Source organism: Spinacia oleracea, chromosome 6 (genome assembly GCF_020520425.1).
Source record: "Spinacia oleracea cultivar Varoflay chromosome 6, BTI_SOV_V1, whole genome shotgun sequence".
Lineage (NCBI taxonomy): Eukaryota > Viridiplantae > Streptophyta > Magnoliopsida > Caryophyllales > Amaranthaceae > Spinacia > Spinacia oleracea.
This window is the reverse complement of record NC_079492.1, coordinates 20,713,709-20,784,854: the sequence shown is the minus strand read 5'-3', so window position 1 is coordinate 20,784,854 and position 71,146 is coordinate 20,713,709. Positions and strand designations below refer to the sequence as shown.

The 71,146-nt window shown below is 37.1% G+C and overlaps 2 long non-coding RNA genes and 1 pseudogene across 5 annotated transcripts; all 3 read right to left on the bottom strand.

Moving 5' to 3' along the window:
• Nucleotides 1–41,302: 41,302 nt before the first annotated feature.
• Nucleotides 41,303–45,355, bottom strand: LOC130462810 (uncharacterized). Of its 2 annotated transcripts, XR_008923612.1 has the most exons (4): nucleotides 43,106–45,355; nucleotides 42,954–43,028; nucleotides 42,503–42,627; nucleotides 41,303–41,752 (listed from the first exon to the last, which is right to left on the bottom strand). It is a non-coding gene; the product is annotated as an uncharacterized lncRNA (long non-coding RNA). The 2 variants fall into 2 exon arrangements; XR_008923611.1 differs by having other exon boundaries at nucleotides 42,954–45,355.
• Nucleotides 45,356–45,485: 130 nt separating this feature from the next.
• On the bottom strand, nucleotides 45,486–50,021 carry LOC110780594 (glycerophosphodiester phosphodiesterase GDPDL4-like; annotated as a pseudogene).
• A 7,617-nt stretch (nucleotides 50,022–57,638) lies between these two features.
• LOC110792349 (uncharacterized) lies at nucleotides 57,639–62,989 on the bottom strand. Of its 3 annotated transcripts, none has more exons than XR_002534371.2 (5): nucleotides 60,899–62,989; nucleotides 60,499–60,627; nucleotides 60,270–60,316; nucleotides 59,744–59,914; nucleotides 57,639–57,909 (listed from the first exon to the last, which is right to left on the bottom strand). It is a non-coding gene; the product is annotated as an uncharacterized lncRNA (long non-coding RNA). The 3 variants fall into 3 exon arrangements; XR_002534370.2 differs by having other exon boundaries at nucleotides 62,619–62,988; XR_008924165.1 differs by having other exon boundaries at nucleotides 60,499–62,985.
• Nucleotides 62,990–71,146: the final 8,157 nt, after the last annotated feature.

Here is a 71,146-nt window from a genome sequence, read left to right as displayed (position 1 = left end):
CCCATCCAAGATCAAAGCCATTACCGAAAACTGAAAAACAGATAAGGGGCTTCCTAGGAAAGCTGCAATACATTAGTAGGTTCATTTCCAAGCTTACTATGACTTGCGAGCCAATATTCAAAAAATTAAGAAAAGAAGAAAAAGCCGAATGGGATGAACAATGCCAAATTGCCTTCGATAAAATCAAAGAATATCTAAGTAAACCACCCGTCCTTTCCCCGCCTTTGCCCGGAATCCCTTTACGCCTATACCTAACCATCACGGATACTGCAGCAGGAGCTATGCTCTCACAGTGTGTACATGGATCTGAGCGAGCCATTTACTACTTGAGCAAGAAGTTCATACAGTACGAGACGAGATACACAGAACTTGAGAAAACCTGCCTCGCCCTCGTCTGGGCATCCAAAAAACTCAGACATTACCTATTGGCCCACACTGTTCATATAGTGTCACAACTAGATCCCTTAAAATATATGTTCGAAAAGCCCGCCCTAAATGGTCGCCTATCCATGTGGCTAGTCATGCTCTCAGAATTCGACCTAAAATTCATGCCAGAAAAAACAATCAAAGGAAGAGCGGTAGCCGAGTTCCTGGCCGAGCATGCCACAAATGAGCAAACCACGGAAGCTTACCTCCTCCCTGACGCGGAACTTCTGATGATACGAGACGACTATTGGACACTATACTTCGATGGCGCGTCCAATCAAAAGGGATGCGGCGTCGGAGTTCTCCTATTCAGTCCCGAAGGGGCCCATATACCAATTTCCGTCAAACTTGACTTCGAGGCCACAAACAACGCCGCCGAATATGAAGCCTGCATAGTTGGGCTAGAGGCCGCAGTTAGCCTCGGAGTCAAGCATCTACAAGTCTTCGGTGATTCTTCCCTAATAATCTACCATATATCTAAAAGATGGAAGGTCCGAAGAACTAGTCTCTCAAAATATCAAGCTCACTTAGACCAAATAGTCGAGCAATTCGAAAAAATCGAGTACACGTACTTACCAAGAGACGACAACCAATTCGCGGATGCACTAGCAAAGCTAGCTTCAATGCTCAACATCCCGAATGAATGGGACGGAATGACCCTTCGGGTCGAACGAAGGAAAGAGCCGGCTTATTGCTGTGCCATAGACTCCGAACCTGAAAACACCGAAGAAGAACTATGGTATACGGACATCCTTCGTTACAAAACAAATGGGGAATCCCCCCCCAAACACCTCCCCGCGAGCACAAAAGGCCCTACGCCTCCTCGCTTCACAATATAGCATAATTCTGGGGGAACTGTACAAATACACGCCGAATAAAATCAAGTTACTTTGTGTCCACCAAAACCAAGCCCAAAGACTAATGGAAGAATACCATAACGGCGTGTGCGGATCCCATATGAACGGAAAAATGCTATCCCGAAAAATATCCCGCTCAGGGTACTATTAGACCACTATGGAAACCGATTGCCATCACTTTGTAAAAACTTGCCCAAAATGCCAAATCTTTAGTAACCTTAACCACTTGCCTCCCTCAAAACTATACACCTTCACTTCTCCATGGCCCTTTTCCACCTGGGGTATAGATATAATCGGCAAGGTAACACCAACAGGCGTAGGGGGACACGAGTACGTTTTAGTCGCAATTGATTACTTCACTAAATGGGTAGAGGCAGTCTCCTATGCAAAATTAACGGCCAAACATGTCGCTCGATTCCTAGAAAAGAACATATTCTGTCGATACGGGGTTCCGCATGAAATCATAAGTGACCAAGGTTCCCACTTTAGGGCCGAAGTCCAAGACCTACTCGAAAAATATCATGTCAAACATCATAAATCCTCTCCTTATAGGCCGCAAATGAACGGCGCGGTAGAGGCGGCCAACAAAAATATTAAAGTCATAATCGAAAAAATGGCCGAAAATTATAAGGATTGGCCCAACAAATTATACTTCGCATTATGGGGCTATCGAACCTCAATCCGCACCTCCATTGGAGTAACACCCTACTCTTTGGTATACGGAATGGAAGCAGTTCAACCGATCGAGTTGGAAATTCCCTCCCTCCGGATCTTCCTAGAAAGCAAGCTGCCCGAGGCCGATTGGGTTCAAGCTAGGTACGATGAGCTCGTCCTTTTAGACGAACGGAGGTTGAGAGCTTTACATCACGTGCAAGTGTATCAAAAGCGCATCGCAAGGCAATTCAACAAAAGAGTCAAACCTCGAAATATCAAAGAAGGCGATTTTGTGTTAAAAGAAGTCCGCGCACCTACTACGGACCCTCGAGGAAAATTTCGGCCTAATTGGACCGGACCATATTTTGTAAAGACCATCCTACCTGGCGAAGCAGTCCAACTAGCCGACATAGATGGAGCGGAATTCGCTAACCTCACGAATTTAGACCAATTGAAAAATTACTATATTTAATAAAATTCAGTCCGAGGTTAAGGCATCTAATAAAACACATTAAGACTCATAAGTAAGCATTCTGCGTATTACTCTAGACAAACGGCTTAAAACTCGCTAAAGTAGAAAGGACGAAGGACAAAGTTTCAGCGCCCAGGACTGGGCGCCTTTATTTTTAACGCCCAGGCCTGGGAGCCGATATTTCCTACGCCCGAATTTGGGCGTCATTCTCTCTTGCCACCTATCCTCCCGCTTCTGCAAGTGTTCGTACTCCTTTTTTCGGATCATCAAAAGAACCACGAACACTTGGGGGGTAGCAGATGTGTAATGAACGCCCCTTTCAAAAATTTCAAAAAAATCATAGCTAGAACTACGCGCGACCCGATTCTGACAAGATACGTAGGCAATCCTTATCAAGGATTCGGTCCAATAAAAATTAAAAAATACTAAAGTCATGGAGCACATCAAGACAAAAAGATATTATAAAGGGCACTATACCCCAACCCATGAACGGGCAAGGCCAAATAGAATGAAAACAAAGACACAAGAATTTTCAGGAACAAGCCCAACAAAGGAGTATGGCACGAGTCGGCAAAAAACGAAAAATAGTGAACATGCATATGTAATACCCCAAGTAGTCGGCTAGTCTAAAAATATGTGTGCACTCTTGTATGAACTCATTATTTTTATGGAATTCTTTCTCTTTTCAAAATTCGTCGTTGTTTTAGAAAGCTAATATTGCTATAATATGTTGAGGCAAAGCCCATGGAAGGCTCAAAACATTCTTGCACCCAAAATTCGCAAAAAATAAAATATATATACATGCGGAATACAAGAATGAATATATACAAAACAGGAGGTAAGCCTAAGACTCGTCATCGGCTTCATGTCTCCAAGCCTCGCCGGTCCATCCACTCCACTCCCCGTGGTATGAGGACCCCCAGCCAGAATCACCCCAAAAATGAGGCTGTGGCTGCAACTCGGGGCTAGGCTCTCGAGCCACCGACACGGAATGTCGCCTACTCTCCGGCTCGGACCTCTCCCTGGAAGAACTCGTCCCCACATCGGAACGGCGATGCTGTAGGGGCGAGTGTCGTGCCCTCTCTCTCTCCTCACGACCGCGTCCCCCACCCGAGGGACCTGCGTCGTCGGCCCCGGCTCGTCCGGCCCCCGTCTGCAAAAACAAAAAGGAGGGTAAGTAACGGAAAGCCAAACAAAAGGTACAGATCAAAAGGAAAAAAGAGGGCACATTACCCGAGTGGAGTGGGGGCTCCTGCAAGAAAGTGCAGATCGGGCACGAACCAACGCGGACTTCAACCGGTTGATCACCCCACCATCGCGTTGGCCGTACGGGCCGGAACCTGAAACAGGAATGTTAGTAACAAAAGAAAAAAAACAAAGATATAAGAAGAATGCACAAATAAAAGGTGCATACTGCCTGTACTCCCTCAGGGAGCGGAGCATGGAAAACCCGGTCTTCCGGGACAGTCTCCACAATCTCGGATCCACTCTCTCCGGTATACGAGATCCGAGCATCGGGAGGCACCCATCCCCCTAACAAAGGGTCAGGATACTCCTACACAAAACACAGTAAACATAAATACATAAGCACGAGCATGAAAACCCTAACAAAAAGAAATCAGTACAAAAAGAGAGAGCAACTCACAACGCCAGGCTCCGGGAGACGAAGGGAATCCTGGATAAACTGATAATAGCTAGCTCCCGCTATCACCAACTCCGTCGCCGGCACACCAGTCCTCGAGTAGACCCTCCACGATTCGCCTATCAAATGAGTAGACAGCATGGTCGCAGGTAGAGGGTTAGGCACCGAAAAAACCCCGACCGTCTGCATACGTACCCGCTCTCCCAGGTACCAGACAGGGTCGCGGCGGCCAACGAACAAGACCCGCATCTGGCTCAGGGCATAACTATCCCTGACCGAAGCATGAGTACCCCTAAAGGAGAGCCATGGGGTCTAAACCACCTGTTTCGTACGGACACGGTCAGATCTCGCACATAGAAAATAAAAGAAAAATGACGAAATACGAGATAGAGGATAAGATTATGTACATGCTCAGGGTTCCCGTCCCGAATGAGGTCCCACACGGTATCGGGCGGTGGACGCGCAGTCAACTTGTTCTTCCAACCCCAACAACGACCGGCAGGGTACTCCAAAGGCCTCTGCCCCTTTCGGGGAGCCAACCAAGGCAAATGCTCAAAAGCCCACAACTATAAAAGGAAAAGACAATAATACGTCAAAAAAAAAAAGAGGGGCCCGGTAAAAGTGAGAAAACAAAAGAAAGGCTAGGCACATACTTCGTTCAAACGCGGCACTCCCGCTAATGTAATGACAAAGTGACGTCTACACGGGTCCGAATCGCGCACCGCCTAACTCATCTGGCCGACGAGCGTCACGTAGCCCAAATCGCCCCATCAATAGCCACCCAGCGTAGACACGTCCTCCACCATGCCTATCCACCTCGGGTCAAAGGTGTCAGTCGGACCCGATAGAAAAGTAGAAGTATTAAAATGGAGGTAGAACAGTCGGGCCTGTCTCGAAGACGACTCCTCCACCCCATGCTCCAAGGCCCACATCAGGTCAGCAAAAGGTATCCCACGGGGCTGGTACGAAGGCAATCTCATGCCCATGCACGAGCCCAGGAGCCTGGTACCCTCAGCAACGGTTGGCGGTGGGCCGTCCGACCCCAGGCGAACGGGGTTCCCTGTAAAGGTCAAGCCCGTCAAAGCCGTGTAGTCCTCAGGAGTGATCGTCATCTCACCCCAAGGAAAATGGAATGTGTTGGTGGTATCCCACCACCACCTCATGAGCGACCGCAGAAAGGACAGGGAGATGTTAAGCCGCAGTATCTCCCAGAAGGTCTTGACCACCGGAAAAAGTGAGCTCGCCCTCACCAAAGCCTGGGCGTCCGAGTTCAGGAAACCAAAAAATAGTCTCGCTCGTCGCTGCACCGTAGCCGCGAACCGTAGTGTCCCTCCTCGCGTGAAGGCGGGTAGTCACGTGGTGCTCTAGGTCGTAGTGCAGGTCTAGACCGTCGTAGAACTTAGGACCCACCCATAGGGGTCCCGCGCCAGTAGACTGACGCGTCATGCCACGCTCCTCGTGGCCACCCGAATGAGGTGACAACTCGTCAGACATGCTGATCAACGATACAACAAGGCATTATACCTTTAACAAAATTGGCACTCACACCAATCACTAAAAAGTGCATTCCGCTCATAACATGGAGTCATACAATTTTTGTTCCCTAAAAACATGGTACTAAGTTCATATTGAGCAAAAATTCCCTAAATAGAAAAATTATTATTAACTCCAACAAAATCAAAATTCTTCCATAATTTGTCATTCATGAATTATGAGGAACGCAAGCAATATACCAAAAACACCTACATTGTAAGAAAACACTATAGTCGTAGGAATACTTGGGGGCTAGCATAAACATGCCCAAATTCAACAAAAATCAGCATACTTGCGAAAATTAACATGCACAACTAATTAACATGTTATGTAGAACATTTCCAACTATCTGATTGAAGGAAAGGGGCACAAAATCAAAAACCCCCAAATCAATTTCATGCACAAAAAACTTGACCAAAAATACTGAAATTGAAAAAAAAGCTCAAAATTACTTACATTGGGAAGGTTAGGGAGTGACTTGGAGTAGAATTCGCAAAGAAAAGTGAAGAAACGAGCAATAAATCAGTTGAAAGAGGTGAGGAGTTTGAGCGAAAATGGCGGAAATGGGAAAGGAATGAGACGGTCCGCGTATTTAAAGACCAGTCTCGCCTTCGCATTTTCAACGCCCAGCTCTGGGCGTTAGAAATTCTCGCGCCCAGAGCTGGGCGCTGAAAGTGATTCCCAAACAGCGAATATTCGCTGTCGGGGACGCGCAATCCCTATTTGTGTAAAACACCCGTTATCTGGACATTTCTTTCCCAAAAACGGTATTTTGCAATATCGTTAACAAAAAAAATATACACAGTGTGGACCCACTTATAGGACACACCTGATCGGGAAATATTGCGACCCACCAACAGGTTGTAATCGCAAAAAGCCCTTCTACATAGGAAAAATGAAAAAGCAAGAAATTCAAAATGGGCTCGCCCACCCTCAGCGGGCGGGGTCCGCGTCACTAGCCGCGCAGATCCTCAGTTTTCGAAAAATAAAGTCTTCAAATTTAAAATAGGCTCGCCATCTTCAGCCGGCGGGGTCTACGTCACAAACCGCGTATGTCCTTATTTTCAAAAAGCATAAACAAATTTCAAAATAGATTCGTCCACTTCTATCGGACGGGGTGTCCACCCTTAGCGGACAGGTTCGCCATCTTTAGCCGGCGGGGTCTACATCACAAAACCGCGTAGGTCCTTATTTTCAAAATTCAAAAATAGATTCGTCCAGTTCTATCGGACGGGGTGTCCACCCTTAGCGGACAGGCTAGTCATCTTTAGCCGGCGGGGTCTGCGTCACTTACTGCGCAGGTCCTTAGTCGCTGCAGCGATAACTTTTTCTGGTTTTCCGTTTTTCCAAAAAAAAACGATGTGAGTAGCTTTCCCTTTTTCCAAAGATTGGTTTTCCGTTTTTTCCAAAAAAGAACGATGTGCTGGATTTTCCTTCGTTTTACGTCCCATAAAAACAAGGGGGTTTTCTCGTTTAGCTAACCCTCAAAATGAGAATCTTTTAAAACGTTTTTACCTCGTGATTGGGCTTGGCCAGGCCCAATTACTCTTTATAGCTTTGATTTCGAAAACATCTGTAGCTACTCCCAATGACAAAGTGAGGGAGTTTCTGCGCACCTTTAGATCCTTCCAATGACAAAGTGAGGAAGTTTCTATACTATCCGTTGACAAATCCCAATGACACGTGAGGGATATGTCGACACTTCAAGTGATGACCCTTAAGTCAAATGTTATCACTCGGGGGCTCGTGAGACCCTCTCTAAAACAGGTCACCATGGCTTGTGCGACGCACTCCGTCTAATACTTTGACCATCGTCTTACTCCAAGACTCAGTCAAAGTGGGGGCTAACTGTAGACACCTACTTTTGTCCCCATTCCCGAAAGGGAAGGTTCGATGATGAAAGCGTAAATCTCCACTTGACAATGCATCTCCTATAAAATAATGAATCTCAATTCCCCTTTTCATTTCACCTGAAACCTGCTATTTATAGAAACCTGCTATTTATGGAAACCTGCTAAAAATAGTAACTGCCGTAATGGGTAGTTGTTAAAAGTGGCAAGTCATAAAAGATAGAAACCTGTCAGAATTAGGTGTTGCACTCCAACATAAATCCTAAGTGAGATAGAAATTGCGAGAGAATCCTATTCCTTATATGATTCGAAAGTAAGAGTTACGTATTAATTAAAATCCTAACGAGCCTAGCGTTCGTAACGGGCCCAGACGTATCCCGTCACAAGGTTAATACGCACTAAAAGACTCAATTAAATCTCAAATACTCCGGATTCTAGGAATCCGAATCTGACTAAGGAAAACAGCCCAGATCCTATTTTCAACGCCTGGCTCTGGGCGCTGAAAATACCTGGTACATGTTTTTTCCTAATTCCTCGTGGATTAGAGTTCTACAATTCTATCTTTCCACGAACTCTTTTCTATAAATAAGGCCTTAAGTTCGACGTGAAAAGGACACAACAACACACAATTTTTATTCTGAGTATTGACTCTAAACCCCTAAGCCTAAGCCTCACGCTGCAAAACTGATCACGCGTTCTGTCGCAATCGATCCATAAATCGAACAGAACGTATCCCGTCCCATAATTTGAGATTCGTTAAATAAAAGGAGAAATAGCAAAGTCGAAGTGGTTAGTTTTCTGGAACCGTGACGCACCTCTCAAGGGTGCGTCGTAATGTGTCCCTTTTCCATGGTTTAATTGCTTTCCTCGCCCTTTTATGAACTGTTAAACTAACTAAATCTGATTGTTCGATCACGCTTAATAAATATGATATTTTTGGGAAATTGGATTATCATCATGCTAGGTCCCTTAAAACAATCTAAATCAGATAATCGCGCTCGATCTAGTACTATATGTTGCATATTGTTAAAATCAACTCAGATTAGTTTAATAGTTAACGCATGTCCCTTCAATTATTTATGCTGAGCTAGTAAGGATATCCTGCCTCTGGAGTTATCGAAGAGCGAGTACTCCTCTCGGTAGTTACAGTCCCCCGAACCCTCAATCTCTACCCTGCGGGTATACGTTGAGCGATCCCCACCACCAAGGATCACAAGGGAACCTACGACCGTCGTGGTCAAACATAATTGCAGTCCCTTTATGTCACGATAACCGGGTTTTGTCAGTTTTTCTCATTGTCGTTAAAAACTGAATGGCGACTCCTATATTACTAGTCAATTGGATGTAAACTCACAGGAAATCCAATTACACTTGATTTGACAAAAAAAAGCGTCACACCCACGAGGGACGAGGTCACGCATTAGCCTCGTGCTTTTTCGATCCCCTTACATAACCAAAGTGGGTTTGTAGGTCGAGATAATATAGGAGGGCTATTAAGATCAGCATTTAGTGTTAATATGCCTCCCAATTGCCCAAATTTAGAAGCATGAGAGGATGATGAATGGATTGAGTAGCCCGTGGCCTATGACACAGATGTAGAATATGATTATTCTACAATAGAAGAAGATGTGACGTATAAGAAGTTGCTTGAAGCTTCTGAGGAGAAATTATACGAGGGGTGTATCAATTTTTCAAAGTTATCTTTTCTGTTACACTTGTTTCACTTGAAGTGTATGAATCACTGGTCCATAGAATCTTTCAATATGCTGTTGAAGCTAATTCTAGATGCATTTCCTCAAATACTTGATTTTCCTCTTCTTATTATTACAGTAAGAAAATGATAAAAGACTTGGGCCTTGGGTATGAAAAGATTGATGCTTGTCCGAATAATTGCATGTTGTATTGGGGTGAATTTTTAAAGGAAGACAAGTGCCATGTTTGTGGTACATCGAGGTGGACGGAAACTAAGGATAGGGGCAACGTTATAAGTGATCAAGGTAGGGATACTTGTAAGAAAGGTGTGCCAGCTAAGGTAATGCAATATTTCCCTCTTATACCAAAACTAAAAAGAATCTACATGTCATCAAAAAAAGCAGAAGATATGAGATGGCATGATACAGAGCGATTGGGTGAAGATGATAAGAAGATTTTAAGGCATCCTTCAGATGGCTTAGCATGGAAGGCATTTGATGAGCGTCACAGAGATTTTGCATTAGACCCTCGTAGTGTTCGATTAGGTCTTGCGAGTGATGGTTTTAATCCTTACCGTTTAATGAACACTACTTATAGTACGTAGCCAGTGATGTTGATTCCTTATAATCTTCCACCATGGTTATGTATGAAACCGTCTTCTTTCATTCTGTCTACGCTTATCCCGGGAAAATCAAGTCCCGGAAATGATATTGACGTGTATCTGCAACCATTAGTGCATGAATTGAAATTGCTGTGGACAGGGGTTGAAGCTTTTGATGCTTTTGCCGGAGAGAAATTTAATTTGCGTGCGGCTTTGCTTTGGACTATTAATGACTTTCCCGGCTATGCAATGCTCTCTAGTTTGAGCACAAAAGGTTACAATGCATGTCCTATATGCTTAGTTCCACGCCTTCTAGCTATAGAAAATGGTTACCTGCAGATCACCCATATCGATGTCAAGGTGACAAGTTTTGTGAGAAGTTTGGAACTAATGAGTGGGGCAAAGCCCCATCTCGTCCTAGCGGCACTGATATGAGGCAGGAAGAAAAGGTGAAGCATGTTTACGGAAAGTCGAAGGCACCCACCGAAAAAGAGGCAAAGAGGAAATGATGATGACGATGATGTCCAAGATGAAAGTGACTTTGGTACCAAGAGAAGCATATTCTTTGATTTGGTGTATTGGGAGCATAATCTTCTAAGGCATAATTTAGATGTGATGCACATTGAGAAAAACGTGTCTGAGAATATTTTGGGAACTCTTCTTAGTATGGATAAGAGTAGAGATAGTAGGAATGATCGAGAAGCCCTTGAAGCATGGAGAATAAAGTCTCACCTTTGGCTGAGTACTAATCCTAACGGAGGTGAATGCATGCCTCCGGCTTCCTATTCTATGTCTACGGAGGAGAAGGAGAGGTTCCTAAATGTTTTGTAGAAAATTAAAGTTCTTGATGGATATGGATCCAACCTTTATAGTTGTGTGAATATGAAGCAAAGGAAGTTGATTAACCTCAAAAGTCATGACAACCATGTTCTAATGCAGGATATCCTTCCCGTTGCCTTAAGGGCCTCTAAAGCTACAAAAGTAATTGACTTGTTGGCTAGATTGTCTTCCTTTTTCAAGAAGTTGTGCTCTACTACTATTGATCCAGATGATTTAGATGGTCTTCAAAATGAAATTATTTTAACTCTTTGTGAGTTGGAAAAGGAGTTTCTGCCTTCATTTTTCACAATCATGGTCCATTTGTTGATTCACTTAGTGGAGGAGGTTAAACTTGGTGGACAAGTGCAATACAGATGGATGTATCCCATTGAAAGGTTAATATTTTACACGTCTAAATTATATTCTTTTTATTATATATTTCACATTTATCATATATTAAGTACAAATATTTTATTTGAAAGGTACTTGTCCCATTTGAAATCACATGTAACCAATAAAGCCCAACCTGAAGGATCTATTGCAGAATGCTTCTCTTTAGAGGAGACAATTAGGTTTTGTTCGAGATATCTTCAAGGTGTTAATACCATCTTCAACATACCTAAAAGGATGGATGATGACATTCCAAATCCCAATGATTACTTGTTTAATTCCGGTGGTCGAGTTATTGGGAAGGAGGTCAGCATTCGCCTTGATGACAAAAGCTTAAAACAAGCTCATCGCTACATTTTGCTTCACTCTGATGATATAAAAGGGGATCTGGAGTAAGTATTATGTTGGTTTTCTTTTAAATTATCAATTGTTATAATAGATGATTTTTAATTTTGTTCTTCTTCCATGAAGTGAATTTTTAACCGAGAAACGTCAAATGAACTTACAAAATCCTGTCACGGAGAGTGATGAAAGTAACTGGATCATCAATGAATTTGGAGGGTGGCTGCAAAATAAGGTTACTTAAGTTCTTTTAATGTGAATACATACTTCTTTTAAAAAAAAATGTATTTGATTTAATGATGTATCATCGTAGGTACATTACATAGATGCAACCACCGAAGATGGGAAACTAAGAAAAGCTTTGGCGAGTGGTTTGCATTCTTATGGTAGAAAATTAAAAGGATACATAATCAATGGATACAAATTCCTTTCCACAGATCGCGATTCTCGTCTTTTGACACAAAATTCTGGAATTATGGTCGAAGCGGATGGAGATGCCTACTATGGAAAAGTGAAAGATATCTATGAATTAGATTATTACGGAGATTACAAAGTTGTATTGTTTCGTTGTGATTGGGTAGACATTCATAGGGGTGTAAAAGCATATCCAAATGGCGGAGTATGTGTCAATTTCTTTAAATTGATGCATTCTGGACGATTGATGCAAGATGATCCATTTGTATTCTCATCACAAGCAAAACAAGTTTTTTACATAGAAGATGAGATACAAAAGGGATTGTTGCATGTTGTTAAGAACAAGCCTAGAGATGTGTTTGATTTAGGGGATTCTTTACCAGTAGAGGAAGAGGGTGGGACCGATTGATCATGCTTATTTTTTATTGTTTTGCTTTGGATTTGTATTTGTTCATGAAGTTGTGAGTCATATTGTTTAATCTGGTTGAATAATGAGTTATATACTTAATCTATACTCACTTTATTGTCTACTAATGTCCAAGTACCCTTACTACTAGTTCCTTTGATGATGATGCAGAGATTTTTATACTGTTATTTCGTGAAAAGGGGGAAATTTATCTTTATTTTTTGTGATTTCCCCCTTTGTATTTGATTCGGTTCATTGTCGTTGAAGTGTTGTTGTTGCTTTTCTTCCCCTTTTTGTTGCGCCTGTGGTACACAAGAAAATGTGTGTTAGGGGTGGGTTGGTCCATTATAACTAAACAATAAGGTTTATTGGGAAAAGATTGATTCTTGTTTATATGCATCTGTCTTAGTTCTAAAAGTTTTACCCCCCTTTGACAAAGCGTATCCGTCAGAGTTTGCCAAAATATCATGCCTGGCTATCTAAGGAGAACCACACAGACAAACCGTGAATCTGTAAGATTAGTGATATGCTGTGAGTTAATCATGAAATGACTCCAATGTAAAATATTGCTAAAAACAATTCACTAGATTTCATTGTTTATAATAGTAAACAACACTCCAGTAGTTTCCAGTATTACACAAGTATCAACACGTTTCTTCTTTACTTCTATTTTACTTGGATAATGTTGATGTATTATTGGGGAATGCATGATATTCATGTGTCCCGGTGCATATTAACGTATACAAAATATTTGACTAAAATGCTAATCTTCCTTTTATTCTTCAATTTATTAGGCCAAGAGATAACTTTTACTTCTTTGGGCTTAAAGACTTACATTTCTACATTTATGTTTCTGTCTGTTTCGAGTTCTGCAATTCAGGCTTGATTCTCTCGTAGATGTTTGTGTTCTGCATTCATGTTAACAATTAACAATGTGCATCCACCTCTTCAAAGCTGCCATTTACTACTATACTAAGCTGCTAGATCACCCATTGGATCCTCTTTCTATGTCTTTTTACTTTGAGAATCATATGTGACCACCGACTTTATATAATTATAGCTAGCTTTTTTCAAGATTCTCTAAGCTCATTTGTATTGTAATATTGATCCTTTTATCGCCTGTTTTCTCTCCTATGGAATGTATAACTCTCTTGATAATCATTTTCTTAAAACTACAGGCTCAGGATATTACTGATTTAGGCTCTCTGAATCAAGCATCAAAGATCTTTATTCCAGGTATGGTTCCCCTCCTTTCTTTTCAAAACAGAATGGGGAATAACTAATAAGGTAGCCAAATCATTTTGTTAATACATGTCAGACATGCAGCTGTTGCTTGATGTTGTTTTGCTGGTTCACAGCTTCCTAATTTGTTTGATGACTTGTTTTAGATTGTTCTTTAGCTTTTGCCTGGTGTCATGAAAATATAAAAATATGATGAAAATATAAAAGACTTACATTTTTCCGAAGTCCGGCTGTCTGGGCTATGAAGGAAATAATGCCCTTGGTCCAAGTATGCATTCTATGTTAAGTCTAATAAGTGCGGTTCAGTATTAATTAACAAGTTAATAATTCAGTGAGATCAAGTGAGCTGAATGCCTAGCTAGAGGCCGCTTCAGTTCAAGTGGAATTAATGATATTAATCCACAGCTTACACTTGACTGAACCCGTAGGGTCACACAAATAGTACGTAAACGGATCAAGTATTTAATGGCATTAAATACTCCATCTATGGATATTCGGAATCGACGGATCTTGGTTTCAGTGGGAGCAGAGATCGTCACAGGCAAGAAATGAATACTCCGGAAACGATGATATTGCCGGAAACGGAAATATGGATCGTATCGGAAATATAAATATTATCCAAGTCGTAGATGTTGCCGGAAACGGAAACATGGTACGTATCGGAAAATATTATCGGAAATGGAAATATTGCCGGAATCGGAAATATTGCCGGAAACGGAAATATTGTCAGAATCGGAAATATTATCGGAATCGGAAAATAATTCCGGAAACGGAAATATTAAATATTTGTTCGAAACGGAAATTAATTCCGGAATCGGAAATATTAAATATTGTTTGTATCGGAAATGAATTCCGGAACCGGGAATTTAATCGGAAGCGTATCGTACGAATAAGCATCGGACGAGGCCTGCCGGACGAGGGCCCAGCACGAAGCCAGGCCATCGCCCAGCAAGCCAAGCGCGCCACACGAACAGCCAAGGCCACGCCAGGCCCAGCGCAAGGCCAGGCCCAGCTGGCCATGGCAGCGCGCGCAGCGCGCGCAGCAATGGGCTGCGAGCATTGCTGCAGCTCGCGTGGGCTTGTAGCTCGCGTGGGCCGAGCGACCGTGTGGGCTGTGCGCGGGCATGGCCTACACGCTTGCGGGTCATGCTCGTGTAGAGTTTGTGTTGACATACGAAACCTAAAGAGTATAGGATTTGTTTAATGATTAAAATTCCTAATCCTAAAAGATAAATTAATTAAATAAGAATTCTACTAGGATTCTAATTTAATTAATTTGTATCCTAGTAGGATTCGATTACTTATTCCATGGTCTATAAATATGAGTTAAGGGCTTATAATTTATATCGAGTATTCTAGTATTCAAAGTGATTTTTGAGAGCAAAAATTCAGTCATATAATTGCCTACAATAGCCGAAAATTCTAAGTACCTTAAGGGCGATTCTAGTTGGTCAAGCTTAAGGCGGATCCGGACGTACTGTGGACTATCTACGGAGGGACGACATTTGGAGTCCTAAAGACTTGTTCTTGTTCGGTTCGGGCGCAGCTAGGGAAGGCACGCTACAACATGTATGCATCTATTCTATGCTAAATGATTATGTGAAAATAATATGCTTTCCTGGCTTTATGGTTTTTCCGCATGATTTATGAATTGTCATATGTATCATAACCTAACAGGCTATGATTTATAACTCGTATGAAACGTAACATTTTCAATAAAGGTCTATGATTAATTTACCTAGGCAGTCTGACATAATATAAAATTGATACCAAAAACAAAAAGATTAGCGGGGAAGTAATTAGTTTTTTTTTGACATATAGAAGGAATTAATGTCATTGATGTGTTTTGTGATATTTCTTGCAATAATTCTTTTCCATCTTTTATAAAACATCCAAGAACATTTCTTTTAATGACTAAAATCTAAGCCAAGATAGGCTACACTCTTCCATACATAGTTGCTCTCTCGATAATTCATCCCCCCATCATACGTGCCTGTTGTCTCAAAAATTTTCTTGACGGGCAATGTAACTGCACGATAACTATACGATGAGATAACTCGTGTGAAAAAAATTCATATAGACTTTTGGGATAAGAGAAATATTATACTTCGTAGAAATTCTCTCTTTTGGTAAGTAAAGTCACATTATGATCACTCCTAGGTATTGTAAGAGAAGTAGTTCGCATTATTTTGTTATTTTGTGTACATGAGATTTGATTTTACTGTTTAAAATAATTGTCGGAAGAGTTTGAGCACATGCCAAACGAATTCTTGAAAGGTATGAAAAACCACAGAAATGGTCATGCCAAAATATTACTCCAATTATTCTTTTGAGGTTGAAGAAGAACATGAGTAAGAGAGACGGTTTTAAGATATTACGGTTGTACTTTTAGTTCTCTTAATTTGAACTAAGGTTTTTGTAACTGTACTGCAACATTTACCATCTGCAGCTGAACAATTTGATCCAACATTTTACTGATCAGTTAAGTATCATTAAGCCTAGACTAAGCGTAATCTTGGTTTATAAATAAGGATAAAGTGAAACACAACCTTCAATATTTGAAGTTCTTACAGATAACCTGGATCTAAGAAAGAGGGATCTGTAGAATTCAATTGCAATAGAGCTACAGTAAGCCATGTAGTTTGATTCTTGGACACCCTGAGCTGTTTCTCACTTTCTGATAATATCTTGAGTGCGTTACGGATCTTCTGCATATCTGTCTTGTTAGTTGTTTTTGTTTTGGTTTGCCTAGTGCATAGTGCTAATATCAACTGGCATGTCTCTCCTTGCTAGTTTATCCATAGTGGGCAAGCCCTCCTTCATTGCTCTATACATGAGGTTCTTGATTTTCGTGGCTACCACCGCTTTCCATACCATACGCCATAGCCACTGTGATGTAGCTGTGTTCGAGGTACTGGCATTATGCTCCCTGCAATTTACTTCATGGTGATAGGCACTACAAATCGTGAAATTGTCATTCCTTGTGTAGTCCCTTCACAGAATGTCAGGCTGCTCACTTTTTGCTACCCTCATTATCTTGATAGCTTCCTGTTCGTGCACCCAAAGATGTGAGATCAATCCCTCCAAATGCCATCCATCACCCTCCTCATTCCACCAAGCTGCTACACACTCATTCGCTCCACATTCGTAGGGGCCATAGTGCTAATTCGACCTCCAGGGAGATTTGGTAGCCACCTGGAGGTTAGTTGTTTCCATAGTGCTAATATCTTCACTTTCTGATAATATCTTCAGTGCGTTTCCGTTAGTTGTTTCCTTTCTGATTTGCCTTCTCTATCTTGTTTCGTGCTTATGCTTGTAATGTGACAGGTTATAATGAAACTTAATAAAGGGATGAACGGAGCAAAAGGCCTTCCAATATAAAGTTTTCAAGTTCCTTGAAGGTTTCAGACTTTTGAGTCTATGAGTTTTATATTCTAGACTCTGGATCACTCGTGAGCTAACGACCAATTAGAGCCAGGATGAATTTCTTTTTCTCAATCAGATTTGAACTTTGCTTCTATATGAAGGAAATAATGCCCTTGGTCCAAGTATGCATTCTATGTTAAGTCTAATAAGTGCGGTTCTGTTAGGTTATGATACATATGACAATTCATAAATCATGCGGAAAAACCATAAAGCCAGGAAAACATATTATTTACACATATTCATTTAGCATAGTTTAGATGCATACTCTTTGTTGTGTGCCCTCCCTAGATGCGCCCGAACCGAACAAGAACAAGTCTTTATGACCACAAGTGTCGTCCCTCCGTAGATAGTCCACAGCACGTCCGGATCCGCCTTAAGATTGACCAACTAGAATCGCCCTTAAGGTACTTAGAATTTTCGGCACTTTATAGGCAATTGTATGACTGAATTTTGCTCTCAAAAACTCACTTTGAATACTTGAATGCTCGATGTAAATATGTGACCCTAGGCACCTATTTATAAAGTTATGGAAAAGGATTTGGAATCCTATTAGGATACTAATTTATTTAATTATAATCCTACTAGGACTCTAATTAAATAAACTAAATCTTTTAGGATTAGATTTAATCAAATGACAAATCCCGGTAGCTTTAGGATTCGAGTAGCACACAAACACACACGCACGCACAGCAGCCCACGAGGGGCGCCATGCGTGCGCGCGCAGCCCGCGAGCTCGCAGCCCACTGCCGCAAGCCCACACGCTGCCGTAGCCTTGGCGCGCGCTGGGCCTGCCTTGCGGTGGGCCTGGCGCAGCCTTGGCTGGTGCGTTTGTGGCGCGCTGGCTTGCTGGGCGATGGCCCGGCTTCGTGCTGGGCCTTCGTCTGGCAGGCCTCGTCCGATGCTAATTCGTACGATACGCTTTCGATTAATTTCCCGATTCCGGAATTCATTTCCGATACGAACAATATTCAATATTTCCGATTCCGGAATCAATTTCCGTTTCGAACAAATATTTAATATTTCCGTTTCCGGAATTATTTTCCGATTCCGATAATATTTCTGATTCTGACAATATTTCCGTTTCCGGCAATATTTCCATTTCCGATAATATTTTCCGATACGTACCATGTTTCCGTTTCCGGAAACATCTACGACTTGGATAATATTTATATTTCCGATACGATCCATATTTCCGTTTCCGGCAATATCATCGTTTCCGGAGTATTCATTTCTTGCCTGTGACGATCTCAGCTCCCACTGAAACCAAGATCCGTCGATTCCGAATATCCATAGATGGAGTATTTAATGCCATTAAATACTTGATCCGTTTACGTACTATTTGTGTGACCCTACGGGTTCAGTCAAGAGTAAGCTGTGGATTAATATCATTAATTCCACTTGAACTGAAGCGGCCTCTAGCTAGGCATTCAGCTCACTTGATCTCACTGAATTATTAACTTGTTAATTAATACTGAACCGCATTTATTAGACTTAACATTGAATGCATACTTGGACCAAGGGCATTATTTCCTTCAGTCTCCCACTTGTCCTTAATTAGGGACAAGTGTGCATTTCCTAATTCCTCTGTCGCTTGATGCTTGCTCTTGACCATAAGGTAAGAGTTGTCATCCTTATTATGTCCAGAGGTGTTTCTCGGTTTCAGAGTTCAACTGATCAAATAAACAGATAATCATAGCCTATGATTCATCCGAGCACGGCCATGCATTTCACAGTTTCTAGCTCTCCGAGTGGCCTTGTACAACTTTTAAGCATCTCATCCCGATTTATGGGAGGACAATCCCAATCTTGCGATCTTGAGATTAGACTTCGTTTGATAGATGATTACATGAGCGTTGCCTTTATAGCCTCCTTTTACGGTGCGACGGTTGGTCAACGTCAAAGCAACCAATTCTCAAACAAGTAATCTCAAATCACTCAGGTATTGAGGATTTAGTGTTTAATAATTTTAATGAAATTTACTTATGACAGATTTTCATCTCTTACAGTAAAGTTTCATAGGTCTTGTCCGATACTAGTCTTCCCAAAGTAAGTATCTATGCAAATGATTATGACATTGCCATGTCCACATAGTTCAAGAAACAGAACTACTAGTCATCTTGCATTCTAGTCGTCTAACGTTTTCTATGCGTCCAATTTTATAGAAAACTCCGACTAGGGACCATTTTCAACCTTTGACATTCAAGTTCACTTGATAGACATTTCTTAGTCACAGGACTGGTCCTGATAGTCTATCTTGAATATATCGTCAAATTGAAGGGACTCATCATTTAATAATCCACAAATTAAATGGAAAAATGAATTCTTTTCATTTATTGTGAATGATTAACCAATAATGTTTTACAAAGATTTAAACTCTAAAACTTTAAAACATTAAACAGGGTCATCAAAGCCATTCTCCAATATGCTTGATTCCCATAGCTGCAGTGTGCGAGTTGTGCTTCGCCTGCGGCAGAGGTTTAGTCAATGGATCTGATATGTTGTCATCAGTTCCGATCTTGTTTATCTCGACTTCTTTTCTTTCAAAGAACTCTCGTAGAAGGTGAAATCTACGAAGTACATGCTTGACTCTCTGGTGGTGTCTAGGCTCCTTTGCCTGTGCAATAGCTCCGTTATTATCACAATACAGGGCTATTGGTCCTTTAATGGAGGGGACTACACCAAGTTCACCTATGAACTTCCTTAGCCATATAGCTTCCTTTGCTGCTTCATGTGCAGCAATGTACTCCGCTTCAGTTGTAGAATCCGCAATGGTGCTTTGCTTAGCACTTTTCCAGCTTACCGCTCCTCCGTTGAGGCAGAAGACAAACCCAGACTGTGATCTGAAATCATCTTTGTCGGTTTGGAAACTTGCGTCCGTATAGCCTTTAACAATTAATTCATCATCTCCACCATAGACCAGGAAGTCATCTTTGTGCCTTTTCAGGTACTTCAGAATATTCTTGGTAGCAGTCCAATGCGCCTCTCCTGGGTCTGACTGGTATCTGCTCGTAGCACTGAGTGCGTACGCAACATCCGGGCGTGTACATATCATAGCATACATTATTGAACCAATCAATGATGCATATGGAATCCCATTCATTCGTCTACGCTCATCAAGTGTTTTTGGGCACTGATTCTTGCTTAGAGTCATTCCATGAGACATGGCTAGGTAGCCTCGCTTGGAGTCCGCCATCTTGAACCTATCAAGCACCTTATTGATATAAATGCTTTGACTAAGTCCAATCATCCTTTTAGATCTATCTCTGTAAATCTTGATGCCCAATATGTATTGTGCTTCTCCTAGATCTTTCATCGAAAAACATTTCCCAAGCCAAATCTTGACAGAGTTCAACATAGGAATGTCATTTCCGATAAGTAATATGTCGTCGACATATAATACTAGGAAAGCAATTTTGCTCCCACTGACCTTCTTGTATACACAAGATTCGTCTGCGTTCTTGATGAAATCAAAGTCACTGACTGCTTCATCAAAACGTATATTCCAGCTCCTGGATGCCTGCTTCAATCCGTAGATTTACTTCTTTAGCTTGCATACCTTTTTAGCATTCTTTGGATCCTCAAAACCTTCAGGCTGTGTCATAAACACAGTTTCTGTTAAACCGCCGTTTAAGAAAGCAGTTTTGACATCCATCTGCCATATTTCGTAATCGTAATATGCAGCGATTGCTAACATTATCCGAATAGACTTTAGCATTGCAACTGGTGAAAAGGTTTCATCGTAATCCACACCGTGGACTTGCCTGTAACCTTTTGCAACCAATCTAGCTTTGAAATCTTCAAGTTTCCCATCTTTGTCCTTTTTCAGTTTGAAAACCCATTTGCTTCCAATGGCCGTGTAGCCATCTGGCAAATCGACCAAATCCCATACTTGGTTTTCAGACATGGAGTCTAATTCAGATTGCATGGCTTCTTGCCATTGCTTGGAGCTAGGGCTCGTCATAGCTTGTTTGTAAGTCGCAGGTTCATCACTTTCAAGTAATAGAACGTCATAGCTCTCGTTCGTCAAAATACCTAAGTACCTTTCCGGTTGAGATCTATATCTTTGCAATCTACGCGGTAACATTTCTAGTTTGACCATGATTCTCACCAGATTCTTCTAAAGATCTCTGAGTTTCATCCTGAATGTCATCTTGAGCATTCTCTAGAGTTTGTTGTTCGACTCGAATTTCTTCGAGGTCTACTTTTCTCCCACTTGTCATTTCGGAAATGTGATCTTTCTCCAAAAAGACACCATCTCGAGCAACAAACACCTTGTTCTCAGATGTATTGTAGAAGTAATACCCCTTTGTTTCCTTTGGATAGCCCACAAGGATACATTTGTCAGATTTTGGATGAAGTTTGTCTGAAATCAATCGTTTGACGTATACTTCACATCCCCAAATCTTCGGAAAAGTCACATTTGGAGGCTTTCTAAACCATAATTCATATGGAGTCTTTTCGACAGCTTTAGACGGAGCTCTATTTATAGTGAGTGCAGCTGTATTTAGTGCATGTCCCCAAAATTCTAATGGAAGTTTGGCATGACCCATCATTGACCTGACCATGTCTAGCAAGGTTCTGTTCCTCCGTTCCGACACACCGTTCCATTGCGGTGTTCCAGGAGGAGTCAATTCTGATAGAATTCCACATTCTTTCAGATGGTCATCAAATTCATAGCTCAGATATTCACCGCCTCTATCAGACCGCATTGCCTTAATCTTCTTGCCTAATTGATTCTCTACTTCACTCTGAAATTCCTTGAATTTGTCAAAGGATTCAGACTTATGCTTCATTAGGTAGATATAACCATATCTACTGAAGTCATCAGTGAAAGTGATAAAGTAGCTGAAACCACCTCTAGCATTTGTACTCATTGGTCCACATACATCTGTATGGATTAAACCCAATAGTTCATTTGCTCTTTCTCCAACTTTAGAGAAAGGTTGCTTTGTCATTTTGCCAAGTAAACATGATTCGCATTTACCATAATCCTCTAAGTCAAATGGTTCTAGAATTCCTTCCTTTTGAAGTCTTTCTAAGCGTTTCAAGTTTATATGGCCTAATCGACAATGCCACAGATAGGTGAGATCTGAATCATCCTTTTTGGCCCTTTTGGTATTTATGTTATATACTTGTTTGTCGAGATCTAATAAATAAAGTCCATTTACTAATCTAGCAGATCCATAAAACATCTCTTTAAAATAAAACGAACAACTATTGTCTTTTATTAAAAAAGGAAAATCCCTTAGCATCTAAGCAAGAAACTGAAATGATGTTTTTAGTAAGACTTGGAACATGGAAACATTCTTCCAGTTCCAAAACTAGCTCGGAGGGCAACGAAAAATAGTAAGTTCCTACAGCTAATGCAGCAATCCGTGCTCCATTTCCCACTCGTAGGTCGACTTCACCCTTGCTTAACTTTCACTTCTTCTTAGTCCCTGTGGATTGGAACATAAGTGTGAGCCACAACCTGTATCTAATACCCAAGAAGTTGAATTAGCAAGTATACAGTCTATAACGAAAATACCTGAAGATGGAACGACTGTTCCGTTCTTCTGATCTTCCTTTAGCTTCAAGCAATCTCTCTTCCAATGCCCCTTCTTCTTGCAGTAGAAGCATTCGGATTCAGAAGTGGGTTGACTTACCTTCCTCTTTACAGATTTGGCGCCAGTTTGCTTAGTTGGGCTGGCCTTGTTGCCACCTTTCTTAGCATTCCTCTTCTTTCCAGATTTCTTGAACTTGCCCCCACGCACCATAAGCACATCCTGCTTATCACTTTTGAGCGTCTTTTCAGCGGTCTTCAGCATACCGTGAAGCCCAGTGAGCGTTTTGTCCAGACTATTCATACTGTAGTTCAGTTTGAACTGATCATACCCGCTATGAAGAGAATGGAGGATGGTGTCTATAGCCATTTCCTGAGAAAATTGCTGATCCAGCCGACTCATATTCTCAATGAGTCCAATCATTTTGAGAACATGTGGACTTACGGGCTCGCCTTTCTTAAGCTTGGTCTCAAGAATTTGCCTATGAGTCTCGAATCTTTCGACTCGAGCCAGATCTTGGAACATGTTCTTCAACTCACTGATGATTGTGAAAGCATCTGAGTTGATGAACGTTTTCTGCAAATCCGCACTCATGGTGGCGAGCATTAGACATTTCACATCCTTGTTGGCATCAATCCAACGATTGAGGGCTGCCTGAGTGACCCCGTCGCCTGCGGCTTCGGGCATCGCCTCTTCTAGGACATACTCCTTTTCTTCCTGCATAAGAACTATTTGCAAGTTCCTTTGCCAGTCAAGGAAGTTCTTCCGGTTCAACTTCTCCTTTTCTAGAATTGATCGAATGTTGAATGAATTGTTGTTTGCCATATTTAAAACTACAATTGAAAAGAATAAACAAATAAATAACCATTCACAGTTTCTCTTAATAAACTTAAATTCTAGCATACATGCATAATTCAATGTTTATTAAGCATTTTATTCAAGTTATGTGTTCCGGCAGGTGTGAATAAAATGATTCCAAGATCCTAAAATCATTGAAGAACTAAGCACAGTTTGTCGACTTAATCCTAAAACATCTTAGGTAAGCAAAAGCCTTTTGCTAATAGTCTAGAAACTATTCTTGGTTGATAGGTACGTCTAAGAACTTATTAGGTAAACCTATCGATTTTGCCACGACATAAAAGGACTCCTTACTTATATCGTTGAGTTTCACCAAAACTAACATGTACTCACAATTATTTGTGTACCTTGCCCCTTTAGGACCAATAAGTAACACCTCGCTGAGCGAAAACTATTACTAGATTGATGTAAAGGATATCCAAGCAAGTGTATATTTTGGCATGGCACCTTTTAACTCAATTTTTAAGTTTGGAACTTAAGGCTCTTACTATGTTGGTTAGATTTTAAGTGAACTAAAATCCTTAATCATGCAACATAATCAAGCTTTTGATCTCATGCATTTTAAGACATATTTAAAAGCAATAAATAATTTAAAACATGCATAAGATAAATGTGATCTAGTATGGCCCGACTTCATCTTGAAGCTTTAACTTCAAAGTCCGTCTTGAAAATCTCCGTGGGAGGCACCATTTTCTTCAAATAGGATAAGCTATAATTAAAACTAATTACAACTATTTGATGGTACGCAGACCATATTTGAATTGAAAAACAACTTTGGTACTTTAGACCAATTACATTCAAATTAATGGTACGCAGACCATATTTTCTATCCTATTTGGGCCTTACTAGTCACTTCATAACCTGCAAAACAGTACATATACAATATATACCATTCACCCATTCATTATCATGAATGGCCCACATAGCTGGTTAGTAAAACACATTATGCATCACGTAAACATTTGCAGCAATTAATCAAGGGCACCAATAATCTACCAATTATTCAGTCCTTATTAATTCTAATCAAGTTGTTTTAACCTTAAGGATTTGTAGACCTAATCAAGAGTTTATGACTAAAAGGGCTCCCACTTAAACCAATAAATTCATATGCTTTACTAATTTTAAACATAAAAATGTATTTCTAGTCTAACCGGAAACATACAAATTTAATTAAAATTTAAAGCTCATATAAATTTATAATTGAATCCAAAAAGTTTAATTTAATTTCAGTCGTATTTAAATTAATTCATGATTTTAATTTTAGTAAAATAATTAGAATAAATAAAATTTATTATAATTACAATATTCAAAATTAAAATCCAAGAAAATAATTTATATTATTAATTTTAAAATTAATTAAAACTACGTAAACTGAAAATTTCAAATTAAAATTTCAAAACGATCCAATCGCAACGCAACAACCCCACGCAACGCACGCCCATGGGCCACACGCACACAGCCATCGTTGGCCATGTGCGCGCAGCCCATGCGCTGCGTCGCATTGCTGCTGCTGCTCTCCTTCGCAAGGCATCACGCGAGCTGGTGCTCGCTGCGCGCGCCAGCACTCGATGCACGCGAGCCATCGCTCGCTGCGCTCGCTCGCCAGCGCTCGCTGCGCGCGCTCGCCAGCGCTCGCTTTATGCGGGCCATTGCTCGCTGCGCGCGCTTGCCAGCGCTCGATCCTGCGAGCCATCGCTCGCTGCGCGAGGCATCGACGCTGGGCGTAGCACTCGTGGCACGCGAGCTTGCGCTCGCTGCGCGCGCGGCATTGCGCGCTGTGGCGCAGCTCGCTTGCTGCCCACACGCGACTGCTGTGCCTTGCTTTCGCCCTCGCCCATTCGTCCATTGCTCACAGCCCACGACACAAGGCAGGGCTGCTGCCTTGTGCTCGTGCACCATGGCCTTGCTCATTGCATTCGTGCCGCATGGGCGACGAGCTCCCTTGCTCGTCGTCACATGCCCGCACTATACAACACCCCTTAAGGGTAACACGTAGCGTCCATTGCTTTGTGCGTGCAAGTTATATGAGCGACTCGCATAAAATTTAAAAAATTTATATTTAAAATTAATGACAAATGAATAAATAATATTAATTTCATAATTTTAGGGCGAAAAATCGAAAATTTATTATTCAATTGATTTCCAATTAACATGGATTCAAGTCTAGGTCATAAAAATTTAAAAATTTAACATAAATTTACAATTTTTATGGTGGTTTTTAATCATAGGTATCTAATTAAATTATAATTAATTATGAAAATCAAATTAATTCTAAATTATTCTAATTTTCAACAAATTAATCATAATTACAAATTAGATTGCATAATTAACAAGGCTAGGCATTCAAACTTGTTAAACATATACAGTAGGTCAATCAAAAATTCAAGATTTATCAACAAGAAACGCAAATATTTAATTTAACATATTAAATTTACGAAATTTTGCATTCGAAAAACTAAAACCTCCGAAAAGTCATAGTTAGGCTTCGAATTTGAGAATTCTGGGTTCGGCAGAAAAATAGTACTTTTGTCAAAATTTTAGAATGCCTTTTACATGCGGAATTGACACAAAAATCACTCGATTTGGATGAGTAACGAAGAAACTGCCGAAAAATTGCGTACGTATAATTAAATAAACGCAATTTGCAATTAATTAACAATTACGAAAATTAATCACCCCTTTTAATTCTTGCAAATTTGTAATATTTAACCATGTTCATGCAATTTCAGATTATGAAAATAATAAGAGGCTCGTGATACCACTGTTAGGTTATGATACATATGACAATTCATAAATCATGCGGAAAAACCATAAAGCCAGGAAAACATATTATTTACACATAATCATTTAGCATAATTTAGATGCATACTCTTTGTTGCGTGCCCTCCCTAGATGCGCACGAACCGAACAAGAACAAGTCTTTAGGACTCCAAGTGTCGTCCCTCCGTAGATAATCCACAGCACGTCCGGATCCGCCTTAAGATTGACCAACTAGAATCGCCCTTAAGGTACTTAGAATTTTCGGCACTTTATAGGCAATTGTATGACTGAATTTTGCTCTCAAAAACCCACTTTGAATACTTGAATGCTCGATGTAAATATGTGACCCTAGGCACCTATTTATAGAGTTATGGAAAAGGATTTGGAATCCTATTAGGATACTAATTTATTTAATTATAATCCTACTAGGACTCTAATTAAATAAACTAAATCTTTTAGGATTAGATTTAATCATATGACAAATCCCGGTAGCTTTAGGATTCGAGTAGCACACAAACACACACGCACGCACAGCAGCCCACGAGGGGCGCCATGCGCGCGCGCGCAGCCTGCGAGCTCGCAGCCCACTGCCGCAAGCCCACACGCTGTCGTAGCCTTGGCGCGCGCTGGGCCTGCCTTGCGGTGGGCCTGGCGCAGCCTTGGCTGGTGCGTTTGTGGCGCGCTGGCTTGCTGGGCGATGGCCCGGCTTCGTGCTGGGCCTTCGTCTGGCAAGCCTCGTCCGATGCTAATTCGTACGATACGCTTCCGATTAATTTCCCGATTCCGGAATTCATTTCTGATACGAACAATATTCAATATTTTCGATTCCGGAATCAATTTCCGTTTCGAACAAATATTTAATATTTCCGTTTCCGGAATTATTTTCCGATTCCGATAATATTTCCGATTCTGACAATATTTCCGTTTCCGGCAATATTTCCATTTCCGATAATATTTTCCGATACGTACCATGTTTCCGTTTCCGGCAACATCTACGACTTGGATAATATTTATATTTCCGATACGATCCATATTTCCGTTTCCGGCAATATCATCGTTTCCGGAGTATTCATTTCTTGCCTGTGACGATCTCAGCTCCCACTGAAACCAAGATTCGTCGATTCCGAATATCCATAGATGGAGTATTTAATGCCATTAAATACTTGATCCGTTTACGTACTATTTATGTGACCCTACGGGTTCAGTCAAGAGTAAGCTGTGGATTAATATCATTAATTCCACTTGAACTGAAGCGGCCTCTAGCTAGGCATTCAGCTCACTTGATCTCACTGAATTATTAACTTGTTAATTAATACTGAACCGCATTTATTAGACTTAACATTGAATGCATACTTGGACCAAGGGCATTATTTCCTTCAGGTTCAGTATTAATTAACAAGTTAATAATTCAGTGAGATCAAGTGAGCTGAATGCCTAGCTAGAGGCCGCTTCAGTTCAAGTGGAATTAATGATATTAATCCACAGCTTACTCTTGACTGAACCCGTAGGGTCACACAAATAGTACGTAAACGGATCAAGTATTTAATGGCATTAAATACTCCATCTATGGATATTCGGAATCGACGGATCTTGGTTTCAGTGGGAGCTGAGATCGTCACAGGCAAGAAATGAATACTCCGGAAACGATGATATTGCCGGAAACGGAAATATGGATCGTATCGGAAATATAAATATTATCCAAGTCGTAGATGTTTCCGGAAACGGAAACATGGTACTTATCGGAAAATATTATCGGAAATGGAAATATTGCCGGAATCGGAAATATTGCCGGAAACGGAAATATTGTCAGAATCGGAAATATTATCGAAATCGGAAAATAATTCCGGAAACGAAAATATTAAATATTTGTTCGAAACGGAAATTAATTCCGGAATCGGAAATATTAAATATTGTTCGTATCGGAAATGAATTCCGGAATCGGGAATTTAATCGGAAGCGTATTGTACGAATAAGCATCGGACGAGGCCTGCCAGACGAGGGCCCAGCACGAAGCCAGGCCATCGCCCAGCAAGCCAAGCGCGCCACACGAACAGCCAAGGCCACGCCAGGCCCAGCGCAAGGCATGGCCCAGCAGGCCATGGCAGCGCGCGCAGCGCGCGCAACAATGGGCTGCGAGCATTGCTGCAGCTCGCGTGGGCCGAGCGGCCGTGTGGGCTGTGCGCGGGCATGGCCTACACGCTTGCGGGTCATGCTCGTGTAGAGTTTGTGTTCACATACGAAACCTAAAGAGTATAGGATTTGTTTAATGATTAAAATTCCTAATCCTAAAAGATAAATTAATTAAATAAGAATTCTACTAGGATTCTAATTTAATTAATTCGTATCCTAGTAGGATTCGATTACTTATTCCATGGTCTATAAATATGAGTTAAGGGCCCATAATTTATATCGAGTATTCAAGTATTCAAAGTGATTTTTGAGAGCAAAAATTCAGTCATATAATTGCCTACAATAGCCGAAAATTCTAAGTACCTTAAGGGCGATTCTAGTTGGTCAAGCTTAAGGCGGATCCGGACGTACTGTGGACTATCTACGGAGGGACGACATTTGGAGTCCTAAAGACTTGTTCTTGTTCGGTTCGGGCGCAGCTAGGGAAGGCACGCTACAACATGTATGCATCTATTCTATGCTAAATGATTATGTGAAAATAATATGCTTTCCTGGCTTTATGGTTTTTCCGCATGATTTATGAATTGTCATATGTATCATAACCTAACAGGCTATGATTTATAACTCGTATGAAACGTAACATTTTCAATAAAAGTCTATGATTAATTTACCTAGGCAGTCTGACATAATATAAAATTGATACCAAAAACAAAAAGATTAGCGGGGAAGTAATTAGTTTTTTTTTTGACATATAGAAGGAATTAATGTCATTGATGTGTTTTGTGATATTTCTTGCAATAATTCTTTTCCATCTTTTATAAAACATCCAAGAACATTTCTTTTAATGACTAAAATCTAAGCCAAGATAGGCTACACTCTTCCATACATAGTTGCTCTCTCGATAACTCATCCCCCCATCATACGTGCCTGTTGTCTCAAAAATTTTCTTGACGGGCAATGTAACTGCACGATAACTATACGATGAGATAACTCGTGTGAAAAAAATTCATATAGACTTTTGGGATAAGAGAAATATTATACTTCGTAGAAATTCTCTCTTTTGGTAAGTAAAGTCACATTATGATCACTCCTAGGTATTGTAAGAGAAGTAGTTCGCATTATTTTGTTATTTTGTGTACATGAGATTTGATTTTACTGTTTAAAATAATTGTCGGAAGAGTTTGAGCACATGCCAAACGAATTCTTGAAAGGTATGAAAAACCACAGAAATGGTCATGCCAAAATATTACTCCAATTATTCTTTTGAGGTTGAAGAAGAACATGAGTAAGAGAGACGGTTTTAAGATATTACGGTTGTACTTTTAGTTCTCTTAATTTGAACTAAGGTTTTTGTAACTGTACTGCAACATTTACCATCTGCATCTGAACAATTTGATCCAACATTTTACTGATCAGTTAAGTATCATTAAGCCTAGACTAAGCGTAATCTTGGTTTATAAATAAGGATAAAGTGAAACACAACCTTCAATATTTGAAGTTCTTACAGATAACCTGGATCTAAGAAAGAGGGATCTGTAGAATTCAATTGCAATAGAGCTACAGTAAGCCATGTAGTTTGATTCTTGGACACCCTGAGCTGTTTCTCACTTTCTGATAATATCTTGAGTGCGTTACGGATCTTCTGCATATCTTGTTAGTTGTTTTTGTTTTGGTTTGCCTAGTGCATAGTGCTAATATCAACTGGCATGTCTCTCCTTGCTAGTTTATCCATAGTGGGCAAGCCCTCCTTCATTGCTCTATACATGAGGTTCTTGATTTTCGGGGCTACCACCGCTTTCCATACCATACGCCATAGCCACTGTGATGTAGCTGTGTTCGAGGTACTGGCATTATGCTCCCTGCACTTTACTTCATGGTGATAGGCACTACAAATCGTGAAATTGTCATTCCTTGTGTAGTCCCTTCACAGAATGTCAGGCTGCTCACTTTTTGCTACCCTCATTATCTTGATAGCTTCCTGTTCGTGCACCCAAAGATGTGAGATCAATCCCTCCAAATGCCATCCATCACCCTCCTCATTCCACCAAGCTGCTACACACTCATTCGCTCCACATTCGTAGGGGCCATAGTGCTAATTCGACCTCCAGGGAGATTTGGTAGCCACCTGGAGGTTAGTTGTTTCCATAGTGCTAATATCTTCACTTTCTGATAATATCTTCAGTGCGTTTCCGTTAGTTGTTTCCTTTCTGGTTTTCCTTCTCTATCTTGTTTCGTGCTTATGCTTGTAATGTGACAGGTTATAATGAAACTTAATAAAGGGATGAACGGAGCAAAAGGCCTTCCAATATAAATTTTTCAAGTTCCTTGAAGGTTTCAGACTTTTGAGTCTATGACTTTTATATTCTAGACTCTGGATCACTCGTGAGCTAACGACCAATTAGAGCCAGGATAAATTTCTTTTTCTCAATCAGATTTGAACTTTGCTTCTATATGAAGGAAATAATTCCCTTGGTCCAAGTATGCATTCTATGTTAAGTCTAATAAGTGCGGTTCAGTATTAATTAACAAGTTAATAATTCAGTGAGATCAAGTGAGCTGAATGCCTAGCTAGAGGCCGCTTCAGTTCAAGTGGAATTAATGATATTAATCCACAGCTTACTCTTGACTGAACCCGTAGGGTCACACAAATAGTACGTAAACGGATCAAGTATTTAATGGCATTAAATACTCCATCTATGGATATTCGGAATCGACGGATCTTGGTTTCAGTGGGAGCTGAGATCGTCACAGGCAAGAAATGAATACTCCAGAAACGATGATATTGCCGGAAACGGAAATATGGATCGTATCGGAAATATAAATATTATCCAAGTCGTAGATGTTGCCGGAAACGGAAACATGGTACGTATCGGAAAATATTATCGGAAATGGAAATATTGCCGGAATCAGAAATATTGCCGGAAACGGAAATATTGTCAGAATCGGAAATATTATCGGAATCGGAAAATAATTTCGGAAATGGAAATATTAAATATTTGTTCGAAACGGAAATTAATTCCGGAATCGGAAATATTAAATATTGTTCGTATCGGAAATGAATTCCGGAACCGGGAATTTAATCGGAAGCGTATCGTACGAATAAGCATCGGACGAGGCCTGCCGGACGAGGGCCCAACACGAAGCCAGGCCATCGCCCAGCAAGCCAAGCGCGCCACACGAACAGCCAAGGCCACGCCAGGCCCAGCAGGCCATGGCAGCGCGCGCAGCAATGGGCTGCGAGCATTGCTGCAGCTCGCGTGGGCTTGTAGCTCGCGTGGGCCGAGCGGCCGTGTGGGCTGTGCGCGGGCATGGCCTACACGCTTGCGGGTCATGCTCGTGTAGAGTTTGTGTTCACATACGAAACCTAAAGAGTGTAGGATTTGTTTAATGATTAAAATTCCTAATCCTAAAAGATAAATTAATTAAATAAGAATTCTACTAGGATTGTAATTTAATTAATTCGTATCCTAGTAGGATTCGATTACTTATTCCATGGTCTATAAATATCTGTTAAGGGCTTATAATTTATATCGAGTATTCAAGTATTCAAAGTGATTTGTGAGAGCAAAAATTCAGTCATATAATTGCCTACAATAGCCGAAAATTCTAAGTACCTTAAGGGCGATCCTAGATGGTCAAGCTTAAGGCGGATCCGGACGTGCTGTGGACTATCTACGGAGGGACGACACTTGGAGTCCTAAAGACTTGTTCTTGTTCGGTTCGGGCGCAGCTAGGGAGGGCACGCAACAAAGCGTATGCATCTAAACTATGCTAAGTGATTATGTGTAAATAATATGCTTTCCTGGCTTTATGGTTTTTCCGCATGATTTATGTTTTGTCATATGAATCATAACCTAACACTATATATACTGAGTTTTCTGCTCATTGTAATTCTTGTTTATGTGAAAATGTTAAACTGATTTAACGTGTATGATTGTCACTTTGAGTGAATACCTATTATCCTATTTAGTGATTCATTCTTGTAGCAATTTAGTTGGTTTAATGACCTTTTTATTCATGGATGATTGTGTTTCTTACTTTCTGAACAGGAACTAAAATATGAGTTACAGGACTAAAAGAACATTGGTAGCTATGGACGAAGGGTCGAGCATTGCTGCATCCAAGTCCCCAAAATCTTCTGATTCATCCACCCAAAACTGGGGACCGATCAGTCTTCCAACACTTGGAGTGTCACAAACAGTTGGGACGGTATCACAACCCATTAAGCAACCAGTAGCTACTAAAAAAACATGGTTGCACCACAATCATCCTTGCCTCGGCCTACTTCCATGGTTTTAAAGCCACAACTGAAGGCATTATCAAAACCATCCTTTACCCAGACAAAACCATCCTCTAACCCATTACAACAACCAATTCCGCCCACTCTTACAGGAACAACACAAAGTAGATGGTATAAAGGACCTACTTCCCAATTTGATTGAAATTGCAACACAAAAAGCGTCAACACCGAATCCACACCAGCCTACTATGCAGCCTGTGTTGCAGTATTTCAAATCTACCTTGCAGCCTTCTTTGCAGCCTTTCAAAGCATCCCAACAGCCTCAAACAGCTACCATTCAGCCTCAAAAAGCTACCCATCAGCTTCAAAAAGCTACACAACAGCCTCAAAAAGGTACACAACAGCCGGTATCTTCTTTTACAAGTGTCAAACCACATTTAGAGAAAAGAGAATTTGTTGCACCTTTGGGAGCAACAAAACATGTGATGTCACAATCTCCTACACCACCAGACACCATGGCAATGAAAAAGAGAACCGGGAAGCTTGCTTCTGGTCAGTTGCCTCCAACATACATGCATGTCAGTGAGAATGAATTTCAACCTCCACGATCTCCTCCATCCAATCAGGTTGAGAGTGAAGTTATGCCAAATTACAACTGGGACGAATTTGAAGAATCGGCTTCTGAGACTGAAAATGAATTTGATCAAGGAGAAGGAAGTGATACTACTGTGAAGAAACCAACACTTCGACATCGAATCATTATTCCAAATTGGCCAGAATCGAGGGAGTTTGATGAGAATGAGGAGGCTATAGCTATAGGTAAACATGTCTCTACATCAAATATGCAAATTGTAAATTATCGATCTTGGTGACTTTTTAGTCTGATTTAGCTCCTGTGACAGATGCTGATGGAATACGACATCGGGTAAAGGGACCAGTTCTGCGTCGAGACGTTTGGCATGATGCAAAGGGGTTCAAATACATTGTCAAGCTCAATGAATTCAACCAACCTATTCAAAAAGGTGGGAAGATCCTTGTGAGCTTCCTTGGAGATAATGCAAAAAATGATTCACTTTGTCCAGTGGGAGTCCCAAGTTGGCATGTTGTGAACAATAAGTTAAAAACTAATGTTGTTACAATGATTCGGGTATGTGGATTTATTGTTCTTAACACTTATGTTAATTGTAGTTTTATTTTTGCTTGGTTGCTTCGTTGGTTCTGATTTTTTGGTTGGTTTCTTTAACTGTTTAATTAGCTTTAAATTTGTTCTATTTCCATCAATGTACATCAATCAGTTGCCAGTTTTTCAGGTTTTTATTTGGTCATGGGGGTTCCGACCCCGGGTTAAGTTTCTGCAGAATCACTAAGTTCTTATCAGATCAGTGTTGATCAGATCAGATCAGATCAGTCTGATCTGATCAGAACTAGCTAGGCAAATTATTTTGTTAACATTGGTTTGCACCATAATCATCCATGCTTGAGTATTGAATTTCTCTTTCTACTTTACTTTTTACTAATGTGGCGTAACTTAATTTTTCTTTCTTTTTTTTAAGAAACATTTTGTGTTACCTGATGGACCTCTAGTTAACAAGGCACTAGTGATGCGTATTGACAAACCATGGAATAATCATCGATAAAAATTGAAGAAGAATCTTTTCTATTCAGTGAATAAATCTCGAGAAGAGAACTATGCCAACGTGCCTGATGGAGTGTCCATTAGGAGTGACCCCAAAATATTGGTAGATTATTGGATTTTACCAGAGGCCATGGTTTGTGACCCCAAAATATCCTAAATTTAGTAAGTTTTATTTGTTTCACCTATATATGCTAACATTGGTTTCATGAAACTAGGAAAAATCTGAAATGGGAAAAAATGCTCGAGCATTACAAGGCAATAAGCACAACGGTGGTGCTACAAGCTTTGCTAATCGAAGAGTTGATATGGTATGCTTTTCAACCTAGTTATTTGGTTTGTAGCATTTCAATTGCTATAGGTGCTAAGTCTAAAATTCATAAACAAATAAGAGTAATATAAAAGTCTAAAATTCATAAACAAATAAGAGTAATATTTACTCGTATATGCATATCTAATCTCGCACATAAGGACATTCTTTAGTTTTCTAATGTTAAAGTAGAGAAATGTAGAAAAGTTGGTTATGCGGGCAAATGGAATTGAAAGTAGCAGCTGGGAAAATCTTCCTACTTTCTGTTTCTGTTATAAACCATGTTGTAGAAGTATAAATTATGTGTATATTCAAACGTTTTGGAGATAGTTGTCCTAGATTCTCATGAACTTAGAGCTTTTAGGATCAGGAAATGGGGTTACCTGAAAGTATTACTGTCAAATATAGTCAACTTTTAACATGAACTAAGAAGTATGATTCTGGAGGGTGGTCTGGGGATGGGAGCGGGTGCACGTGGCTACTCCAAGTTTAAAGTAGAAAACATCAGAAAGCAGAGGTAACGAAGTCCATCTGCAGTGCATGAAGCTGCAAAAACAATTCAATTTAAATAACAAAAGCATACAAGGTAAACAAGAGAGCGCCTCAAACTGAAGCAGATTCGAAAACTTGAGCAGAAAGAAACAAAATTGAGGATGTGAAGGCATTCCAAACCTTTAAATTTGTTGACCAACCATTTGGTGTTGTCCCCAATGCTGCTTCCTAGTGACTAATTACAGAAAGGTAACTAGTAGTATTAGATCGGTGGAAAATAAAAACATAATCACACCACTTTGATACATAAAAAAAAGGGTACGTATAAAAAATCATCATCAGAAAGGAACTGCTAAAACAGTACAAGTGTACAACACTGTAGTGAATAACCTAAATTATAACCTAACAGATTCCAGTTAAACTATATATTCAGCCATGCTGGCAATACAACTACGAAGTATATTACATGGACTCAGGGGTATGTGTCCATAAACCAGACTTGGGTAATTAATGAAAGATATCTTGAATTTTGATCCGCAATGAAATATCAAGTGTCCATAGACATGTCAAAAATCAGAATGTAAAACATCCAACTTGGGTATTTGAGGTCAAATGAAGAGACGGAGTAACATAGTATTGCAAACATCTAACATGAAACATATATCAAAAAACAATCATCACATCAAGATAAGATTTAGTTGACACTTGCTACAGAACACGTTATAAACAATACTAAATTGTGATACCCTCATGCAAAGAGATAGAAAAGATATCAGCATAACTTCTCAGTATCTGAAAGTTTGATTCTAATGCCAAATGTGAACTTAATCCACACTTATTCTATTACCCTGAAATAAGTTTGGTTTTATTCAATGTCCTGATGATGAAATCCCACATATTCAAGTTTCCTATTTTAGCTCCGTCCATCAACATATTTCACGTCAAGTTTGATAGAGAGAGAGTCATATTCAAGAGATGACTGTATAATTTCTTTCCTTCCTCGAAATTTGCTGCTAGACTCCTTAAGACAGCTGTTTAGCATGGTGTTCTTATAATATATAAATTTGTATCTATATGATCTTCAAATCTCCAATTGAATTTTCCACACTGGACTAGATCAAAATAGACCAATTAGCCATAAGTGTTTCTTATTTATTGTGAAGTAGCAAATGGATCAGATAAGGGTCTAATGAAAAGCACTAAAGCAGCTATCAGTTATTGCCTAGGTGAGGCAACGTACTCCTGAATTCCCCTTAGCCCAACACAAGCAGAGAGCTTGCTGATGTCACTGCCTCTGTTGCCGACTCTGTCACCCCTGGCAAAGTGGCAGTGCACCCAGCAACCCTACTACAGGGATAACAACTGAAAGTGTTAAACAAATATAGTGATAGTCGGTTTTAGAACTTCAAAATTTCAGTTTTCAATTTATTTTTTTCCTGAAATTGCAGAAAGAGAAGAAAGGAGAGTTTAGCGAATTGGCATTTTTCAAATCAGTTTACGCCAAAGAAGATGGAAGCTTTAAAGAGGGCACACTTCCTCATCAATTTGTGGTATCATTGCATTGAGCTAATTCTATAAATCAATCTTGTCTCTTGAAGTCTATTTATTTTTTTCTTTACTTGTACATAGTATTCTTGGTTGATAGATTTTGAGTGATCTTTTCATATTATATAACAGGAGGATGCCAACAAAAAGGTCCAAGAAAACCTTGCGAGTTCCTCTTCTTCAAATTCCGTAATTGAAATTGAGAATGCAGTCTTTAATGAGCTCATGTATAAAGGTGAAGTACCTAAACGTCCTCTGAATTATGGATTTGGAGTGAAGCAAAGCGACATCTTTGGAGTGGAAGGTTTGCTGAGGAAAGAAGGGTCAAGCTATGTTAACAACAATGCTACGGAAGTGGAGAACATGAAAGGTGAAATATCAGTTGTCAAGAAGCAAAATGAGGACCTTGCGCAACAAAATCAAGTTCTGAATACCAAGTTCGAAGAAACAACACAGGCATTTAAAATGATTGCTTCTTTTTTGGGACAAGTTTTAAAGGAAGTATGCAAAGAAATGTTTTATCGAACCTTTTAGATGGTGCGGAATCAGCAATAAATATGGTTAGTTATTTCTGGATATTATTCTGATTGAGCATCATGTATCATTACCTGAAATGTGGCATATCTAATTTACATATTAAAATGCTTTTTGTAGATTACTGAAGATTCTGGTGGCAATGGTGACAACCAGGCCGAGACAAGAGACTTTGACACTATTGCCAAATGCAAGGTAATTTCATATGGAATTAATTAACTGTGTTTCATGCTTTATAGATAAACTTATAGCTGAAACAAGCTTTATAGTTGTCGATTATTTATGGATGATGGTGACATTAGAAGGTAGATGCTTAGATTTAGTATTATCATAATAAGGTATTATGTTGATATTAGCTGAAACACGAGTTTGGTGTTAGGTCTGGGTTGTTAACAAACTATGGTTTCTGTTAGTTAATTTATGATGCTCACAGATACAATGAATCAGTGATTGAAATCACATGTCACAGTCTCACATATACCATAGAAGCAATTCAGCAACACATAAGATAGCTGAATACTTCATTATAAAACGACAAATGAAGCAGACCTTGAGACAAAAACTCTGTAGAGTTTATCTGGTTCTACTGGACATTTGCAGGCTAAGCTGGTGTGGGTGATGGGGAAAGACTACTTTTCTCTCTTTTTTTTTATCTTCTTGCAGGCATATCTTTTTGACTGAAATATTTGGTACCTTTCCTTAAAACTTAAAGAGTGACTACCATTTTAAAGCAAGCTTATTTACGTTCTTGGGTTTGGGAATAAAGATATTCTGAGGTTTTAGTGTCAACTCCATAAGGATGTATAAATATGTAGGATGAAAGCTGTAGATGTACACATTCTCTAACCCTAATCTACCCACCACTGAAGATGAGCAAGACACAAAACATCTGAAGGAAAATAAACATAATTTAATGAATACTATATCAAAGGAAAAAAAATTTCTTGAGGTCTTAATCTAAATCTATAACTGACAAGAGGAACTAAACTCAAAAGATTAAGAATCTACAGCTTTGATAACATGAGAAGTAGTTGAAAGCCTAAAACAGATACACACAAGAAGTCCAGAATCGAAAATGAAATAGTGTATTCTCCAATTTGATTAAGGAACTGAAGATTGCATAGAAAGAAAATAGAAAAGAAAAGTGTTTGGAATGCTGGAACTTATGATTGAAATTGATTTCTAAAAATCCCATTATAATAGAAACAGGGAAGCTGTTGCAGAAACTGCTATTTGAGAAATAATTTCTAGCCATCTAGCTATCTACTTGTTGCTGTTCTAGGTGTCTAACTTTCATACCCTTGCTCACTGTACATCAGTGTTTGCCTCATACCCTTGCACACTAAAAAAGGTCAAAACAATACAGATGCACACATAACACGAATATCATCGTACGTGAGTAAAAAGGTTAAAAGGTGGTAATCTCCCATCTTTATAGTTGTTGGTTGAGATCTCCATGAAAGAAGACACGCCTATTATCTTCGTCCTCATGCTGGTTAACCTAACATATGGACTACAAAGACATGAACAGTGTTAGACGAGCCAGAAGAAAACTAAACAAATGAATGCTCAAACTAAAAATCACAAATTTATGGAATTATTAAAAACAATAAAGAATGCAAGATAAATCCAACATACCTGATGTGATATCAGTTGAAACTGGAAGTTATTGAACTCATGCCAGTACCTGAAACAAAGTGTCCCGTGATACTTAAATCTAAAACACAACACTTCCCCTTGGAAACTAAAGAACATTAATCATCATACGATATATTGCTCTTCATAAGATATATTCCCCTTGGAAAGTAAGATTTGGCTACCTCTCCTCCAACTCTTTAAAATGGTTGGATTTAATCTCCTATTCTTTCAGTTCAGTGTTTACTTTCGAGCACTGCTTCTCTGTTTCTTCAGCTTCAAGCTTCCTTTCTTCTTCTTCAACCTTAAACCATCAAGCGGGGAGGGGAGTATTTAGTTGCAAAACCAACACTTAGGATTAAAAATAGAGTAAATTTGTGTGGCATTGCAAGTTTGGTAGAAGCATTTCAAAATCAACCATCGGTTGTACCCAATGTATAAAAACTCAAAATATCAAAACAATTGAAGCAATGTAGTTATAATCGCAAAATCCAGGAAATATACATAGTTACTATAATTTGGTCCTCCCCAAGAAATGTTTCCTGAAATCAAGCTTGTAAATGAGATTTTTCTACATCAATGAAAACTATTGTCAAACTCACAAATAATCTATAATTGATGTAAGGATGCAGCAATAACAAGCAAAAGAAAGATTGTACAGTAAAAAATTTAGGAACAGAAATATAAATGTGCTCATGAGTTATGACCCAATGTTGTAGACCTACCTGAGCTACTACATATTTGTCTTGATAAATGATGAAAGTTCAAAAGAAAAGCAACCTCTTATAGAAAATATACATTTTGTGCCATTCCCTCCGGCTAGAGTTACACTCAACTCTATTTTACTAAATGTATTCAACGTCCGTTCTGCCTTGAAATACAGTTTCTCGGAACCACCACCTCCCCTAAAGCCTTTCCAAAACCCATCCATCCAACATAAGAGTAACCATAAACTAATTACTTTTTTCTAGTAAGCAGGACAACAAGCAAACATCACGGCCAGCATGTCACATAATTTCATTGCTCAATATCAGCAAGTACCAATCATAACCAAGCATTACAAGTTATCAGTCTTGTTATTCTTGTAAACTAAGGTTCTGAAACCTGAAAACTTGGATCAAGTTCCGAATTCTAGAAAACTGAATGAACATTTATTTCGTAAATTTAAAACCACTTGTTCGTACATATAAGAACTTAAGTCAAACAAAATACAACTTGGACAAATAGTACCGTTTAGAGTCATACTTGCTTGCAAAGCCCTAAATCCTCCCTATATTATGGGAAACAATTTTGTTTTGACATATAATATGCGTAAGAGTAATTAACTGATAATATTAGCTTGGAAACTTGAAAAAGAAGGCAGCAAGAAAGCTCTTAGTGTTATTACAAGTCATCGAGGCAACAATGTTATATTTATATTAGCATTATAGCATATCAAATTGGTTTCACAACTTCAAAAAATTTCAAAAAAATAAGGAAATGCACAAAAGTACCAATATATGACTAAAAACAAGAAGTCAACTGAGGAATTCCACCAGTTATAAATTCATCTATGCAAGAAAGAATATCATCAAGGAGGAAATAAGTGATACATGATAAATGCACGATTCTGTATTAAAAATTAGACAAGCATAAAAATTACAAATTTAAGAATATCGAAGCAGACAACTATGACAAAGAATATTGTAGTCAGTGTCTTAGTCCATTTTCCCTCATATCTTTTCTTATCTCCTAGTCAATTTCATGATATGACACTAAAAACCTCCTACCTCAAAGTAATCTCTCGTAGTGGACATTCAGAATCTGCTGCTACTGCTGAGTCCTGCTGTTGTAGCTGATGCTACTGCTGAGTCCTGGTGTTGCATAGTTTTGCAGGTTTGCAGTCAGTCAGGCATACTGTTCTGCTCAGGCTGGCTTGCTGTTGTGCAGTTTCTTTTTCAGCTTGTTGTTGTGCAGTTCTTTTGTGCAAGCCTTGTGCTGTTCATTCTGGTTCTGCTGTGTAGCTTCTTTGGCTGGTGTCTTGTTTTTTTTTGGTTTTCAAATGGGCAAGCCTGCTAATTAAAGAAAGTCACAGTTTAAGCAGCAAGTTAATGAACATCAGTTTGACTGGTGTCTTTGTAGAATATTTTAGTGTTTTTTGTTTTTGCTTGGGTGCGGGTTGTGCTCCCTTAGCTTTTGTTTCCCTTGTTGTTTTGTGTTGGTTGTTGTTTGGGTTTCTACCTTTGGTAATTAAGTTAACTAATTTACCAATATATATATATATATATATATATATATATATATATATATATATATATATATATATATATATATATATATATATTCATTGTTCATATCTATATTTCTAATAGTCATGCATTTTCCCCTTGATTTGTCCCTTGATTAATAGTTGGTATTACTTTGAGAAGACCACTACTAGTTAGGATCAAGCTGGTTAAGCTTACTGTTAATTTTCCCTTGATTTTATGGAATGTTCATCATACTTCATATATATTCACTACTACAAAAATAAGCAAAGAGACCCATTCAAAAGGGCCTAAGAGACCCTCTGAGAGGGGGTCTCTATCTCAAAAGTCTCTTTGATAAAGAGACCTTCTCATATGAGGGGGTCTCTTTGTTAAAAATAATAGACCTTTTAAGTAAGAAAGGGGGTCTGTTATGTAAGGCATGGAAAAATTAATTTAGAAGGGAAAGAGACCCCATATCTAAGATAAAAGGTCTGTGTTCGTCTCACAGAGACCCACTAGGTAAGATAGCAGGTCTCTTCGTTCGTTTCGCGGAGATCCACTAGGTAAGATAACAGGTCTCTTTGTTCGTTTCACAGAGACCCACTAGGTAAGATACCAGGTCTCTTTGCAATATTTTTATTTAAAAAAAATAAAATAATACGCTATACCTCTGTAGCTCCATAAAAACAAAAATGACAATATTTTTATTAATAAATAAATAAATATTACATCAAAATCTTCTACAACTTGTGCAATAATAAAAACCTCTACAAAAACAAATAATCCATGACTGGACAGATCTTCAAACTTAAAAATTTACATTTGTAAATCTAAAAGTTGTTCGAAATACTGAGAAACTGTAATAGGATGTCTTTCAATTAGAGGAATAGATCTTGAAGAATGAGCATCACCAATACCAGGCCTACCATACTTATGTCATGTAGTGGGAAATGAATTCAAGTTTGACTTAAACCTGGTTGAATTTCTATCCGCTAGAGACACCATGATGCTTCCTTCCATCTCTGGAACAATGATAATGTGCGAAGGTGAGTCATAAGTCCTCTGCATCCCAATTCCACTGCATCAACAAAACAACATCACCAACAGGCATCAGCACCTCAGCAAACCTGTTAAGTTCAGAGCCAAAAGACCCAAATGCAAGCATTCGGAATACTGAAACAACACAGTAAATAGAAGGTAATCTACTCGTAAAAAGAAGACAAAATATTTTCTAAAAATCCAGTATACGTTCCTGAGGCTTGTTATAACAATTAACAAAGTACCTGGTTAAGGATTTTAGGCTAGCGAACGGTAAAAAAGGTGATTTCACGTATTGCTTTAATTATATCAACATGCAATCTCAGTAGGCAAAATATGAAGATATATTAGGAGACTAAGCGGTCAAATCCATGCAAAAATCTAATAAGGACTATGTTATTATCAGAAGTTCAAAACATGTTACACACATTATCAGAAGATATCTCTATTTTTAGCATTGATGCCATCAAGACTTGGTAAGAACTGAATGTAAGTGGTGGGTGCAAGCTGAGGGAGAGACTAACACCATTACTACAAAATGTAACAAAACTCATATGAGAAGCTTTACCAAATAAGAAAACAACATAACTAATGTTGAAGCTCGAGTATGGCCACAGAGATTATTCTAGAGGTTCCTAAAAACTGAGAATTTTACACCAAGTTAGAATAAGATGATAAAGACAAAAAGTGTGTATAGTCAAAACTGTCTAAGCTAACAAATCTAAAGTAGTGAACGGTGAAAGAGTGGACGAGATTGCGTGGCTCCTCATAATCACAGTGAACAGCTTACCTACTGACCATGTCCTTCATAACTCGTGGTACCAGTACATAACTATTCTTGCAATTCTCGTACAAATATCTCCATATCCTATTCATCGTAGTCGCCTCTCTGGTAAAGCCAAATTCATATGCAATCTTATGAAGGAAAAAAGTATGAATTAAACTTTCCATTCATGAAACAACATGAGTAAACAGACAAGTGCTTGAAGAGGCAGAATATGTTCAGCCTTGACAATAATTTGATAAACATGATTGATGAAAAAAATCTAGTTGGAAGCATATGTGTCGAAGCAAGAGTTATATACAATAGCTGACAATATGCATCAGAACTTGAGCTAATGGCAGCTAATGGTTATATCTATAAAAATAAGATAATTAAGTTAGCCTCGAAGCATCTCTCACCCAGCACAAGAAAAGAAATGTTGAAGATACAGACTAGCTGCATATGCTTGTATCAGTACCTTTAATTGTCGCTTTAAGCCACTCAAGGAGGAGAGCCATTTGGTCTTTTCTTTTACTTGTCCCAACCGCAAACGCTACAGTACAATGAAAGTTGTTTAATGTGCAAACAAGTGCATTCAGGAGATAGACAGCATACTGAACAATCCATTACCTAAAGAACCAACATGCATTGACTTGCGCATGAGCTCGCTTTGGAGTTCATGTAGGGAATTTAAGGCTTTTTGGCACTCATTACTCATGAATTCATTCTCTTTGGTTAATTATTGGCAGCATAAGCCTCTTCAAATACTGACAAAGCATGAAGCATTTTATCTCAATAGCCAAATGCAGTAAAACAATACAAAGTTAATCCACCCGTTAAGAGTCTTAAGAGATCATGTGTATCCTAAGCTACAAGTACAACTTATATGTATCCTCACTGTGCTCATGAGATCCAAAATAGTATACAATAAACAAAATAGACAAACTTATTCTAAAACAAGTCTTAAAAACATTAGCAAGCGGTGCATATATCATTTTGTATAGCTCAAACTCACTCATATAGCTCAAATAAATCATTGAGCTATAGCTCAAATAAATCAATTAAATCATTGAAACCATCAAACTACGAATGAGAACACACTCAAACTCACAGTCATACAGCTCAAATAAATTATTGAAACCATCAAATTACGAATGTGAAGACCTTGAAACTTCTCAGTTGAATATGAATATATTGGTACAAATATATAAAAAGTTAACAACAACAGAGTAAAAGACTTATAAAAGTTCATTTAAACCAAATTTCTTCAAAAAGAGAAAATTATAGGAAACGAAGACCTACCACAATTATTTTGAAATCTACAGAATTCAAGTAAAATATCAAACAATTTAATGTTAAACATTAACACAGTACCACAAGTTCCCAATTCAATTCAAAGGTTCCAAATTATTTAACAAACAGTGACAAATAGCCTTAGAATAGAGCATCAAGTTCAATCATTTCCTGTATATATACATAGACCACATCAAATCAAAACAAACAAAACCAAATCCCGACCCCTAATTAACATATCTACCCAATAAAATGCAAATAAGAACATTAAAGAGATGAGATCGGGATACCTGAGTTACCCTGTAGGTGGGGACAGTACTCTTATAGGTTCCTTCCTTTTGAGCTTTTGGAAACTAAACCTCGTTAAAAGAATTGGTTTTCCTTTCAACTACGGATTATGAAACCCTAACAGTTGATTTGATATTAGTCAAGAGTGACCAACTCGGTATAGCGGCGGAGTAGGAGGTGGTTTACCAGGGTGGTGGAGGTGTGGGTTATGGCGGTGTGGGCGGCGAGGGGAGGTTATGGCGGTGTGGGCGGCGACGAGAGACAATATCATCGAGAGACAACTAGAGGAGAGAGAAAGGCTGAGACTCCAATAGAGATTTTACAAATGAACTAAGGAAGAAAAACGAACAAGGGCATCACACGGGAAATTGGGTATTACATACGTTTCCATAGTGCGTATAATTTTATTTTACTTCATTTTAATTTGGGGTAAAAGAGACCCGTGGCCTCACTTAAGGGTCTATTCTTTATCATATCATTTTAGGTTTTGCGGACCCCAAGTGTATAAAATAGACCCGTGGGGTATTTAAGAGGTATTTTTCTTATCATGTTTTGTGGAGGTGTGGACCCCAGTACACATAACGGACCTGTGAGCTCACTTAGGGGGTCTCTTTCTTATCCTCCCTTGGGTAATTTGTGGACCACGGGAATCATAAGAGACCCTTTATCTCTAATATTAGATCTATTTTGTTAAAGAGACCCCTTATGTCATCCAAAGGGTCTTTTATTAAGGATCTCTTTGCCCATTTTTGTAGTAGTGATTTGACATTAAATTTTCTTTGCAGATTATTGATGATTCAAGTGGTAATAGTAAAATGTAGATCAAGACACTACAAAAAAAATAGGACTCATAGGTGACGCTTATTCAGTCAAAAAGTGACACCAAAAAGCGTCACAATTTTCTAAAATGACGCTTCAGTAAAGCGTCATTATATTTTGGGCCACTATATAATGACGCTTTTAGTAGCCATAATCTTTGGCTTTTGTGACGCTTTTTTAAGCCACTCCTTCAATATAAGGACGCATTTTATGGTGGAGTTTTGTCGAGCTTCATTAGGCACGAAATCCCACCAAATTGGTTGTGATGCAACAAAGCGTCACAATTTACCTCCCCATGTTTCCCACCAAAACGCTTTTGATGCATAAAAGCGTCACAATTTACCTCCTCATTATTTCCCACCAAAAACTCTTTTGATGCAAAAAAAGAATACGTCAATATTTTCTTCTCAATTATGTTTTTTTAATACTTGAATTAATAATTATGTTGAAACCAAAAAGAATCAAATACATAAAATTAAAAAAAATATTTGATCATAATCACACTTACTTGTAATCAATTAAAATTACAAGTGAATATATATATATATATATATATATATATATATATATATATATATATATATATATATATATATATATAGGGGAGGGATCCGGTGAGAACACCTCCTTATGTAAGAACACTTCTTATGGTGAGAACACTTTTGCACTCTCTATGTTCTATATTTATTCAACAATGTTCTAAATTTGCTAACTCATGTTCTAAATTTATTCAACGATGTTCTAAATTTATTTAACCATATTCTAAATTGGTTCAACCATGTTCTAAATTTATTCAAGCATGTTTTAATTTTATTCAACCATGTTCTAAATTTTTAACTTCATGTTCTAGATTAATTCAAGCATGTTCTAAAATTATTCAACCATGTTCTAAATTTTTAACCTCATGTTCTAGATTAATTCAAGCATGTTCTAAAATTATTCAACCATGTTCTAAATTTGTAAGCTCATGTTCTAAATTTATTCAAGCATGTTCTAAATTTATTCAACGATGTTCTAAATTTATTAAATAATGTTCTAAATTTATTCAACGATGTTCTAAATTTATTCAACGATGTTCTAAATTTATTCAACGATGTTCTAAATTTGTTCAACCATGTTCTAAATTTATTCAAAGATGTTCTAAATTTATTCAACAATGTTCTAAATTTAGAACATGAGAATGTAGTCAACACATATACATATATACATGTTCTAAACTTTTAAGCTCATGTTCTAAATTAATTCAAACATGTTCTAAAACTATTAAACATGTTATAAAATTATTCAAGCATCTTCAAAATTAATTCAAGCATGTTCTAAATTTATTCAATCATGTTCTAAATTTTCAAGCTCATGTTCTAAATTTATTCAAGCATGTTCTAAATTTATTAAATGATGTTCTAAATTTTTTCAAGCATGTTCTAAATTTATTCAAGCATGTTCTAAATTTATTCAATCATGTTCTAAATTTATTCAATCATGTTCTACATTTAGTTAAACATGTTCTAAATTCATTCAAACATGTTCTAAATTTATTCAAGCATGTTTTAACTTTTTCAACGGTGTTCTAACTTTATTCAAGCATGTTCTAAATGTATTCAAACAAGTTCTAAAATTTATTATAGCATGTTTTAATGCTGCCACTTTTCTTTATTGCCAATGTACACTTGATATATGTTGGCAATTAAGAAGAGATACATACAGAAAAATAAAATAAAGATAAACTAATTGCGCAACCATGTACTACGATAAGCCACGGTGTTCACAGCGTAATTTTGCAAATTTAGAGGCTACAATCAACACTTTGAGAGTGAAATATTTACCAAACAACTTCCAGGTTTACACAATCTAAATAGATAAACTCCGATATTCTACCGCACCAGCACCAAAGAAATAACATAATATACCAGTATACAATTGCAGGTTTCCAAAATATTAAGGTCGTACTGATTGGAATGTAATTAAAAACATTTGGTAAAGTTGCTGGAAACATTCGAAGTTTGATTTGCAGGTTCACATATATGTTTTGATTTCGAAGAATCGATTGAAAAATCGATTGAAAATTGCCGATTAAAATTGATTTTGAATTGAGAAATCGAGAAATGAGAATTACTGGATTGAAATTACCGATTGAAATTGCTGATTGAAATTAGTGGATTTCTGGTTCAATTTGACCGACGAATTTGTTAGAGCGGCGACGAGAAGAGAAGGAACCACCGCGAGCAATGGCGGCGATCGATTTAGGCGAGGTTGAATCGAGAAATCAATTTTGGCGAGATTAAAATCGATTTCAATTCGATTTCGAAGAATTTCAGCGAGATTGAATTAAGAAATCGATTGAATTGAATTTCAGCGAGATTGAATTGCTGAATTGAAATTACTTTTACCTGATTCGCGAACCACAACTAACGCCACCACCATTTTTGGTTCGATTTCAGGTTCGGCGACCAACGATGGAATTGCTGGGAGCAGCGGCGATCTGCGGCAGCGAGCAGCGTCGAGCGGCAGCGGCGAGCAACGGCGAGCGGCGGCGGCGAGCAACGGCGAGCGGCGGCGGCGAGCAACGGCGAGCGGCGGCGGCGAGCAACGGCGAGAAGCGGCGGCGATCGGCGGCGGCGAGCGGCGGCGATCGGCGGCGGCGAGCAGCGAACTGAGCAGTGAGAGAAGCGTTCGAAAGGAGAGAGAGAGAGAGAGGGGAATCGAAGAGAGAGAAATAGGGCTGGAAATAATGAAAAAAAATTGGTTAAAAAATAATTATATTGGGATATTTGTTCATAATAATTACGAAAATGTCATTATGAAAAAGTGGTCTCACCGTAAAGAAGTGTTCTCACCGTAAGGAAGTGTTCTCACGAGAGCCTTCCTCTAAATGTAACAATTGGTAGAAAATCCAACTTACGAGTCAAGCCTTGATTATCAGTCCAGTTCAGACTGACTGTGAATAATCCAGGAGTGGGCTGAATACCATCAACAATTGACACAAGGGTCCTGAATTGTGTGGCTACTGTATTATTCAAGAGATTCAAGAAATTGACAGAGCTCAAACAAAAAGGTACCCCATCATTTGATATTGAACTGGGCAGTAAATTTATCACATCTGCACCTTTTCTAATAGCTTGTGTATATGCTTCATCGTTGCAACCAGGGAAGTCCCCATTAGCTCCATCGTGAGATATAACCAAGGGCTTAGCTGAAATCCAACAGATATAGATAGGAACAACGTAATTGGTTTAGATAAACCATCATAATCTAAGAAATAAGCAACTTCTATAGATGATTTTGCAAAACACCCCTGAATGGAATAGTTTGTCCATTTCCTCAGTTTAGTTACTAGTTCATCATGTTAATGCTTGATATCTCAAGACACAAAAACACAAACTTAAATTCAATAAAAGAATAGCTACAAACCTTGTGCTGATGCAATTGAGCCAAGATGGGAAAAGCAATCTGAAAAAAGTTAATACAAAATTAATATATAATTAATTAAGAAAATTCTTACACTGCATAATGTATACACTTAGGTAAAAATACATAGCAAGTATATAATGTGTCCCTGTTTGGTTGCGATAAAAAAAACCGAAAAGTGACATGGAACACTAAAAGAAAAAAAAGTATACAGCTCACCTCTGCCTTACGATGGTGTTATTGGGAAGTCAGACAACATACCATCCACAGAAAGTCCCCATTGTCAATTAAGAAACTATACTCGGCAACTGGGTTGTAACTGTAGTTGTAGGCAATAGATATGTCATTTGCAAAATCTGCAGTAAACACTTCAAGTGCAACTCTTGGAGCATCTTCCACCAGATAAGTATGAGGTGGCAAATACGAAGTTGCATCGAGAGGCCATACATTTGCCTTCAGGACGAGGATCCTAGAAGTGAATGTCGTAATCATGGAGAGATTCGTCAAAAGAGAACCATAAGTTTGGTTGGTTGAAGGTTCTATTGCATCCTCGTCGAGAAACTGAAAACCAATTTTGTTCTGGTTGAGTGCTTGCAAGTCCTCGAAAAAAGTTGAACTCGGGTGATGAAATGTGGCTTATGCTAATGTTTTTTGAAGCATTAAGGATAAGTTCCTCATGCTCAAATTATGCTGGCTATAGAATTCATCATGCTGCAGAGAATATCAATTACAAAGAATAAAAACGTTACATATAATTCAAACTTTTTCAAGTTTCAAAGATCTAAGAACAATTATTGCCAACATTTAAGGCGCCCAATATCTAATAAACAAACCTTTTATATTGAACTAAGCACTTAGCACGTCCTACCTGAACATTTAACTAGAAACCTGCGGGTTCACTTTGTATAAACACCTCCTCAACACTTTGAATTGGGAATGCACCATCCAAAGTAGGAATTCAAGTATATATTCCTTCAGTTACTGCAGGATATCACATAGAAGGTCAGTACAAAACATCAAATACAAAGAAATACAGACAATGAATTCTGGAAACGCTTCTGCGTTCACAAGTACTTCCTCAGGGACTCATACACAATAATGAAGGTGGGGAAGTCTACTAATATACATTTTCCCGAACTTCCCCATCCTTTAATATTAGAAAACTATAATTTCAAGTATCAGGAGACAAAATGAAGCATAAAGAGAAAAGGAATTCTACAAATATCCTTAATATAACTGCTCAAATAAGGAGACATGCACTACTACACTTATCCTTTATTTTTGAACTTAACATCCACATTCTTTTCCATTATTAGTTCAAACACCAACGAAAAAAAGTACTCCAGCAAGTCTGGATTCTCCAAATATCTAATGAAAAAACACATTTAATTTCTCAATATATTGTCGTACTGAGTTTATCATACATGTTCAAAAGCTATGTTATTCAGAATCGGCTAATTGTGTTCAGATACAACAACAAACCTAGGTGTAAAGATGCTGAAATTAAAATGATGTCGTCCTTCTAGGGTTCTAAAATTTCTAATTCGTGTGCACTAGACTCCTTGAACGCCAAGGCCAGAGCTTTGTGCACACCGCATCTCAGACTTTCGAGAATACTGTCACCATTCCATGGGCTGAGCAGAACCATGAAGCTTACAACTCTGTTCCTACTTGTATCTATGATAACATGATTTATCACATATTGAAAGAGTGGAGTAAGAAAAGTCACTTCTGCCCCCATCTAATTAGATAGGTTTTCAGGTAAAGCTCCAATATAATGAGTATCCATTTCATTTCAAGTAACAACCCTTATGGACCTCCTAATGTAGACATAAATACTAAACCATCTTAAGAAGTGATATTCGCATTTCGTTTATCATCTAAAGGTAGAATCATGCTAATGCCAGATAAAGAACCTCCTATAACAACATTACTAAACACATAGAAGTATGTGGGGGTATAATATACACACTAAAACATAATGATCAGTCATCGACAAGAGATGGAAATCTATATAAACATGATTTAGATATATCTATATCCAAGACGGAGGTGCCAAAAAAAATTTAGAGCATAAGAAACTGAAAACATACTAATTCAAGCAATATGACTGGTATTTTTATGGACTTTAGATCAATAGAGGCGTCAAACCTTAGGAAAAAAGTATAATCACCCAAAATAAATCTGGTATTACATACCTTAAGCTTAAAACACCTAGACTGCTCTGTAGCAAGATGACCGCGTATAGATTGGAGCTTCTGCAGCACAAGATTTTCAATTAAAAAATGAAATAAAACATAGAGACATAGAGTGAACCCATGCATGTCTGAAGCATCATGCTAGAAATTTAAAAAGGTATTGAAGATTTACTGCACGAGGTGCCAAAAATTACTGGACACTCTTACTAGCCTGAACGTTAAGTTCACAAGTATTTATACATGTGCATATTTACATTAATGAAATCAATGTCCTACTGATTGAAGAAAATAGGAATTAAAAACCAGATATTGGACCAGTATAGGGCTTATAAGTCCTAAGAAACAGTACAAAATTTATAAAAGACAAGTAGACACATTATTCAGTTCCCCAAAATGTAAGAATTACTCTTGTTCTTTTTGTCAAGAAATAAGTACTACTCCAAATGGTAATGGTCATGTACAAGAAATATGCTCATGAGTCTACCCAATACATAATAAATTCAAGTTTCTCCTGCACAGATACTACTGATTTTCTTCACATTCTTAGATATTTCGCTAGGCAACAAAAAACTTGTATAGTTCCTAAACATAAAAGCACTTCTAATCATCATATCTCCCATTTGCTAAGTTTGTGTAATTGCGTGCACTAGTTAGGCCATATATTGCAGACTATTTCTCCATGAAAGGATAATTATCAGCAAGGAGACAAGGGGAGATGAAAGCTTAAATTTACACCTTAAAACTTCCCAACACTCATAAAGACACCATTACCATTCACAAACTAGGAATTTTTTGAGGATAAAACCCGAATTTTAGTATACCTGGTGTGCAGATGAATACCTTTCGAGAATCTAACAAACTAGGTTGACTTTAAGTTATCAATCCGTATAACTAAAGAAATTGAAATCCTATATTTACAGTATACACGCAATTCACTATGGAAGTTCACAACAAACATAAACTAGTTATACAGAAGAATGATGACAAAAATAAGGGCAGTAGGACACATACAAACATACAATGCAGTAGCTCAACCAAAACATGAAAGCTTTGAAAGGGCATCTTAGAGGACACAAACATGTACAACATGGTGTTGGAACTTTAGAAAAGCTAATTTTAAGGGAAAGAAAGGGCAAAGAATGCGAAGGGTCTTACGGATAAATGGATGATGTAATCTTGCTTCGTAACAAAGTGTACTAAGATATAAAGAATAAAGTAACAAAGAATAACATTATCTAATAGACTACATAACGTGAGTGACTAAAGGTAACCCAACGCTATTTTTTTAACAGGGTAAGGAAAGGAATCGTTACGTCATTTGAAGATTTTATAGGGTTGTAAATTAAGGTGACTTTATAATTGTAGGGGAAAAAAAGGAAGATATTCACATAATCTTTCCAACTAAGTTTATCACGAACTTGATCGTCTTCAATGGCAGAAATGTCGGAGTTTGCAACTTTATTTCATGAGTTGTACTACCTTTATCCCACATTATTTGTTACACTTCCGAATTAGAAATGACCCCACAATTATTATATTTTCTCTCTTCACAAAAAAAAAAAGTTTGGTCCCCACACCCTCTCTCATTCAATTAAAAAACTAATCATCTATCCCCTATCACATCTACTTTTCAATAAAATAATAATTGATAATCAAATAACCACTTACCACCTAAAATTTTGTGTAAAGTTGAGTGTAACGACTAATGTGGATCGTAGGGAGTATAATGTATTTTGGGCAGGGTTTAAAGTTTTTAAGATTCACTATTTGCAGCTTAGATCATTATTTCCTTGTTATGACTTGTGTGGCTACTTTAGTTTTGTGGTAAAATATCCACCTATTCGATCTTAAAGTGTCTTATGACTTCTAAGTGCACTAAATCAGGACAACATTAAGTGAAATAAATTTTAAGCCAAAATTAGATACTTTATCAATTTGATAATTGATGCTAATAATAACTGGAAGTAGACCGTATGATTTAACTATGCGTGTAGGCTTATTTCCATTTTCACAGAACAATATTCTTCGCAAGTTTTTTTTCAAAAGGTGGTTGTTCGCATCTAACTTCATAAACAAGTTTGTTTTCAGTTATGTTTAATTCACGATCTGTAAACTACTGCATTTCCTAAGGATTAATCACTATTCTACCCATGGGGGTTGATTAAAAGGAAAACAGATATGTGACATCCCTTTTTTTTGTATGATTGCACTTTTAACCAAACTTTCTATTTCTTGTATAATTAAGAGCTACTTAGGTTTATACATCTGTCTCATTTTTGAGGCATAACTATATGGATGAGATTGAAGTAATATTGAATAAGATGCAGGGAAAAAGTCTGATCTAGTTTGGCTTTAGTTGTAGCATATTGGCCAGACTTAAGGGTAAATAATAAACGCGGTCAGGCTAGGTGGTAGTAAGCTAGTAGTTGTGGACTTATACTACTATATAATCCACACATTATATATTTCTATCACTTATTAAGAAACTAGCTTCCCTTTAATACTTAACTTTGTGAAAAGCTTCACCAATTTTTCAGTTTTCTAGTACGCTATACTGTACTACTGTCTACTATCTGGTCATCCAACAACCTCCAAGAAAACAAAATAAATATCTAAAACAAACTCCTAAGCATAATAAAACAAATAATACACGTGTTTTTGTTACATGTGCCTAGTTAATCAAAGAATAACTTAAAGGTGAGTCATACATCTTACTGAGTGAGTCAATAACTAGTTATTAGACCATTTGAGAATGGTGGGGATTATATAAAACTACAACAACTATATATCATTATCCAAGTGCATTCAAAGAGACTCCCCTAACAAGAGGGGTAAGGGAGTTTGGACGTACACAACCTTACCCCTGCAATTGCAAAGAGGTTATTTCCAATTGAAGCATCAACAATAACGGGAAGACCATCTTCTACTTCATGGAGAGGAAGCCAAGCGTGTTTTTAGAGAAATTTCAATTTAGTCCATAACTAGTATAGGACCCGTGCCATGCACGGTAATCCAAAATTATTGATATGTTATAAATATGTTTTTTAAAAAATATTTCGTATCCATCTTTTATGTACCACTAATATTTCGTTTTTCAAATACTTCGTATAATTATTAATTTCCATTGTTCTTACGGTGCATAAGTGAACAATCTATCTACTAATAATATGCATATATACATGAATAAGAAACAATTTTAATTTTTTATACTAAATATGGATATACAGTTTGGCAAAGGAAAAAGACATTTTTTTTTTTTGTAAAAACACATTGCACTTTAGACAATATTATAATCTCATAATTTACTAAGACAATATTCTTGAACCTGGTAATTTGAATAGGTGTTAAACCAAAAAGGGAAAAAAAATTGAGAAGCAATTTTCTCCTCTGTTCCACCGCCTAAAATTGATTCATGCCAAAAAAAAAAAAAACCAGATCGATTCAAGCCAAACCAAAAGACAAAGTAAATTAGGCCTAAATTGTTGGTTTGCAAGATTTCTTTCACACCTTCCAAAATTTAGATCAAGCTTTTACAAAACTGTTTTGGTAATCCAATACAAATTAAAACTCCAAATAAATCTTTCACACTTTCCAAATTTTGAAGTTGATTTAGGTAGAAATCGTCCACCATCTCCGTCGTTCTTCCTCCTAATGTCTTCCAGGTTAGTATAATACAATTTTGGTTGAATTCTGAATTTTTGGAAGGTGTGAAAGAAATCTAGTTTAGTACCCGTGCAATGCACAATTATAACAACAAAACTGTAAAAATTATATTGCAATTTATTAAAATTACAAACATTTGTAAAAACTATATTGAAATTTATTAAAATTACAAACAAATTAGTAATCTCAATGTTGAATATTATTATTATCTAGCACTATATAAAAAAATTCCACCAAGTAGCAAGGGTTAAATTTAGCAAAGCTTTAGGAGGAAAACTCTCTCATATACTTCGTGGTGGATAAAATACGTACTCCAGATTCCTCGTATACTCTGTGTAGAAAGCAAAACTTTTCATGGCTGAGTTAACCTAGGACCCTTCATGTTATCAAAAATTAATGTACTACGTAGTAGTAGTAGTAGGTGATGCAGAAAGGAGTGTTTGGCTACCCTAACAACGGGAAAAAGTACAACAATTAGGGAATCTCCATAGTAATCTATAAACTCAATCAAATGTTTATGGTGTAAAGCTTAACATAGGGGGAAAAAATACAAAACAAATACTCCGTAGTAACTTGTGAGTGTACTATACTATTTACAATGTTGCTCCAAGACTTACAACTTATTCTTGGTCTATAATAGTTTGAACTCTCGATATATGTAGAACGTAGTTGATCTGCAAGAAAACAACAGCACAAAAGTAAGATAAGAAAGTAAAAGAGATTTTTTTTTTTAAATGGAGACAAAAGGATAGATTATATTTAGTCTTACCTTCTCGATGTTAGTATCCTGCAATGGATGACAATTTTTTTTGCAAATATACATTATTATAATAGTATATTCAGATAAGAAAAATAAATAGTAGCAAGGCAAAAAAAAAATTATACATACCTCTCTTTAAAATCATTTATCTTCGCAATATCAGTATTTTATACGGAGTAGTCACAAATAGCGAACTCGATATTCCAACAACACCTTACATGCCTGAGAAAGATAAACGCATAAGAAAGCAAAACAAAATCAATACATAAAATGACAATCGAGGCTTTCTTTCAACACAAATAATATATACCATGAAAAGCCTTGATTTTTGCTTACTGGATGGCAATAAAAAGTTGACAATTTGGATGATCAGATAAGTATTCTGTCAACTGATCAGCATATTGATTCCACAAAGTGCAACTCAATAATTTTTTTCTAAAATTGACAACATAACAAAATTAGTATAATAGTCATAATTGTATTTTCTTTAAGATAAATTGGAAATACACTTACAGCAAATCCTCTAGTTGAACATTGAGCATCTCTAATAAATTGATCTGCTGATAATACTCCAGGAAGATAACCAATACAATATGTTTTCACAAAAAACCATAGTAATAATAAATAATATACATAAAATAAATATAATACTTAAAAAATAAGTTCGATATTTTACACCAACTAATACAGTGTTGTCTAGATCTTTTAATGCTTCATAGGACTTAAAATCAAAACCATATATAGGAATAGTCTATCCAACCACTTCTACCACTGGAGTAATCATTCTAAAATTAATTTTGTATGGATGCATCGCGGGTTTATATTGTATGCTTCTCCTTGGGTGAAAACATCCTTAACTTTCGCAATAAAAGCTCTTTTTATAGAAGCTTGAATCTTGCCTCCCTGTTATACAATAAAAGTAAAATAAAAAAAAGTAGTTAGCATCATACTATTTGACTACTAATATTAACATTATATTGAATATAGCACAATACGAATGATGGAATTACCTCTACATCTAGTAATACCATTTCAATAGTATACATTTTACTCGGATTATTGAATGCAGGAACTGTGCATAGTCGGATAACCCTTGCTTGCATCGTTATGTTTTCTATAGACGAATTAATGTTGTGAATGAGACTAAAATTTCCTGCCATTTTTTTTCTCACAAATAACATTTAGGTTAATATTTTTTTGATATTATTGTTGGATGAGCATGGAATATATACAGTTGATTATGGTCGTTTGAATTAGGTGTAACCCTAAATCTTTGTGATTAATGGATTATTGATTAGCTACTATATTCTAGATATTCAGTATTCACGCATATTCAGGGCCTTTTAATTTTTAATTTTTTAAATCAGTAATCTCTCCCATATAATTTATGCTACATGGAACATTTTTTAGGTTCTTTTACGCATAGGGTGCTAAATTTCGGATTTTCCAATTTTTTTTTATTTGTTACCTATTTATTATCCTTTTTTTTCTGATTTGGGATTGTTATTCCGTTTACTAATCAGTTACCTATTTGTTCCCTATTTTTTAGGGAATTTTGTAAACTATTATATTTAGTCGGGGAATTGCTCATGGTGTCCCTATTTTATAGGGATTTCACGCACAACATTTTCCAAAGATTTTGTACAATCTTTTCATATTTATTCTCTACTTTTTAGGGAATAGATTTCTGAATTATTATTTGTACAATAGTTTATTTATTCGTTTATAATTCAATCTTTTTTGCATTTGTTACCTATTTGTTATCTAGTTAGTTGTTTTAACTATTATTTAGGGAATTCAATTTTTTGGATTATTATTTTATTCGGGGAATGTAGTCTTGTAATCTGATGTTATATTTTCCACAAGATTTTCCACATTTTAATGTAATCTTTTCAATTTATTCTACTTTTTAATTTATTCTATGTACTGTTTTATTTTATTTTTATTATTATAGGTTATTTATTTATTTATTATTAGTATCATGTATTTGAAATTTAGTCTATTAATCTGATGTTATCTTTTCCACAGAATTTTCCAAAGATTAAAGTAATCTTTTTAATTTACTTCTTTTTCAATTTATTCCATGTACGTTTTTTTATTTATTATTTAGGAACTTTATTTTTGTAACTGATTATTCCACATGATCTTTTCCAGTTCACACAGGATCTTGTGAATTATCTTTTCCACATGATCTTTTCCACTTTTTTAGTATAACAATATTAGGATACCAGTTAAATAAATTTTTTAACTTCCATTTCACACGTTTTTTTTTCTATGACTTTTAATATTATTATCATTTATTTAAAAAATTTGGTAAAAATGGCGGTAAATTTACTAAACTGATTAAAATATTTCATATGTTTTTTTTTTGAAATTTTTTCTATTATTATCATTATTTGAAATTTTATGGAAAAACAAAATAACTTATTTTTAAATAGTTAAAAAGTAATTTAAAAAAGAAAAATGCTAAGGATTCACCAGGAGATGACACGTGTCATTCCTGGTGTCTCTTTTAGTATATAGTTACTAGTCTTATATGCACGCGATGCGTGCGATATTATATAAAAACTTAAAATTATGGTTGTACATCTAAGCCTCCTCTTCACATCTAACATTTGATTCTTCAGTCATTATCATTTGTTTCAAGTTTGGGACAATTTTAGTTTTATTGTCTTTAAGTATTACTTGTACATCAAGGAGTATATCAATGAACCCTTATTTAAACATTCCTATAGAATTTTCATGTTATAAAAAAGTAACTTAATTTCTCAAAACACAAAAACAAACATACCCAAATTCAATTTCAACATAAAATGCTAAAAAGGTCAACTAAAAATGCAGACAGATTATTCATTTTAAACAACACTACATCCAGACAGAAATCAAACAACTTCATCCAGCCATCAGGATGAAAAGGGATCACATTTTCGCTGTTGGCATTGAATATCTCTTCCCAGCTCAAGCTCAATACTTCTATCAGAATGCGCCGGATCAAAACTGTCAGCATTCTGCATTGCCCATACCCAGGAAAAAATGAGAATGAAATTATACATCAAATTTGCAAGATCATCAATGCATCACGGATTTTATGAAAGATATTGGGGAAGGGGGTTGGGGTTGATGGTAATTAATTGATTGTAATCAAATTATGAGGGAAGATAGTGAAGGTGGGAACCAAAAAAACAAAGACAAATGAAGCCGAGAGAATGCACAACCTACAACTGATACGTGATACCTGATCTCCCTCAAGCAGACTCTTCACTTCAACAGAATCAGTAGCAACCATTTCAACGATAGATTATGCATCAAGGGCAGAATAAGGACAGGGAGCCAAACTCAGTTTTAACATTATATCGTATATTTAACATTTTCACATCACAAACTCAGTTTAGTTCAGATTATAAGATAGTTAACTTAAGTACTCAGTACTTTTTACGATCTTGTGTAAGTCCGCCTCACACAATGTTCATGATCGGAACAATATGTCCTACTGAAAACTAAAGTGGGATATCATCTCATCAGAATAGTCACAAATGGTCAACCTCATATATATGGTACCAAGTACCAACCACATTGGATAGCATCAAAGTGTCAAGTCCACACACAACCATAGAGATATGACATTTTTGTCTTAATTATACCAAAATAGCTATCATCACAGGATATATGACTACAAATTAAAACAATGATTAGACTTGTAATATAGGCAAACTCTGTTTACCTTACTGACATTCAAATAGACATAGTTTGGTGTCTATTTACCTTGCTGACAGTCAAATAGACCTAGTAATAAATAACTTTGGTGTCTTAAAACTCTAGTTTTCCCTATAAAACTTAATTTGTAGTTGCCGACATTTTTCTTTTTAATTATACCAAAATAGCTATCATCACAGGATATATGCATAGTAGAATTACTTTGCACTTCCTGTCAGCATGTAATGCGCATAATCAAAATCCAATTGTTTTTCATTCAAATCATCACAAAACACAAAAATACAATAACATCCCGGGCATTGAAAAATTGTTGACTTCCAATTACAAAAGTAGCACTTGCATTTTAACTAATCAGTTCTGACAGAATTTATTAGTAATCCAAATTCAACCTAATTCAACCTAATTAAACCCAAAATATCTTATTTTCCCAGCTATGAGACACCGAAACAGAAATCTACCAACATAGTCCAAGTCTAAACTCAAGGCAGGCGAAACAGCCTGAAGCTACCGTAGCCAATAAAGACCAACCCCAAATAATAACAATCAACAGCTACCCACGATCGTTAAGGTAATGAATAAAAAATTTAATCTCAGAAATTCAAAAAACAAACAAATTTTGAGGCATTTCGCAATGTTGTCATTTGATCAAACACCTTGCAGACAGAACCAAACCACAGAACTACAGATCTGAGAGTCAATGAAGGAGAAAAACTTGTTTACAACAACACTGAAAAGAGTGGATGGCCAACATTAGGGAGACCAACAATTAAAACAGATTTGCATTCTCAATTAGTAGATGTTCAACTGTTACCCATCTCGAAAACAGCTGAGCTACACCCAATTACCAAATTCAAACTTATATTTTCTACCATTCGCAAAATTAAACACAGAGACTAAAAATCAACAAATTTTCAGAAACTGGGATTAGTCAATATGAAACAAAGAAATTTCAATAAATCACACATTAACAAACCAATTCAACTAATTTTCAAAATACCCAAGCAATCAAAATACAAAGAATTCACCAAAAAAATTGAAATAAATAACAAAATCATTTCGAAAATTCCAGAATTTTCTACCATCCGCAAACAAAATTAAAATAAAATTGGGAAAAAGCTAGGAAATTACCTGTCAGCTTTAGAGACGGCCCCAATTTCAGCGCGAAGCTGCCTCATCTCCAAGGGACGATGACCGGCTAGGCGGAGGCCTTCTGGGCTGACGAACTCGATCCATTGCTGCTCCTCTCTACTCTTTCTTCCTCTAACACACTGCTTTTACTTGCAGAGGTTTGCAGATGACCTGAATTTGAGAGCGATTTAGGAAGTTAGGGAAATACACATATTTATGTTTATATTCAATCATTCATGCAAGTTAAGCAACATGCTACACCATCTGGGGATAGTGTACAGAGAGTAGCACATTATTTTGCAGATGTAGTTGAAGCACACATGACAGGCACAGGATCATAGTTATACAAAGCTTATATTTGGAAGAGATTTTCTTCCTATGATATCTTGAGAGGTTACAAATTATATTCAATCATTTATATAAATAAATTAAACCAATTGTGTTGTTATTATTTACTTAACCACATATATTCACAACTATTAATCTCCCATTAAAAATTGAAAATGGGAAATTGAAGAGGAATTACCCGAGTGAATCAATGCGATCAATTAGCTCAGCAGGGACGATTTCATGCTGCAAATTTCACAATTAACAAAAACCCAAAAACAGAAAGGTGAATTCGGGAGTTTAATTGGTAATTAAAGGGGAGAGAAAAAGAAGTGGGAAGATGATTACATTCTAAAGCCATTCAAGAGGAGTAGTTCAAATCAATAAAAAAATCATAAATAGAAAACAATACAAAGAAAAGAACGAACCTGGAAAGTGTCAGCAAGGAGAAAAGAAGGAAGGAGGTGGAGAACCGATTTGAACCCACAAATTGAACCATTAGAGGTGGAAGCGACCACCTTTGATGGGTTTTTGGTTATGCTTCTATCTTCTAAACCCTAAAAGTTGAAAAAAAAAAAAAGCAAAATTAAACGCAAAAAACAAATTCCAGAAATATCTCGAAGAAAAATCAAAGACTAAAAATTAGCAAATTTTCAGAAATCGGGATTAGTCAATATGAACAAAGAAATTTCAATAAATCACACATTCACAAATCACAAACCAATTCAACTAATTTTCAAAATACCCAAGCAATCAAAATACAAAAGAATTCACCAAAAAAATTTGCTAAAAACGTCTAATTGCAAGAAAAGAAAGATATAAACATACCTTCAATTTCGATGAGCCTCCAAACAATGGAAAACATGACAATCTTCAAGAATTTCAATGCATAATCTCCGAACGAATTTCGGCGATGAATTTCCCAAAACCCAAAACATTTGTTTTCTAAAATAAAAAATAAAAATTTCAAAATTTTCTAGATCGAAGAATTACCAGCGAAAATCATAACCCGATTACCAGCGAAATCAATTTTTCGATTCAAATGCGTTTCGAAAACCTGGAATTCCGAAATCTGCAACCCCAATATCATCAAGTCCTACATTTGTCGGAATTTTTTTACAAAACAATCTCTGAGTCAATGGTGAGGAACGCCGAGAAGTAATGAAAGGCATTTGATTAAAAAAAGTAAAAAATAAAAGGAATTGATTGGAGGAGAGATCGAAGATGAGATATTGAGTGAAGGGAGGAGAGATCGAGATGAGAGATTGAGTGATGGGAGGAGAGATCGAAGATGAGGGAGGAGAGAGAAAGTAGGCGAGAGTTAATGAGGCGGAGGAACTCTAACCCTAGAAACGAAAGTGAGGGCTCAGCAAGCAGTCAAGCATCTGTAAACATCGAAAAGAAGGGTATTTTGGTATTTTTCAAGGTGGACACAAAAAGTTAAATTACCTAAAAGACCTCAGCTGTTCCTTTATAGAATAGAGATAGATATCCTAAAGTCTAAAAGAACGAATGAATATTTGGCTCCATAATAAATGGACCCGATAGAACTACGGTATTACCCAAAAAAAACATGTGAAATTAGAGTCATTCACAATTGAATGAAAAATTTCCATAACACCCAAAAAATAACGACATTCACTTAAATTTCTCCCTAAAAATTGACAAGATAAAGAGTCGTGCACCTGCGAAATGGAGGAGGAGATGCAAGTACCAAATAGACCTCAAATTCCGAAGAGGAGCCAAAAATTCACAAACTACATTTTCTGAGTCCTTAAAATCAAACTTGTTTACTCTTTGTAACTATTTTTCTTACTTAAAGACAAGTAATAAAACCATATATAGTGATAATTTTGAGATGTGATACAAATAATTCTACACTAACACAGTCAGTGGAATATACATTTACTGACGATTATAACACTTGAAGTGATAGTAGAAGTTAATGAGTAGGGGAGCAGAGAGAAATTTAAGCACTCGGGACACTTCATCAACTAAATATGCAATATTAAATTTCTACTTTTTAATCAATTAAGCAATATTACTACTCGATTTACAAGAATGAAATAATGTGTGTTTACATATATCCCTAAATATTCCATTCATATATGTATGAAAAATCATAAATTCTACTATAAGGCGCTCTTAAAAAATCAAATAGTCCCAAAATCAAAATCCAAGAATACAAAATCAACAAAATAATGTTATTAAATAGAATCAGTTATCATATATACAAGTAATAAAAACCTTCAAATTACACTATTTATTGATTAAATCGATTAATTAAAAATTTATTGAACTTATTAACCCCATCATTACTCTATTTATCATAATCAGATTTATCTCCAATTCCAAGAACAACAATATGTTTCCCCTTAAAATTCAAAGGTTTGAATCTGCTGTATTATTGTGTCCCTAGTTCCCAAATAGGCATCCCCAACCCCGTAATTATTCCGTCAAGACCTCCCATAAATCTCAATTGCATAAGTTGATTTTACAGATCTAACATGCAAGAATTTATGTATAGAAAATTAATAAAAATACTTACATTAAGCGGTGAAATTAGCGTCGAGGAGTGATTTCCCTGTTGATGACTTTATTGACGACGCTATGATCGGGTTCGTAATAAGTTTTCGATATTGCAATTACGATACCGAAGCGACATCCATATCCACAAGAAGCTTATAATTAAGGATGAAATTGCGGCGAAGAGTGAGAATTGTGAAATTCTCCAGATTCCCCATTTATGGGATGACAGAGAATTGGGTTGAGGAGATTAATCTATTGAGGAGATCTAGGATTTTGGTGAAGAATAGAGTGAGGGTTTAGGGCGAGTTGGTTAAGAGTAAAGAGGGGTTTGAGGATATCGTGGGTGTGTGAAAGCGGGGCATGAAATATTTTAATCTTTGAAATTTTCAAACTAGCGCTAGCGAAGACACGTATGGAAACGTGTTTGTTTTAGTATATATTATGACTCTTTTTGTAGTCAATATTTCTTTAGGCCCTTACTTGTGTCAATTTTTGCATTCTCAGATTTCGCTGCCCCAAATGTTTAATGACCCTCTTTAAGAGCGTCATAGCAAAAGGGTCTACCACAATTTCTTGTAGTGAGAGATGAACAAGTTATCTTGAAGCTAAGCTAGCATAAGGATAGGTTTACTTGGTAATTAGTTTGTTCGTAGGCAAGAAGTAGTTTTTATTTAGTTTTGGACTATCTTGTAGAAAAAATGATAATGCTAGTTAGAAAGTTATTTTCGTTTTAAAATATCGCTTTTATTTCAGTTTGACTAGACTTTGCGAATTAATTTAATGTATAGATGATTTTTATCACTTTTTCTAAATTAACTACGTTATCGCTAAGTATATATGAATCATAGCATGACGTTATATATATATATATATATATATATATATATATATATATATATATATATATATATATATATATATATATATATATATATTGCTTTAAGATAGTGTACGTACGTAGTAAGTTAATACTTGTATTTGATTATGATTAATTATCTATGGTCGATATATATTTTTATAGATAATTCATGATTTTAGATTAATTGATATATATATATATATATATATATATATATATATATATATATATATATATATATATATATATATATATATATATATATATATATATATATAATATGATGCAAATTGTGACGCTCCAAAGTGTCTAAATTATTATGTATATATGAAAAATAATATGATGCAAATTGTGACGCTCCAAAGGGTCTAAATTATTTTGGAGAGAATGAGGGGAACTCGCACGAAAGTAAACATATAGTGACTCTAATAAGAGTCTATATATTTCGGGTGTCTAAAGCGTCTCTATATGGTTTATAGTGGCGGAGAAATGTGTGTATAAGCGTGCAAATAGTGACGTTTTATCCAGTCTAAATATTGCGACTCCCTATAGGGTCCCTATATCCCAAACAGCGACGGGGAAATACATTGATATTTTGCAAATTGTGACGCTGTAAAGCGTCGGTAAATAGCGGCAATGAAAATAGCGACCCTCTCCCAAAGCGTCGCTATGTGAAATAGTGACACTCTATACCGTCGCAATTTATCCCAAAAAGCGTCACAATGTGCCGCGTTCTTTTGTAGTGGATAGAGAGGTTGTTGTAAATTTCCTTAAAGACTACCGTATACAAAAAGGGTTTGGTTTGAATGTTGATAAGTCCAACAACAAGAGATTCACAACTTTCTGTGCAATAGAGACTTGTGATTGGAAGATTCATGCATTTAGGATGAGTGATCGATAAGATGAGATAAGAAACCAAGTCATTGACTGGGGAGCACAAACTTTATGGTAGACTTGAAGTAAACCCAATAGTGAATACTACTTGGTTATAGTAAGAAAGCTATTACCAGACTCTGAATTAAGCAAACCTTGACATACTAGTAGACACATTGAGGAAGCTTACTCAGGAGAGATTTAGGATACAAGTGAAGAAGAGATTGTTCTATAAGGTGAAGGCAGTGGCAAAGGAACTATATCCATGGAAGTTTAAGTGAGTCATATGTACTATTACCTAGATATACGTAGATAATAAAGGAGACTAATCTTGAGAGTTATGCATTCATCACATGGACTGGTTCTTCTGGAAATATAGAACCGACTTTCAATGCGTTTTTTCATATTCCTGCTAAAGTAAGGGAATTTCATACAAGTTGTAGGCCCATAGTTGGAATTGATGGAGCTCACCTAAGGGGGTAGTTTAAGGGGATTTTGCTGTCATCTTTGGCCGGCGATTGATGCCAACAATGAGATTTTTCTCTTGGCTTATGGAATTTTGGACACCGAAAGACAAGAAAGTTGGTAGAAGGACCGTATTAAACATTTTAGGGGCCCTGTGCTATTAGTATAACATTTGCTTGCATTTTAAAAAAAATAAAAAATATACTAACAAAACAATATCAAAGCAAGTTTGGTAAAGTCAATAACAAATAATAAACCTACGAGTAAAAACTAAAAACTCTAGATTTTAAAAAGAGAGACATTTTTAGGGTAATGTTCGTCGAACCTCTGACCTCCTTGCCAAACAAACTTACCTTCCTTCCTCCTATCAACTCAACTATCTTCATTTCAGTGAATAAATATGTGTTGCGTTGTGTATATATTTTGTTTTTCAGATTTTGGGGCCCCAAAAAAGTTGGGGCCCTGTGCTGTTGGGCTGGATGCCCAGCGCAATAGCCGACCATGGTTGGGGGTATTTCATGAGAAATCCGAGGGCCTCGTTTGAGAAGGAAGGTTGACACAATGATGATTGGACATTCATCAGTGTTAAGATGAGGGTAAGGTCATAAAAATTTATGCTTTTCCATTCATGTTTTACTTAATTCACCAAATACCCTCTATTTGTAACATGCTTCCCTTGCTTAATTTTCTTTGTAGGGGTTGATTTAGCATTGCATGAAAATTTCCTAAAGGAAACTAGAAGGCTATGCTGCCAGCATTTGTACATGAGCTGCAAGAATGGAGGTTGGAGTGGAGAATTATTCCATAAGATGTTCTGGATAACATCTAATGCATACCAGGGGCAGACCTAGGAATTTATAAAGGGGGTCCAAAAGAATTTATGATTTTCTTTCTAATTTCTCATATTTGCTCCTTTTAGGGGGTTAAAGTTGAGAGCTAAGTAGTCGAAATATTAAAAACGCCTTAATGAAATATGTGGATGATTTATGTACTTTAATTTTGGGTTTTCATAATAATAAAACTCAACACCTAGTCCAAATTATAACAATAACTTGACACGATTTCAATTTAAAATGGAAAAAAATGAGTTTTTCATAATTTGAAGGAGAATTACTTTATTACAATAATTGTCACTGAACACATAACACACAAAGACCCTAATAAAAATAGGGAACATGATTCTCAACATTTATGAGGAATTATGCTATTATATACGAAGGAATTAAGCCTTTAAAATTTCAAAGAAACATACAACTGTAAGTCTATAAAAGTGGAGTATAAAAATACATTACTAGAAGTATATCTTATGAAAATTACAAAAAAATTTAAAGAAAACATAACATTTTTTGTTTTGTTTTTGTAAAATAAAAAATCACAAACCATTATAGAAAGAAACAACAACAACAACAACAACAACAACAACAACAACAAAAACAACAATAACAACAACAACAACAAAAAGCGATGAAGGAAAAATGACTAGCTTGCAAAGGGATAAAGAAAAAAATGAAGAAATTTAGATGATCAACAAAGGACAAGTAAAAGACAAAAAAATGGACCATTATGCTACAAGAATTTGAACACAAACAATCCGTGTAGCACAATATTCAAGCAACCATTATTCTAAAAGTATATTTCATTGTCATTAATGTAAGTTAATTACACATAAGTTAACTATTTCAAGTTCAATTACTACCCCAATATCAGTTTTACAGTTTTTTTAAAAAGAAATGGGGGTCCCTTTGACCCCTTCGGATCTATATAGGTCTGCCCCTGATGCATACAACCCTTACATGTACAACAAGGTAATGGAGAAGATCACTGATTATGATCTAAAAGCTGTAGAATACTTGGACATATGTATTGAGTAGTGGTATATGCATCACTTTGATCTAGTGGTGTGTTGTGATCACAACACAACAAACATTGTGGAATATTCAATGCTTGCAGTAAACCCTACAAAGACTTACCAGTTTTGACACTTCTTGAAGGTAATTCTCATTAACCTCTCAACTTAGTTATCCTTCACTCCATTCATTTATTAACATGTTCTGATTATTTTACAGCAATTAGGAGTTGGTCGGTGAAGAGAATTAGGGATAGGTATGACAAATAGGCTAGCATGGACCTTCACCACGTACTTTACTGAGTATGCAAAACAAGAACTAGAGAGAAGAAGTGCAAACTCTAGGTTTTTCTATTCTACTACATGTGGTGGTGGAGAGTATGAGGTGAGGGATGACCATGTCTACTTTCTAGTGAGGTTAGACACTAGCAGTTGTGGGTGTGGGATATGGCAAGTGTTTGGAATTCCTTACAAATATGGATTGTGGGTAATTTACAACCAAAGACTTCAACTTGAAGAATATGTGTTTGATTACTTCAAGGGTGCAACTTATAAAATGACATATGCATATATAGCATAGCACCCACTGTCTGACTCACTCAATTCCTTGATTACAAGCTTCCTAACATTAACCCTCCATCAATAAAGGAAAGTGTTGCTTAGCAGAGAAAAAGGGGTCCAAATGAAGCTAAAAAGAGGAAGAGACACATATTAGTTAAGTGTGGAAAATGCAAGAAAAATGGCCACAATGCCAGAACCTGCAAGTCTGGTGTTGACCCTTCAGAACAGAAACGTACAACTTGATTCTTCTACAGGGAGGAAGAGGAAAGTTGCCTCATATGGTGCAAGTAATTCTAAGGCCCCGCCAAAAGGGAAGAAGGATTAGCAAGCATGAGGATTGTGTTGTTTGGGATTTGCTGTTGTCTTTTTTGTGCTGCTATGATATTTTTGTAAGCATTAAGCAGAAAATTAATAAACAATAATTTTTGATAGCATTGGTGCACATATAATTAGTGCATTAATTTTTGTAATGAAAATATGGAAATTCTTCCCAATGTGGTATTTTGTGCATATACAATTATGCAAACACAATGATTACGGAATATGACTTTATTTCTCATTACATGCTTTACTTCATCATTACAAACGTCAATTTAACCATTTGTATTACTACTTTAACCACTTTTTGTTGATGTTTTAGCTTCTTCTTCAGTTGCTCCAATTCCTCACGCATTTTACTGTTTTCTTCACTTTCTCCTTCGTCTCTGCTTCTCCTATTTTGTCCTTCTTGCTGGTAACAGCATTGTTGCTGCTGCCCCTTGTTTTCTTCAATTAATCTTTTTCACTATCCCAGATTGTTACATGGATCATACTTGTGGTAGAGCCTTAACTTTGTGGATGAGTGGTGTATCGGAGTTTCTGATGGAAAATTTCATCCTACAATAGCAGAATATGTTTAGAACTCTTATTTATGTATATGTACTCATTAGGTGTGTAGGATGTTTTTGAGTGGGAACTCATGACCAAACTTAAGAAATTAACCCCAACAGTTTCTCAACCACCCAAACATTACAAAATAGGAGTATTTAGGCACAAAGAATAACCAACGACTAATTTTTTAAGTGAAGGGTATTGGTGAACTATATTTATAATAGGGGTATTTGGTGAATTAAGTGAAGGGTATTTGGTAAACTATATTTATAATAGGGATATTTATAAAATAGGGGTATTTGATGGCGCACTAATGGAGAGTTGACAGTTGGGGCATTAAGTATTGAAATAGTAGTACTTTATGAGTTATTGAACTTGAATGTTATTTGGTGAATTTGTAAGGGGGATTTCATGAAAAACCGTTGAAACAATTACCATGATTTCTAGAAAAAACGTGTTGTTGGAAACCCCAACAGGTATATACACTGCATCCTCGAAGTATACTTATTATAGGAGCATATCAACCCCGATTGGGCGCAGATCGCCTATTCGGCGCCTAAATCCCCGAAAGAGTGATTTAGGTTATCCTACATTACATGTGTAAGTAACAAAAATCAATGAACACAACTGAATATGAGGACACAAGGATTCTAACCCAAAATACATGCGTCAGTATATGCACACAAGCATTGAGAAAGTTTTATTATTTCACTACAAAATAACATTAATAAAATTACAAATATCGGTTCAGTCAAATTTAGGTACGAGTTAGAACTCAAGCTCAAAAATATATTTCCTATAGTTATCGAACTCAAAGTTTAAAGTTTTTGGCTCGACTCCTTAAAAAAAAGTAGTATTCGACTCAAAAGTTCGCAAACTTTTCCAAAAATAAATAAGTATCATAGAACACATTGACTTTTTCATTATTGGGAGAAAAATTATTTCGCTAATTTTAATTCGTCGTACCCCTGTAACTATAATGTGTATTATATCTCTAACCTTTTTAATTAATTTAGTTTTTCTTTACATTCTTACTATTTGATCTTGAAATCCATGTTCTTTATTCCATATATCATAGTCCATACACCTATAATTATAGTTTGTTATTGTTGTGGGATCTTTTAAGGTGATGACGTGTCACGCGTTCCTCGGAGGTATCCAGTATGAGCTGGCACTATCCTCTGGCAACCTGCAAAACAAGAATATTCCCATAGGAATGTTCCCTCTGATGCTTAAGTAAGTATAAGCTAGAGAGAGAAGTAATTTGTAGAGAGAAGGCAGAGCAAAGATAGTTTTAGGTTTGTGGGCATGAATTGAATACCCCCCTTACCTTGGGATCTGAGCTATTTATAGGGCTAGGATTTCTTGGGAATGGATCCCACAACCCTATCCTAATGATTGGGTGTTTTCCCAGATTCGTACATGTGTCCAATTAATAACAGATTTGATTAGACATGTTGGGATCTTTGCATGTTTGGGCTTTCCCGCAACCTCTGGGCTTTCGGCCGGACATGTTTCGACCAGAATTTTTCAATGGGCTTAGCATGTGTTGTGGAGATCCATGAAAGGATCTTTGTCTTCTTAATTTGACCTTTGTAGCAAATCCAGGTGGCAGTCTAGTATTTCTGGCAACATCATTTCCCCCTCAAGGAGGGAGCCCCTGGCCCATGTGGGGGAGCCTTCTTGTTATGGTGCCACATGTGATTGTTTTTTTGGGAGTCGGGTTTTTGCCTTTAAAATGTTTCAGAAATCGTTGTTTTTCCTTCATTCACCTTTTGTTAATTTTCCAAGAGACTTCTAGAGAGAGAATGAGCAACTTTCCTTCGATGATTTTCCTGTGTTCGTGTTGAGTGTTCTTGGATTCTTCATTCGTTGTTCTTGGGGTTTAGACAACTTGCCTGATCATTTCAGTAGTTTCATCACTCATTGGTAAGCATCTTCGATAACTTCTTGTTTCTGCATGGTTATGAAATTTCCTTTACTTTTGATGCTTTAATTTCATGGAGAGGCGTCCTGTCAGTTGCCGCGTTTTCTGGTATCCGAAAGGTGTACCTATTTTTTTCTTTTTCCTTTTTTCTTAAGTCAGACGTCCTGTTCCCTATGCAGGACGGCATGGCTCGTATTAAGCAGACAACCAATGTAGGTGCATGGGCAGCACCGCGAGAGAGGGACAACAGGGTTCCTTTTTCGAGCCCGTCCCAAGGAAATAGGGGTGGAGTTAGCTCTTCCCATCATTCAGGAGACGAGGCTTTGATAAGGTATTTTTCCGTCGTTGAATAGAAATTCACCTCACTAAACAAAATTTATAAAACACCTAAACTACCGGCTATATTGACTATAGCGGCAAGTATAGGGATCGTCCCATAGGAATGGATATGTTTGACTTATCAATCTATGCGTTCACAAGCTAGTTCAAATAAGAATTTGAGTTTTTGAATTAATCTAATCTAAGCTAGAAACGCAAACAAATAAAGAAATTCTAGAGGATTCGAGAATCGAAAAAGGGAATCGAATCAAAGAAATAACAAGGTCAAGACATTCATGAATATGCAACGACGTAGCAAATATGGGAATGAAAACTAATGACGTGCTCACCACCTCTCGGATAGAGCACGCGAAGCAACCTAGTCTATAGAAAAGCTTTCGCATAGTCCTAAGCTAGATTAGCTTGCATATAATAGGAACTATCATTCACTTTCATGAATTAGGCTCACAATGTCTTGCCAAACCTAAATCATACATTCCAATCTAATCCAATCAACTAGCATTTGCAACTACTACTCAATTGGTCATGGAAAATCCTATCACTAAATCACATTTAATCACAACATCAATCATGAATTTTCCCTAAAATTCCCCAAATTCAATGCCAAAGCTTCATCCCTAACCTCTAGACTAAACTACTCAACTAGAATGATTAACATCAACATTAAACTAATATTAATCCTAATCATAAAACTAATTGAATTAATAAAGCTAATTGAAGCAACAAAAATCAGAAAATTCAACCACAAAAATTGGGGGAAAATCAAGAAAATTCAAAGCATGAAACTAATTCTAGAATTCAAGCATA